Source organism: Neophocaena asiaeorientalis, unplaced genomic scaffold (assembly GCF_003031525.2).
Source record: "Neophocaena asiaeorientalis asiaeorientalis breed wild unplaced genomic scaffold, Neophocaena_asiaeorientalis_V1.1 scaffold226, whole genome shotgun sequence".
Classification (NCBI taxonomy): Eukaryota; Metazoa; Chordata; class Mammalia; order Artiodactyla; family Phocoenidae; genus Neophocaena; species Neophocaena asiaeorientalis.
The window spans coordinates 11,894,674-11,954,112 of record NW_020173037.1 but is presented as its reverse complement, the minus strand read 5'-3'; the positions used below and the strand labels follow the sequence as shown (position 1 = coordinate 11,954,112).

At 37.2% G+C, this 59,439-nt stretch overlaps 1 protein-coding gene across 1 annotated transcript; it reads left to right on the top strand.

Annotated features, from left to right (window-relative positions):
• The first annotated feature begins 11,484 nt into the window (after nucleotides 1-11,484).
• MYBL1 (MYB proto-oncogene like 1) lies at nucleotides 11,485-43,492 on the top strand. Its single transcript, XM_024742592.1, has 16 exons — nucleotides 11,485-11,572; nucleotides 20,016-20,121; nucleotides 20,439-20,510; nucleotides 21,956-22,048; nucleotides 23,442-23,662; nucleotides 25,690-25,861; nucleotides 28,284-28,358; nucleotides 28,967-29,071; nucleotides 32,213-32,443; nucleotides 33,824-34,192; nucleotides 36,355-36,497; nucleotides 36,924-37,038; nucleotides 40,287-40,403; nucleotides 40,492-40,596; nucleotides 41,035-41,214; nucleotides 42,498-43,492. Exons 1-16 carry the CDS (start codon nucleotides 11,553-11,555, stop codon nucleotides 42,621-42,623), a joined length of 2,250 nt encoding a protein of 749 aa, XP_024598360.1. The 5' UTR covers nucleotides 11,485-11,552; the 3' UTR covers nucleotides 42,624-43,492.
• Nucleotides 43,493-59,439: the final 15,947 nt, after the last annotated feature.

The following is a 59,439-nucleotide window of genomic DNA, read 5'->3' as shown; positions in this document are numbered from 1 at the left end:
TATTACACTTGAGTAATAAATAATTGGTAATAGTGTATTCCATCTATATAGAGTTCTATAGCACACTCCACTGTACAGTATTTGAAGTTTTCTTTTATATCAGTAATAAAACTGTAAGTTAATACATAGTTTCCTGGAATTATACCTAATTATTATAATGCATGAAAATATAGTTCATTTTCATAAAGGAATTCTTAGTATAATAAAGTTTATTTGAAAACTTCCTTCACTGGGATATCATATAGGGACAGTGGTTTCTCCCCTTAGTGCAGATTTCAATGCAAATGAAATGGACCCAATTAGAAAAGAGTAAGCAACATTTCTTTAGACATATTACATAATTGGGTCATGTGATGCTTACTGAATACTTAAAACAGATATGTTCTAACAAAGAGAAAACTTGTTCCATTCTTTTAAAAAAACTGTTAGAGATAATGAGGAAATGAAGGGAAATATAGAAAATGGCACTAAATTACATTTGTATAGCTTAGTAATCAACACAACTGATACATTAAAACTTTTAAGTTTTAATGTTCAATTTGATAGAGCAGACTGTTTAAGTTAGTGGTCAGAGCATAGCTTCAGATATCAGACAGATGAGTCCTGGCAGCTGCTTACTATGTGACCTCTGTGCTTCAGTTTCCTCTCTGGGAGGATGATAATGACATCTACTGGGGTTTTTGTGAGGATAAAACCAGTTAACACATATCAAATGGTTAGAACAGTGCCTGACATATAGTAAACACTAAAATGTTTGCTATTATTGTTATTTATACATCAAAATAACTCAGTAGAGCTCAGTTGCCATTTAAGTAGGACAAATCTTACATAGGGCGTACGTTATTTAAATAGTTTATGTTAAAACTCGCTTTATTTGTGGTATATAATTAATGAGCTAAAAACGGATTGGTTATGTGTCCAAGTGTTTATGCAAGAGATTTATGATCACATGCAACATTGAAAATCTGGAGAACTGACAGTCTCTGCTCTGTGACTAACTTATTCTGTGACCTAAGGCAAGTCACGAGCCTTTCAAGACCTCCATTTCTACTATAAACTTGTTTTACAGTTGTTACCCTTTGGTTCTGCTGACCACGTCATTGTGGTCTCACTTGCTGAAGGCATAGTGCTGATGGGAAAAACGACATTGGTATGAGCCCCAAGATGACTAAACATAATTAGCTTTGCTTTGTGATTTGGCTGCACTTGTCCCAAACTTGGACTTGAGGTCTTGTACATGCATGTCACTGGTCACATACTACATAGTTTGGAGCTCTCAAAAACTTCAGTGACTAAGACAAACATCCTACTTATGACAGTTCAGTATGGATTTTATTTTTATTGACTGGCTTTTTCAGACCACAGTAACTGCAATTCTGACTGCATAGTTGATTGTTTCTAATCATTAAAAATGTATATAGAAAAATTGAAGTAAGTCTTTAATTGATTTTCTAAACTGTATATGGTATACTCAGGTGAAAAACTTACGTGCTCTTCAAATTTGTACTCTTTCTTCTTTGGAACTAAACCTGCCTTTGATTCATTTATCATACCACATAATTCTTTATCTAAAAACTGATAGTGTGAGAATCTGGGGGGATTATTGCTGTTTGTCAGTTATATGTATATAAAGAAACATGTACATGTTGGTGGGAATGTAAATTGATACGGCCACTATGGAGAACAGTATGGAGGTTCCTTAAAAAACTAAAAATAGAACTACCATACGACCCAGAAATCCCACTACTGGGCATATACCCTAAGAAAACCATAATTCAAAAAGATACATGCACCCCAATGTTCATTGCAGCATTATTTACAATAGCCAGGACATGGAAGCAACCTAAGTGCCCATTGACAGATGAATGGATAAAGAAGATGTGGTACATATATACAATGGAATATTACTCAGCCATAAAAAGGAACGAAATTGGGTCATTTGTAGAGACATGGATGGACCTAGAGACTCATGCAGAGTGAAGTAAGAAAGAGAAAAACAAATACTGTATATTAACACATGTATGTGGAATCTAGAAAAATGGTACAGATGAGCTGGTTTGCAAGGCAGAAATAGAGACACAGATGCAGAGAACAAATGTATGGACACCCAGGGGGGAAAGCGGGGGGTGGGGTGGTGGTGGTGGTGGGATGAATTGGAAGATTGGGATTGACATGTATACACTAATATGTATAAAATGGATAACATTTTTAAAAAAGCAAAAAAAAAAAAAAAAGAAACGTGCAGTATGAGATATACCTCATACTTATTTGGCTTATGGGACCTTCATTCATTTAAAACGTTTTATTAAGCACTGATCAAATGCCAAGCTTCTGTTCTAGGAACTGGGGAAACTGTTCTAAGTGAGACAACTTCCACGTGGCTCTTAGAGTTTACATCGCAATAATGGAGACAAGCAGTGAACACGAGCATAATAACTATCATTTAGTGACTCTTTCCATATATCCAGGCAATAGGCAAAACACAACATGAAACAATTAGTTTAATCCTCAAAACAGCTCTTTGTGGTTGAGTACCATAATTTTATTCATCTTTCAGGAAACAGGCTCAGGTAGGTAAGGTAGTTTACCCAAGGTCGTGAAGTTAATGGCAGAGCTGGGATTTAAACCTAGATGTTTATGACTCCATACACTGTGCTCTTAACCTCAGTGCTACATTCGTAATTTAGCAAAGAAGTAAAATTTGGTGGTCACATACATCTTTTTTTTTAAATTGAAGCATAGCTGATTTACAATGTTGTGTTAGGTGTACAGCACAGTGATTCATATATATATATATATATGTATATATATATACATATATATATATATATATATATATATGAGAAAGACATTTCTTACCTGCCTTTGTTATGCTTATATTTTTAGTGAAGAAGAGAGACATTTAAATAAGCAAGTGCAAATCTAGGGGGAATACTGAGTGGTGTGGGATGACACTACAGGAGGAACTACCCTGACCTGCTAGTGGTTAGAGAAAGCGTCCCAAGAGGTGATGTGTTAGCTGAGACCTAAAGAATTAATAGGATGTTTAAAAATCAAATTGCAGGCTTCCTTGGTGGCGCAGTGGTTGAGAGTCCACCTGCCGATGCAGGGTACATGGGTTCGTGCCCTGGTCCGGGAAGATCCCACATGCCGCGGAGCGGCTGGGCCCGTGAGCCATGGATGCTGAGCTTTTGCATCCGGAGCCTGTGCTCTGCAACGGGAGAGGCCACAGCAGTGAGAGGCCAGCGTACCATTAAAAAAAAAAAAAAAAAAAAATCAAATTGCAAGATACAGCACTTCCAAAAATGTTTTATTTACTTAAGTCAGTCCATCAAGCAAAATTAAGTTGGATGCTTATGTTTGCCATACTTTAGACCCCATCCAGTTGAATGGATAAGGATGAAAAAGTTTGAGAAAGCTTGTGCAAATAGGGTTGATAAGGAAAGGGAAACAAATTGTAACAGAGATTGAGATTCTAAATTCAGTGTACGAAACCACTTCAGAAACATGAGATTATAGGTGTCTCTGCTACTGAATATGATCGGTATAAATTAGATGCATAACAAAAATGTAAACAAAATAGTAAAGCAAGAATCAAGTTAGAAGCTGGAAGCCCTCAATTTTTCTGACTTAACATTACCAGGATTATAGAAAGATGGTTCCATTTCTTCTTCTAGCTTCTCATGGCCCTGTCCCAGTATCTGTCACCTTCTTGGTTTCCATTAAGCAGTATTACTCTCCAAGTGGCTAGTAACCAATGTATATCTTAAGTTGTGCTTACAATATTGCTTTTCAAGTTAAGATTATCATTTTATCTTTCTTATAGCAAGTGATTTGGCTTTTTCTTTTGTATAGTAAACTTAACAATGTTATTAAATTTATTTTTGGTACAGTCATTAGAAAACTTAAACCAAAATCTGAAAAAGAAGTAATCTGTAAACGTTTTCCTTGAAATTGGACTTAATTGTTTTCCTTTTAAAAAGTTATTCTCAAGGCAATGCATGTACATGGTTAAAAAAAAATTTTTTAAACTACAGAAAAACACCCAGCTCCCCCATCTCAGTTGCTAAATCAACCATTTCTCTTTTGGTGGCTACCTCTATAACTTAAGTAAGATGTTTACAGGTCTCATCTCTTTTTTTTAAATTTTTTTAAAATAAATGTATTTTTAAAATTTTTGGCTGCGTTGGGTCTTCGTTGCTGCACGTGGGCTTTCTCTAGTTGCCGTGAGCGGGGGCTACTCTTCGTCGCAGGTCGCGGTGCGCAGGCTTCTCAATTGCAGTGGCTTTTCTTGTTGCGGAGCATGGGCTCTAGGCACGCGGGCTTCAGTAGTTGTGGCACGCAGGCTTAGTAGTTGTGGTGCACGGGATTAGTTGCTCCACGGCATGTGGGATCTTTCTGGACCAGGCCTCGAACCCGTGTCCTCTGCATTGGCAGGCGGATTCTTAACCACTGAGCCACTAGGGAAGCCCCTCATCTCTTGATTTATCAACTTTAGACAGTATTTGATTCCTCCATTATGAAGGCTGAGTCCCATTGCTCTTTTTAGGTTTTCTTTATAACTTTATATAATGTATTGAATAAAGTCTCTGTTTATTGAGCCATCAACTTTAGACATTACCTCTTAACTCTCCATTATATAAAATGAGGAAATTAACATTTCTATACTTTATCATGTGCCTTATCTTTCCATTCTACTTCCTTTTATTAGCTATACTATTACTTCTATGTTATCAAGGTTTATATATTCAAAATATGTTCTGTAGCCATAACTGCTTTAAAGTATAGTTTGACTAAGCTAATAAACAGCTGAGGTGATCTTAAATGTCAAAATGAGAAGGACTTTTTTTTTTTCTGAGACGCCGACTAGAAGTTGGAGCTTTCCCAAGGCAGATATTGTAATTTAAACAGATTTATGTTTTAAAAGATCCCACAGGTGGCCAAGTGGAGGATATACTGGATTGGGATGAGAGATCAGTTAAAGACTTGCTGTAACCAGATAAGAGATGAAAGATGGGAGCTTGAACTGATCCACTGGCAGTGGGGATGGAGCGAAGAGGATAATGGAGAGTAAAAGAGTCAATCCAGACTCTCAGGTTGTGATGTGAGAGGCTAGATGGTGGTGCTACTAAATTGGAATTGGATGCAGGAGTAATTACACATTGGTGGGTAGGAAGTGAATCCCATTTTTGGACGTGTTGAATTTTGGGTGTTTAGTGCTTCCAGATGGAGAGAGATGGAGTTCAGGAGAGGGGTGGGGATTGGAAGTAAAGATCTGTGAATCATAGGATATGACTGAAATCACAGGAGTAGATGAAGTGTAAAGTGAGAAGAGCGCTAAAGATGCAATTTGGGGGAATGCCAACTTTTAAGGAGCAGGCAGAACAGAGACTAGTGGAGGAGTCTGAGGGATGGAAATCATGGAGGTGATGTCACAGAAAACAAGGGATGGAAGTTTCAAACAAAAGGGAGTAATGATGTCAAATGCTGTAGAAAGTTCAGGCAAAATTGATTTCCTTCTTCAAGTGTCCATTGGTTTTATAGCCACAATTTCAATGGCATGATGGTGGTAAAGGTTAGATTGTGAAAGGACTGAAGACTAATTGGATAGTGAAGTCAAGACAACTTTTAAGAAGTTTGAGCCAAAAAAAAAAAGTTTGACTGAAAGGGAAGAACAGAATACTGCAGATACAGGGTTAAGGGAAGGATGGGTGGATTTTAGATAATTTTAGATAATATTTAGATCAATATTTTCAACCTTACTGGAGCCAATATCCCCTTTTTATAACAATATATTCTAGTCCCTATACTCTACTAAAATAAAATACATAGATAACTTATAATTTTTTTAAAGAAAATTTAATGCTCTACCTATAATATGAGGAGAAACAGAAGAGATTTATAATAAAACCCCTCTCAAGCACAACTAATCTAACTGATACATACGTAGACTCACCATGAACTCAATAGCTACAAATACAGATATCAGTGGGCTGTATTAGCAACTTAAAATCTTGAGTGTCTTAATACCTTCAGTGGTGTGATTTTCTAAAATAGGTAAACAACTCTTGCTTAAGTCTGAATAAAATAAAATACAATCTTCCCCCGGTTTATATAGTACTGTGTTTCTGGAAATATTCAGTGTATTTCAAAACAGTAAAAAATCCCCCAATACTTGTGTACTTCTGTTTATAAGTAAAAAGGAGTTGGTTCTAGGCTAAAATAATTATCACCAGGCTTTTCACTTACTGTCTGGTTGAACTTTGAATGGAACTCAACATAATTCTTCCTTGTGTAGGAGTCTCAGGCACTGCAAGAGTCTTATGTTCCTAGGCCTGGCACTCTAAATGGCAGTAAGGACCTTCAATAACCAGAAATTCCCCTAAAATTTCCCAAATTCACTGTTCCCTTTGGGACTGCCTGGATGTGCTAGACCAGAGGAGAAGAGGAGGCTGAAATAAAGCCAAGATAGATTATTGTCCCTGATACAGTGGGAGGTGATAAAATTGAGAGTAGAGGTAGAAAATTTAGGATTTAAGAGGACAAGCACACACATTCATATCTTGGCAGATGTCATGTTTCCCACAGATCAGTGATAGCTCTGCCTTAAGGATTTTGTGATATGCCGGTAAATTCTCTCTCTTTTTCAATGCCCTGAGTACCCTCTCCCTTAACTTGGAGTTCCTATCCTTTGTTTAAAGCCTTCAGCTAGTAGGCTCATTTGCTGTAAGTAAGGGCTAAATTTTGAACACTATGAAATATTTCTTTTTTGAAGAGAAAGCACTATTTTTATTATGATAGGCCAAAAGTGTTGAAAATTTCAGAGAAGATATATTAGTTTCCTATTCCTATTATTGTATTACTGCTGCTGTAACAAATTACCACAAATTTAGTGGCTGAAAACAACACCAAGGGGACTTCCCTGGTGGCGCAGTGGTTAAGAATCCACGTGCCATTGTGGGGAACACGGGTTCGATCCCTGGTCCGGGAAGATCCCACGTCGTGGAGCAACTAAGCCCGTGCGCCACAAGTACTGAGCCTGTGCTCTAGAGCCCGCGAACCGTAACTGCTGAAGCCCGCGCGCCTAGAGCCCGTGCTCCGCAACAAGAGAAGCCACCGCGATGAGAAGCCCGTGCACCACAAGGACGAGTAGCCCCCACTCGCCGCAACTAGAGAAAGCCCGCGCGCAGCAACGAAGACCCAATGCAGCCAAAAATAAATACAATTTAAAAAAATACAAAGTTATTATTCTAAGGTTCTGGATGTCAGAAGTGCAAACGGGATGTCCTTGAACTAAGGTCAAGGTGTCAGCAGGGCTGTGTTCCTTTCTGGAGGCTCTAGGGGAGAATCGGTTTCCTTGACTTTCTAGTTCCTAAAGGCTGCCTGCATTCCTTGGCCCATGACCCCTTCCTTCATTTTCAAAGCTAACATCATAGCATCTTCAATCTCCTCAGACTCTTCTGCTTCCATCTTCCACTCCTAAGGACCCTTGTGATTACATCGGGTCCACCTAGATATTCCAAACTCCCCTTGTCAAGATCCTTATTTAATCACATCTACAAAGTTCCTTTTGCCATTAAGGTAATATATTCACAGGTTCTGGGGATTAGGATGTGGACATATTTGGGGTGCCATTATTCTATCTACCAGAAAAGGGTAGAGCAAGGAATATTGGGTTGAAACTGGGACACTTTAAAACATTTTTTTTTCTCTTACAGTATTTTTTTTTTCTTGCAGTTCAACCACCCTTACTTTTGCCTTTAAAAGCCAACCTAAGAATTCTATAGCTGCTTACGTTAGTACGGTTTCTATTTATAATTCCCATCAAATTTAAAATAGCACCCTAAATGTACAGATTAGCAAAATATATTGGTGGTGGGGAGACAGATGTTGGACCATACATTTATGTATTCAAAGTAGCATTCTAAACCTGATTTTGGTTTTCGTATCAAATACGTAATATATGGTTTCATTATTCTGCCAAGGCGTATTTATTTAGCATTATCAATATTGGGACAAGTTTTACACACCATACTTGTGCTATTTCCTTGTGCCCAATTTTCCTCATTTATAAAGTGGAGGAAAGTAACGGTACCTATCTCATAGGGTTGTTACAATTATAGAAGTTGTGGCTATTACCAAAGACTAATGCATGCAAAGCACCTAGAAGGGCCTAGTAGTGTAACAGCCATTTAATGGCATTGTCTTAATATTACACTATATTTATTGGCTATATAATTGTTTTTTCCTGCTGATGAACCATTTAAACTAGCCTCAAAATGTGAATGCTTCCAAACTGGGGTTCTAATGGAATACACTACTATAAGCACTCAAGCACATCTTTTCTGCTTGTATTGAATTATATTTTAAATTTTTGTCAAAGGCTGTGCACACATTTACGGCTTTTGCTTGGTATTGCTTTCCAAAAGGATTATACCAGTTTCAATACTAACATCAAGGAATTATTCAAACTTTGTTGGCAGGATTTAGAAAAATTTTGCTACCTTAGTAGTCATAAAATCATGTTTCAAATCTGGTTTAATTTGTACTTGCTGCATCCCTGTAAGCATAAATATTTACTTAATGCATTTATTTATATTTTTCCATTCATTCTACAGTTATATTTATTGAGCATCTGGGTGTGTCACTATTCTAGGGACTGAGGATCTAACAATAAATAGAACAGACAAAAATCTACTTATGGGAATGGTTGATACAGCTCTATGAAAACTATAGTCTATTAGGTACTATATTAAACCAGCATAAGCTTTTCAAACTAAGTTAGCAAACCTCTGGAGTATTTGGCCTTTGCAGGAGGATAAGAGGCTGGTGCAGCCATGTGAAGGATGAGCATGGTGAACCTTCTGCTCATTTATTTAATAACAATGAGGCGATTTATTTAAAGATTTGGAGTAAGAAAATAATTTAAAAACTCATTTTTAAATATAAAAAATGAGTTTTCAAAGAAATTTCCAGCACTTGCCCCCAACCCCTGTCTCCCCTTGGTTTTCCCCCCTATACCTCTGTGGAAAGACTTGAGAAGCATTAACAGACTATTCAGAACTAACTCTTGGGGGCTGAGGAGTAAATGCATGACAAAGTTCCTTTGTTTTCAGCTTCTGGTGATTACAAATAAAGCCACTGTAAACATCTGTTTTCCAAAGTGGCTGTTTCAGCTGCATTCCTACCGGCAGTGTATGAAAAGTTATACTTGCTCAGCATCTTCATCTTCGCCAACACTTTTTACAGTCCCCCTCCCCCCATCCTAATAGCTGTGTAGTAGTACCTCATTGTGGTTTTACTTTGCATTTCTCTAATGATTAATGATGTGGAGCATCTTTTCATGCTACTTGTCTTTTTCGGTGAAGTGTCTGCTCTAATCTTTTGCCCTTTTTATTGCTTCTTTTTTTTCCTCATTATTGAGTTTTGAGATTTCTTTATATACTCTGAATTAAAATTCTTTATTAAATATATTTTGATTAAAAAAACACAAGTCACAGGTTATATTTGAGTATGTGTATTCAAATGACTGTGAACCACTTTAATTCCACACTTTGTTTTTTTTGGTAACTAAATGAATTTGCGATGTTATCTTTCTGAGGAATTATGTTTTTCTCTATCTCTAAAATGAGAGGGACTTAGTTTGCTGTCAAAATCTAAAACAACTCTCTTCAAGCTCTAAAAACGTATTCTGTATACCTTTTAGACTACAGCCTAAAATATAGTAGAAACTCTGCTTCCTGTTAGGATGTAAATAAGCGGAGTGATGTGTGACCCAAGAGTAAAGAAAACACTGTTTTCAAACGACATTACTTTCTAAATTAGTTTTTTTTTTTAAGTTAGCTAGCAACACAGCAAGGAATGATTTGAAAGAAAAGCTGTTTTACCTTCCCAGAACCCATACCTTGAGAAAAAGGAACTATAAAAAGGCAGGTGTTTTAAGTTTTAGAAGTAGTGCATGCAAGCTCCTCTTAATTCACATTTGCACCTGCATCTCTTATTTGCAAAAATTGATGCGTAAACTTTCAAAATAGCAAAATGTAAGTTTGTTACAATATTAACCTGTGGTTTCGTGCTCCATGCAGTAGAGCATGTTACCTTGCAAATTTGTGTCCTTTACCATTTCTAATCCTTACTGTAGTTAATCTATTCTAACGCTACTTGAACTGAGCAGTTTGTAGTTATTAGACTTGAAACCTCTAGAGTAGTTTTAACCGCCAGAAGCTCCTCCAGTGCAGTTGCCCCGTCCTCCTGTCTCTCCTGAGAAGGAAGGTCACCTTCTACTGTTGACGACCGTACTCATTCATCTGGGCGAAATTCCCAGTCCGCTCCGGTCTTCCTGCACTCTTCTCCCGGATCAGGGCTCCTTCACCGCGCACAGCAGCTACTTCCTGTAGAGCCGGGGAGATTAAGCACTTTGGAGACCAGCCGCCGACCCGGATTATTTCCCTTTTCAGTTCCAAGCACGTGTTCAGCTAAAAACTTTTTCTCCTGTCACACTCCTGCTCATTCTTGATATTCGGTTTCCTGCTACGGTCTTCGCTAGTTCAGCAGCTACAATGTTTGGCAAAAATAGCTCGCAGTTTTGCTTAAACAATAACGGCCGCGCAAATTTTATGGTTAGATTTGTCTCAAGTCCGAAGACCGTGCCTCCTAACTAGTGAGGAGGGATGCACCCGAGGACTGAAGAGCTGAGGCCGAGAGAAGGCTGCGGGGACATGCCCTGGCAGGACAGCTCAACCCTCAGGGACACCGTCCGCTCACCCCGGGAAGTTTGGGCTCCCGCCGCCGCTTCCGGACACGCCTCTCCGCGAGCCTGGAACTCGCTTTCCCAGCAGGCCCCGCGCTGCCCTCGGCGTCCCGCCCCCTCGGGTGCGGCGCTCTGCGCGCTCCGGGTCCTGTCACTGCTGGACCCGCGAGCCTGGCCTGCGGCCCCACCCCCTGGCTCCCAGCTCCTTCCCCGACTCCCGCGGGTTCCAGTCCCGACTTCCAGCTCCCCAGCCCCCGCCCGCAGTCGCGCGCGCTCTCCCCGCCCCGCCCTCGTCCCCCCGCGTGCGGCCGCCACAGCCAATAAGATTAGGGGCCGCGTGCGCAGATTCAAACGGCGGCTCTTGAGGGAGGCTGGGCGCGAGATTCGGCGGTGCGGACAAAACCCTGCAGGAGGCTGTGATCCCTGCCGGGCTGTTCGCTGCGGGGAGAGGGCGGGGGTCGGCGCCCGCGGCGGAGCCGCGCTGGGACAGCGGCGAGGAGGCTGAGAGGTGGCGGGAGGGGCCGGCGGAGGGCGGGAGTGCGCCTGCTGACATGTTGGGGGCATCCGTGACCGGGCCGGGCCGGGGCTAGGAGCGGCGCTACGGACCGGGGGCGGGTCGCGGTCCGCGCCTCAGTCCTTCTGTCCTGCGCTGCCGGGGACGTGCGTTTCGCACTCGGTCGCCGCGGAGAGGGACCTCGGAGAGGGAAGCGGAGGGAGGGTCGGGGAGAAGGAGCGTTAGCCTGAGGCTGGAGGAGGCTGAACTGCGTCCCCGCCCAGCCCGCGCCTATGCGGTACTTGAAGGATGGCGAAGAGGTCGCGCAGGTGGGTGACATCCCTTTCGCCCGGGCCCGTCGGCACAGTGTCGGCTCAGATTCCCTTTCCTTTCCCGCTGCTTCTGCACCAGGCCCTCCCCAGCCGGGGCAGAGGTTTTCTTCCCGCTGCTCCACAGCCGCTTCGGCCCGCTGGCCTCAGCGCAGCCGTGACGTGTGGAGTTGGGGACCAGTGTGTTTCAGACTCAGAAAGTGACTAACAGATGCCCAGGTTGCTCTTTTGAGTCGACTTTCCCCACAGCGCACATCCAGACCCCCAAACGCTCACAGCCACTTCTTGGTGGGAGTTGACAGGTAAGTCTGTGCGCTTTCAGGGAATACGCTCCGCAGATGAAAGTGGAAGTGTCCTGCCTGGACGACCTGAAAATGGTGTTCAGAGGGCCGCTTTTTCTCTGAATGACTGGGCCAGTTAAAAATAGGAACTTTGTGATAAACCTGGGTGGGGACCCCTCTGCCGTCTTTGCTCCCTTGAAAGGTGTGGAAGTCCTCTGAGGAATAGCTGAGGAGAAAGGACCTTTTTTGATGTTTACTGTAATTACCATACCCATGTTCTCAGCTTTATGTATGTATTTTTAATATCTTCTACTGGGAAGATGCCACACTGTTACCACCAGTAGCTTGATCTTAAAATAAAACAATGTGTTTGAGTCACTTAATATTTTGTGTGTCTGTTGGGCTCTGACTGTGCCTAAGTGTTGCAACAAGGTAGGACATGTTTTTTTGGAAAACTTGCTAGGATGAATTTACGCTTCTCATTTTTATTTATGTCATTATAGTAGCTACTCCTAAATTGTGTGTAGGAATTATTTAGATGACAGAAAACCTACAGTACCCTTTAGTTGTCAGTATTATTAAATAAACATGAAAAGATGTTTGACAGGATTTCCAAATGGCTTTATGTATCTAGATCCACAGCCTCAAAGTCTCAACTGGAGGTGTATTTCCCAAGTTGAAATTTAGTACTAGCTTCATTCACTGCAGATTACTGTTAAAAATTGGCAATAAGTACACATAGTGTTTGTTGCTCTTCATTTATTAAGTATCTGCTGCATGTAAGGTATCTTTTGCAGAAATCAGCATAGAATGTAGTTAAGTCTTTGTTAGATTATTACTTTGTAGCAACTACAGAATAGATCAAACTCTTGAGGTGGAACAAATGTACACACACACACACACACACACACACACACACACACATTCTCTAGAAGAGGCTTTTCAACCTAGGCACTTGATATTTTGGATCAGATAATTCTTTGTATTGGGAAGGCGGGGTGGGAGGGATACTGTCCTGTACTTTGTAGAATGTCTAGCGGCATCCCTGGCCTCTACCTGGTGGATGCCAGTAACACCCCACTTCCCCCAGGTGTGATGACCAAAAATGTCTCCAGACATTACCAAATGTCTGTTGGGGGCCAGAATCACCCAGGTGAGAATTATTACTATAGAACATCAAGGACCTGACTGACTTCTCAGTCTTCAGAAAAAATAGATATTAAAATCTCCTGTAACTATAATTACTGAGGTATTGATTTAGGCCTTTTCTTTTGAATTTTTAAATATACGTTCATTAAGTGAGGTGACAAGTGGATATTGTCAAGTCAATAACAGGAGTTAGTTTATATTCAATGTGTGGCATTATCTACTTTTCAGTATTGATGTTAATCTTATTTGAAACAGTTTCTTGGCTAATTCTGTCATTAGCAGTTAGTTATGGTTAGACATGGATGCTTGAATGTCAGAACCCTGCCTTCTCCAGTTAGTTTTTCTGTCCATAATTTGCATATGCTTCATAATAATAGGCTAAGAAAGAAGTGATTTAATGATTAATTTGCCTGTATAAGTTGTTTTATTGACAATACTGTGAGCTTTGAGATCTAAACATTAATTGCACTGTTGACTTTTATTCCTGTCAGCTGTATAAATTAATTGAAATGTATTACAGAATGATTGAAAGAGTCATAAGTCTGGAGTAGTTAAATGTGGTGGGGTGAAGGTACACTCCCTATGGGAGTATACAGGTAGAAGATGTGATGAGGAATTATCATCTGTGAATGGTGTATTTCTTAGGGTCTTCATACTTGAATGTGTTTTGTGCTCTAAATTATATTTCTTGTATAGGTAAATATGACTTATTTATCTTAGAAAATAATAGGATGTGAAATGTTTTGAAGGATAAATAATCTATTGGGCAAAGTCTAGTCTCATGCCTTTAACTAAATATCTTAATAATAAATATGAACCTAATTTATAGTTGAATGAAAAAGGACATAATTCAATCACTTTAAAATCTCCACTATACAACCATTTAAGTATTTGATTGAAAACTATACTCGCTGTATAAAAGTTTTGCATAAAACTACAGGCATAAATCCTGTAATAACCTCTGCTGTATGATCTGAAAAAAAAAGGGAGTAAAAAATGTTACCTCAGGTTTAAACAACTAAAGGATGTTAGCTCTTTTGATCTTTAAGATAGCTACAGTATCTCTGATCTGGATTTACATAAAGGAAAAGGTTTATTTGGTGTTGTGACTTTAAATAGTTTTTAGATCCCACTGGGGGTTTTAATGACATAATTTACAGGCAATACTAAAATTGGTATATCTGTTATTAACATGTATTTGATTTTTAACCATATTTATGTATTAAGTAATTAATTTTAGGTTTTAAAAGCCAGTTCTACTCTTAAAAATAAGCTTTAAAAAGTGTCATTTAGACGCTAGAAGGCCTGTTTAAGTAGGAACAGATTCAGGTATTTACAGTTGAGATGACTGGTGACTATACTAAACTGGAAAGACAAAAGCCAGCTCTTTAGGTATGTGGTATGTGTGTTGTAGGAAGCAATTTTATTGTGTTGTTTCTAGTGAGATGGGTGTTGTGGGTGAAGAATACTGAAATAGGAGAACTGATTTTTAAATCAACTTTGTAATTAGCAATATTGTTTGGGGAAAGCAAGTAAACTCTATAGCCCTGTTTTTTGTCTGTTAATATAAGGGGTTTGGATTTTGTGGTCTATAAGGTACCATCTAGCTTTAATATAGTTCCTATTTTGAACTGTTTTTGTAATCATCTTTCCTCATTTAAAAATATACACACACTGATGGAATAAAATAGAAATGTTCTCGCATTGTTTTTGTTTATGGATAGCTAGGTAGAAATCCCTTCAGTATTTATTTCATTATTGCTATTAATGGTCAAATAGAGTCGAATTTGTCTTACTATAATGATGCTAATTTGCAGATTTGGGAATAAAATATTCATGTATGCAGTACATCGTATTAACCACTGGGTGGCCTGATTTCACTTTATTGACTCAAACTGGTAAATTTTCATCCCTTGAATTCGACTGAACTTAAAAAAAATTCACAGTTATTCTGTCAAGTCAGTATAATAAAGATGTATTTTTTGATTATGATAAAAATATTCAGACTTGATGCAGTTTGATTTAAAATATTATCAAGTTGAAGTGATTTTACTGGAGCAAATTTTATAGAACTGCTGATATTTCTCTAATTCAGATCAGTTTCTATAAAAATAAATTTTAAAAAATTTCAAATTCTTCCTTTGGCACACCACGTTTTACTCTTTTTTTAGGTGGAATAATTGATGTCCTTTAAAATTGAACTTCTCTCGAATGTTTTATCTTAATATTCCCAAGTGTGACTGGTTTGTGTATTATTTCACAGGGAAAGTTATGACTATCACATCCTATTAGCTTACACCCCAGTGTAGAATTACTCTTAACCATTTTCCTGGCCTAATGAGTCATAGTATTTTTGTGTGTGTGCATATGCTCTTCATTTTGCAGTTTCATAATCACCCTAATCACTTTGTTCATTCATAATCTACAAAAGTTTTTGAATATGGTACTTAGGTTATGCATTAGACAGTTACAGAATAAATATCTTATTTGACTTAAAAAATAAAACTGGCAGAATGATTCTGGAAACCAAGTCTTGAATGGAGATTCAAAGACCAAATTCCTCTTCGGTTTTTGCTTTGTGACTGGAGAAATAATTTCACCTATTTTTACTGTCTTCTAGATTAGTCACCCTAGGCTAAAAGTGGTTTATCTATTTACAGATAGATAGTAGGAAGTTGATTTTATTTAACTATTAGATATTACCAGCATTGATAGCTACAATACAGAAATACTAAAGAATGAAGTAGAAAGCAGAAAAATAAAGCAAATAAAACAACAAATAAAGAAAATGAAATAATGATTTGTTTTGATGGTGTCTAACCATTTTTAAGCAATGGGACCTTTTCATTGTTAAATGGTGAAAGTAGAATATTGGTGAAGTTATTTGTGGGGTTTTATCTCTTCCCGTTTTTATTCGCAAATTGTAGGCATTCTCACTCTCAACCACTGCGCCACCAGGGAAGCCCCTCAGGCAGCTTTATGTTTTAGCTACTGATGAGTTTCTAGGATCTTCTTTTGTGACGCTTACTTGAAAGTTTTATCATCCTTTCAACAATTACTTAAATAATATAGCAATAACTTAATGCTAAAACTAAGAGGTAGATAGATTCTAGGGAAGTCCCAGTGGTAGAGAGATGGATTCTAAGAATTCTACTTTAATCCTCCCTCACACTCAACCACTCAAAAAACCCAGCTTCCTGAACATGATGGCCATACTGATGCAAGACAGAGAATGAAACCTCTTGTAGAAATAGAAATTTCTCACAAATCAAGTATGTGGTTAAAAAATAAGGCAGGTTTTTAAAGTTAAAATGAACACGTTTTCAGGAATATTACTCCTTGGAAACTAGTCTTTTGACCAAAATAACATTTTTGGATTCATATCTTTAACTTAACATATTTTGATAAGAATACTGATAAGGTGAATTTTGTACAGATTAGATGTGATGTAAATATTTTTGTGAATACTCAAAATTTATATGGGTGAGTCCCCAAATTAGAAATTGTTTTCAAATAACCTAATTTTTAAAATAACCTCAAACATGCTGTTATGGAAGGTGTTGGGGTCTGAGGGGAGGGAAGAAGAGATGGGAACCTGTAAAAAGCATTACTGAGGGCTGTTTGGGATGACAGGAAGTGATAATGTTGCAGGGGACAGTTCTAGGAAAGGTTAGGCAATATTAGTAGACACCACAAAGAACCCCTTCTGTACTGAATTTTTTTTTATGTTTGTTTCAGCAGGTTATGCTTAAAATTCTACCACTTGGAGGTACATTTGGATTTTGAAAGTTCTTTTTAATAAATGGGAATGCTTTTTATCTCCTCTTAGAGGTATTTGCATTTGTTAAAAAAAGTTTTCTTTCTCATGTCAACTTGAGATCAGCTGTATTAAGGGAGGTAAAAGTTTTGATTGGGTTGGGAAGGAGTGAGGTAATTTTGGAATACAGAATACTTGGAGGAGGTGAAAGAGTAAGCGAGAACATTCAGTAATTTTACAAATGTTTGAATGGCAGGTACTGTGCTTGATGAAGAGAGGTGAACATATTAGACATGGTCTTTGTACTCCTGAGTTTACAGTTTGGTTGGGAAGGTCGACAAGTGTGATAGCATTGAGAAGGATGGGTGAGTTCCATGAGTGCGTACAGTGGACAGCAAGCTTCAGTATGGTGTTTTATCTGGTTTACTAGCCTTCTTAGAAATTTATGAAGTCATTGGATCCTGAACCATCTCCAATTTAACAGTTTAATCGTGGCTAATCAAGTGATATTTCTGATAGCTGAAGACGGCTGCAAATAACAGGTATTTAATTAAACCTGTGCTTTTATTTTCAGCATAGATTAACAAAACAATCATATATGGAAATAGGACTGGCAGATTATTAAAATAGACATTGGCTTTAGGGGAGAAAGTATTGGAATACAGAAGTGCATTAAACTAAAGAAGCAGTTAGGTGCCATAGGTAGGTGGGTGGGGGATTTTGGTGTCTTGTTTGGTCGGATAAGAATAATTTTGGTCCTAATGGAATTGACAAATCAAGGGAAATTAGAAGTTCTGCAAAGGATCTGTAAACAGTATATATTAAATCTAGGCCTTCATTTTCCACAGTGTCTGGTACTTAGAAACGTTAAGTAAATATTAGCTCATGTTATTTTCAGATGCTCATAACTTTATTCAGTCCATTGACTACTCAAAATCCTCTAATTCAGTTTATCATAAAGACCTGCCCTCTTTTCTGGGGTTTTGTGCTCTCATGGCTTTAACTGTTCGGTATGTGCTGGTGATTGCCAAAACTGTATGTCTACCCTAAACCTGTTACCTGAGCAGAAGATCCATGTGCCCAGTTGTCTTCTAGATCGGCTCTGCCTAGTAGGAGAGCCACTAGTCACATGTGGCTGTTGAGCTCTTGATGTGTGGCTAGTCGGAATTGCTATGTACTTCTAATTTTATTTTATTAAAAATTTAATTTAATTTTTATTTTTCAGATTAGCTCTGTCTGTAGCTAGGAATTCACTTTGTTGCTCCTGGGCTCTTTCTATCAGCTTCATCTTCTTGTTTTTTTTTCCTCTTTCTCTTTTGCCTTTGGCACTCTCTTCCCTCCTGGACAATGCCACACCAGATTTTGAAGACTTAAGTAAGAAGAAAAGAATGTAAAAGATTTTGTGATTATGTTGATTACATGTTGAATTGACAATTAAAAAATATATTGGGTTAAATATTATTTATTATTAAAATTAATTTCACCTGTTTCTATTTTTTTAAATGTGGCCACTAAGAAATTACATATGTGGCTTGCATTACATTTCTATCGGACAGTGCTGTTCTGGATATATCCAGTATCCACCTGTATATTTCTCAAGTGCCTTGAAATCAGTCCAAATTGCTTACTCTCCTCATTCCCTTCTACCTTCCAAAGTTCTGTTTCTCCTTCTATTCCGTATCTCAGTGGATAGCTCTATTTATGCTCCCAAAGCCAGAAATTTTGGAGTCGTCCTTGAATCTTCCTCCCATGTCTCTCAGATTCATCAGTTGAAAAATCCTTTTGTTTCTACCTTTTTCATATCTCAGTTTTATGTGCTTCTTTCTGTAACTACTATCACGACCTTAGTTGGTTTATTCTTTTATGGTTTCTTGATTTTTGTCACATTTAGATTTCTTCTACTCAAGGATGTAAAAAATAGAGTTCAACCCTATTATAGTACTATTATGTTTTCATTTTTTTAAGTGTAAAATATTTGCTTCATCTGAAGTTTTTATTTTAAAGTAAGACTTTAGCTTTATTTTTTTGAGATAGCTACCCAGTGTCTTACCCTTCATTGAAAAGTCCATCTTTACCCCACTGATTGATATGTTACAATTTACCAAATTCCCATACGGGTTTTGTGTTTTTCCTGAATGTTCTATTCTGTTCCATTGATTTGAGTATCTGCACATGTGTCAGTACCATTCTGTTTTATTTATTGTTTCTCTACAGTATATTCTGATATTGGGTAGTGCTAATTCTCTCTCTCCTTTTTTAGAACTTTTTTGGCTATTACTGCCTGTTTATTTTTCCATATGAACTGTAGAATCAACTTGTCTAAGTTCCTCTGAAAATCTATTCATATTTTTATTCATTTAATCTAAATTTATGAATTAATTTACAGAGAATGGATATCTATAATATTGTTTTCCTTTCCAAGAATGTGCTCTGAATGTTTTTTCATTTGTTCTTCTGTGTCTCATAATAGTGTTTCATTGTTTACTATAACTTGATCTGTATACTCAAATTATTTCTACATATTTAAACTTTTTTTGTTGGTGTTGTAAATGGCTCATTTCTTCCATTGTGTCTTTTAACTGACTTTGTTTTGTATTTTACCATTATCGTTGCCAGGCCCTAATAATTTCTTACTTGGGGTATTGTGAAAGCTTACCAACTGATCTTCCTTCCTCCATCTCTCCACATTCCTGCCAGCGACTTTTGCTGAAACACAAGATACTGGTCTTTTACTCCCTTACTTAAATTCCTTTAACTCTTTAGGTTAAAGGTCAAATAAAGAATAAAGGTCAAACTCCTTAGCATGACATAAAGGTTATCACTTGGCCTCTGCTGACATATCTAGCTTCATTCCTGTGTGTCAGTAAGAACTACAGCTCCTCTCCATTGTATGACTCTTAATTTTTTTTATACTTTGAATAATCTCGTTGGACATATGTCTGCTAGTCTGAGTGGCTTCTTTTCGTCGTAACTGTGTATTCAGATTCAGTGATTGAATTCACATCTTTAAATAAAATTCTTTTTTTTTTTGCGGTACGCAGGTACTGCTGTGGCCTCTCCTGTTGCGGAGCACAGGCTCCGGACGCGCAGGCTCAGCGGCCATGGCTCACGGGCCCAGCCGCTCCGCGGCATGTGGGATCTTCCCGGACCGGGGCACAAACCCGTGTTCCCTGCATGGGCAGGTGGACTTTCAACCACTGCGTCACCAGGGAGGCCCTAAGTAAAATTCTTGATTTCACAATTGTGTTCTTTTCAGTGAGGATGAGGATGATGACCTTCAGTATGCTGATCATGATTATGAAGTCCCGCAACAAAAAGTGTTGAAGAAACTCTGGAATAGAGTAAAATGGACAAGAGATGAGGTAATTATGTGATAAGGCTTACTAATTCCATGCTCGTATTTAATGATTAATAATATATATTAAAGATATTTAGAAACAAAACATGAGAAAAGTTATCCATCAACTAACTTGCACATTATTTTTCTTCAACCATACATGAATAGCGGGTTGATATTGAGACTGACAGAATCAGTTTAGTAAATGGGAGAACTTGTGTTATAATGGCTTCAGTCCTTCTAAAAATGGCCACCAGATATGACATGGAAGAATTGGAGAGTATCTATATTCAGGAATAGGGTGAGGGAGAACTTTCTAATTTTTCATACCTGTTTTAATAGGATGATAAGTTAAAGAAGTTGGTTGAACAACATGGAACTGATGATTGGACTCTAATTGCTAGTCATCTTCAAGTAAGTGAAACATTATCCTTTATTGCTGACATGAATGATTTAGGCCATGGGGTTACATTTGCTATTTTTCAGAAATGTGTCTACATTATTTTAGATTTAGATTTCCTTCCTAAAAACATCTCTTTTGTTCCGATCTTCCTACAGTTGGAAGCTTTTAAAGTCTGATTTTCTAGTAATTAGTTTATCCAGGGATCTAAAAAGATTAATAATCTAAAACAAAAATGATACGAAGTTTGGGTAGGGCTTTATAAATATTTGCTGATAAATGTTAAAACATTTTGAGAGAAGTTAAATATATTGAAGTATTTTGGTAGCTAATTAATAAAACCAGAAAAAGCTACGTTGCTGTGAGAATTAGAAGTAACGTATAGGATGTTTGGCACAGTTCCTGACGTTTAGCATGTGTTCAGTAAATGGAAGCTAAATTAGAAAAGCTATTTACATTAGCTTTATCAGTTTAATTTCAATGGTATAACAGCAAATGAAGTGAACGGAGAAATGCTACAAGGCTATACAGGAACGGCCTAATTATTTTGAAAAATTGATAACCTTAAAATGGATCAGCATTGATGTACAGAAGCTGTAAAGGAAGAAGCTCAGTTTGAATAAAAATAAGTCCACTAGGCACCAGGACAGAGCTATTGGTAAATAAAGTATTTGTATTTATATGCTTCTAAATCATCTGTAATCCTGTATATGAGCTAATATCTTTGGAAACTGAATCACTAATGAAAAGTTAAGTGTTATTATTATTATCCTTGTAATACATAGGAGTTACTAGGTTGTGACTTGACTAAAATAAGGCTACACTTATGAATCATTTTTGGAGTTTGGGCTGTTTCTACATAAGGTTTTATCCTGGTAAATTCATTTCCCTTTTGAACTTCAACACTTAAATAATTTAACTGGTATATAATGCACATCTTCTATCTAGGTATATTTAGTATTTACTTGATAACTTGGAGGTTGTCATTTATAAACATCCTTTAAATACCATGAGTGGTCTAATAATGCCTTTCAGGATTTTTTAATTTTCTAGAGTTATGTACTGCTATACTATATGAATCCAGACTGCTATGCTGTTTGAGTTCGTATGTCTGCTTTGTATAGTTGTCTGTTTACTCCCTTTTATTCATCAGTACGTTTCTTTATGGCAGTATCTGTGTTGTAGCTTTGCTTTTTGCTGTTATAAGGCAGAGTATAGAGATACATAATTTAACTTCAAATATATATTGTCTTTATTTATAGTCTAAGCAATGCTGACAACTTTAATTAAAAGTGAATTGGGGCACAGGCATGTAAAATAAATACTACATTTTTCAAGAATGCTATTGAATGCATTATTCTTGAAAAACTTTCTTCTTAAGGTTGTGAGATATAAGTTTGGGCTGACTTGCTTTCTGGAAGACAATTGTTCAATAACAAAATCATCTGAATTCTTTCAGAATCGTTCTGATTTTCAGTGTCAGCATCGGTGGCAGAAAGTTTTAAATCCAGAATTGATAAAGGGTCCCTGGACTAAAGAGGAAGATCAGAGGGTAACATGTTCATATTCTTTATTTTCACTGTGTAGGTGGACTTGCTTTTTTTCTTCCTAATACATTGGTTTTTTGTCACATAAATACATGTTTAAATCACTTTGATTTGTTCTCTGAGTTACTGCTGGCATAAGAATTGAAATTTGAGTATCTTGAAATGTAGTTTTTTCAGAACTGAGTCAAACCAAATATATATAGCCTTTGCTGTCTGAAAGTTTGGTTTGCAGAAGGAAAAATACTATCAGCTTAGTCACCTTCTTTAGAGCTTAGGTTAGCAACATTTAGGATATAATTTCTTGGTGAAAATTGAGTTAGCATTTTAAAAACAGAATTTAATTTTATTCCTATTTTATCTGAAAATGTGAGGTGTAAGGAAGTCATTCTTAACTTTCCCTCTTGACCTATAATGAACCCCCAAATAAGATAGATATCAGAGCATCATGTTCCCAAAGAGTTGGATGATTCAAAAACCAAGGTAATTCTTTGTGTTATGAAAGTGTGAGAAGAATGGGAGAGTTGCTGTCCTCTACTGAGAATTGCTCTTTAGTTCATGCTCTTTATGGCATAAATGTTGTTAATGTAGTTGGGAAATTAGAGTATTCTTACTGCCACTCAAAGTAAAGAAAAAACCAACGAAAAACAAAACAAAACAAACAAAAAAAACCCAAACTTCACTAGGTTCAGCACTGATCTGATTTATTTGATGGCCAATGATAAGTTTTAAAATGTATGATTTGTATCCTTTCAGTTTGAGAAAGGAAGAAATGAAAAGACAGTAACTGTAGATCCTTCCTGCTTCCATAATGATTAGGCTTTCAGCTGAAGCTTTAAAAAAAAAAAAAAAAAAGTAAGAGTAGAAAATGCTTAAGTCTCAACGTTTTTACTGTTATTTCATATTAATGTATGAAACAATTTAACTTACAAGTCACTTTAATTAGCAACTTGTATTTTAGATAAGTTTGGAATCAATTTTTGATTGCAAAAAAAGATGGCAAATGCTGAAGGAATAGTTACTAGTAAAATTGTTTTTTTTTAAGTTGTAGTTGTGGTTTGGATTTAATGCATTAAAAATGGCATTCTTGAGTTATGTTTTAAAATTCTGTGAAGGTAGTGCTTTTTTAAAATTGAGATATAATTATGTATTAGTTTCAGATGTACAAAATAATGTATATATTGCAAAATGATCACAAGTCAAGTTAATATCTATCCCCATATGTAGTAAAAAATTTTTTTTTTCTTGTGATGAGAACTTTTAAGATCTACTCTCTCAGCAGCTTTCAAATATGCAATACAATATTACTAGCTGTAGCCACTATACTCTACATTTTACCCCCATGACTTATTTATTTTAAAAATGGTAATGCTTTTTTAAGCTTTGCTTTCTGTTTCTTAGGTTATTGAATTAGTTCAGAAATATGGGCCAAAAAGATGGTCTTTAATTGCAAAACATTTAAAAGGAAGAATAGGCAAGCAGTGTAGAGAAAGATGGCATAATCATCTGAATCCTGAGGTAAAGAAATCTTCCTGGACAGAAGAGGAGGACAGGATTATCTATGAAGCACATAAGCGGTTGGGAAATCGTTGGGCGGAAATTGCCAAACTACTTCCTGGAAGGTACTTATATAAATGTATATACATTTTTCATTTTTACTTAAACTTGATCTTTATTATGTTACTATTAAATATGTTTATAAGTACCCCATGACTTTTATTTATAATTAAAATTTAGACTGCAGAATACAAGCAACCCTTTGCGTTATTTGTAATATCAGTACATTTTGTGGTAAGGGATATAATTAGTTTTTTAATGAAATATTTTATAGCGGTAATTTGTGCAACAAAATGATGGACCTTTAGATTATGTGAACGTTTAATGCACTCCCAAAATTGTGTTTACACATCAGTGCCATTTAAGCAACCTTCTTTGTACAAACTAATTTGGAGTGGAATCTGAGTTGAAGAGATTTCTTTCGTATTGGATTCTGTGTATAAGACCAGAGAATAACAGATACACTGGCTAAAAAAACTGTTACGAAAGTACATTAGAGAAAATTCAATTCTTAATTAATTATGGTATCATTCAGATCATGAGTAGTGTGTATATATCCACGTGGCTAAAATATAGCACTTCCCTCAGGGGCACTGATGTGCTAAGTACACTATACATGGCACTGGTTCAAATGTTTCCTAGCTGTCTGTAGTACAGTAGACCAACAATCTTGGGAAAATCCATACCTCACTCGGAAGATACGCACTTGTTTTTTATTGCTGTAATCTCTGTATAGTCTTTAATAGTTTATAAAATACTTTTTACATATATTCTTTTTTTTCTTTTTTTTTTAGAGAAAGAAAACACTTTTACTGTTGAATAAACATTAAATCAGAATGTGATGCCCATCATAGGCAATCTGATAAGAGATTGCAAAAAACCGGAGAGAAATCCCACCTTTCACCCACGTAGCCTAGCAGATACCACCCATTACATACAGGTTCTCAAGATAAACAATAACTAGTCCTTAAGTCAGAAGACTTGACAGCACCATTTTATTTCACATAGTTCATCCTGTCGTACACTTACCTAGCAATTGGAGTAGCCATCTGTGTTAGTTACTTGGCTTTATATAAAGGAAAAACAAACTTCTCATATCTTTTTTAGAAAGTAGTTTTACAACTTGGAGCCAGGTCAGCTAAAGTTGCGCTCCTACCCTCCTGCTGAAACTTGGAGATAGCGTGTTGTATTCTATATATTCTTAATTAATCTTCATATACTTGTGAAATATGTAGAGCAAACATTGCTGTCTTTGTTTTATAGATAAGGAAATTGAAGCATAGTGTTAAGTTTTTTATCCAAGTTACTGAACCTGGTCTAGGAACTTCTGATGTTTTCAGTCTTTGATACATCTTTTTACTGTCCATAGAACCTAGCTTAGTGCTTAGCATAAAGTAGATTCTCAGTAAATGTTTATGTATTTTTAAAAATTTATACTACAAGTAGCTGTAGGTTGAAGACTTCCATTTTTACAAGGGGAACTTAGGTAAAAGGGGAGCCAATGAACTCTTTGTTTCGTAGGTATTTTGTTGTAAGAAGTGAAAAAGAATACTGGGATTCTGTATTTTGTGGTTTGCATTTTATGACCATGTTTGATCTTGGCTTTGGGGCTTTTGCCCTCACTATGCCCTTTGCCTGGAATGCTTTTTTTTTTTTTTCTGTTCTTGTATAGCTGGTTCATTCTTGTCATTCAGATCTTAGCTTCACTGTAACCTCACAGAGGACTTCCTGGACCACCTAATCAAAAAAGTACTATAGTTACTCACTTTTCTTATCCTACTTTAAATGATCTGCATTGCACTATTTTTCTTATTATTTTTTTGTTTTTCTCTTCTTTCCTCCTTCCCTGCCCCCATGCTTCCAGTGAGAATGTAAAGCCCCATGAGAGCTGGGACTTTCTTTATCTTATTCACTGCTGTATCTCCAGTGTTTAGAGCTTTATCTGACATAGAGACATACAGTTTATTTTTTGAATTAAAAAAAGTGTCTAATTTCACCAGTTGTAAAAATTTGTTTTAAGTACTTCGTATACTTTATACAGTGTTAACATTTATGGAATCCTCTTTTTCTTTTTAAATATATACTTTCTTAGGACTGATAACTCTATCAAAAATCATTGGAATTCTACCATGCGGAGAAAAGTGGAGCAGGAAGGCTACTTACAAGATGGAATAAAATCAGAACGATCTTCATCTAAACTTCACAAACCTTGTGCGACTATGGACCATTTGCAAACCCAGAATCAGTTTTACATACCTGTTCAGGCACATATTTTTAATACCTTTATTATTTAAAAAATATCTTTAGTTGCTATATTTCTTTAGTTTCTTTAGGGAAGGTGTTTAGTTTCTTAATAAGACAAAAACAACATATATTAAGAGGAATAGACATTTAAATTTCCAAACTGAAGAAATAGGCCATGACTAGCTTTTAAACCATTAGCGGAAGTTTATCTCTACTTGTTTTGATTGATAAATATTTTGAGAGCAAACTCATTAAAATATTTCCTTTTATATATAATTTTTACATTATCTAGTTAAGAAACTTAGTATGTACATTTCCTAATACTGTCATTCTTTGAATCTTCATGATTCAAAGCTAATGATCATTTGTGCTTTAATAGTGATTGTAGTTTACTTTTTAAAAAAATTTTGTGTAATTGTAGTATTGCTTACCTCTAAGAGGTAAGTGTATATAAAATGGTTTAGAGGAGAAGATAGTCAAAAATCATTCAAACTATCATTTTGGAGTGTGCGGTAAATAATTGGTTCTTTGATGGCATTCAACTTTGCTTTTCCCTCATCACTCAGCTGACTGAGTGACTTCAGCCTTTGTTTAGACAGGTTCATTGGAGATGACCCACGTTCATCATAGGGCAAGCTCTGTTTTCCTTACAATGCATTTTCCTACCTGCAAGAAATTAGGAGTTTTCATAAGATTTGTTATACGTTTTCCTGTCTATTTGTCTGTCGTGCCATTTTTCATGTTGAGCAGTTCTTGGTTCTTGTCACATAAAATGTGACAAGATAAAGTATCTACCAAAAGATAAAAATTGGCTAATTGTTAACAATCTGTGCTTAGTATGCCACAGATTTGATTTTATTCCACTAAGTGGACATTATTTTTTTAGCCATAATTTCAAAAGAATCACTTAGAAAAGGTAGTGAGATCTTAATTTACAAATAGGGAAACACGTAAAGACAGTACAGTTATCTGCTGATACTCAGTACCTTAAGGTTTTTATGGTCTGTTTCTTTACATTTTTCTTTAGAGTCCTAGATTTCAGCAGCATAAGCTGAAACATTCTGCTTCTATCTTAGAAAGGTTATCATATAAATGTATTTTTTTAACTCATAGGAAGATAATTTTTTTTATTATTTGGGGCCAATGGAGTGTTTAACACTCAATCAAAATATATTGGAAAGTAAGGATATTTCTTGTACTTTAAGAATTATTTACCTTACTTTTAATAATTCTTGACAGGTTTGTGTATTCATAGTTCAATTCATTTAAACTGCTAAAAAGATAATTCTAATTTTGACTTGAAAGAAGAAAATGGATTGGTTTGAAATCCTGTCACAGATTAAAATGAAAAGTTTGAGAAAGATAAGTTTCTAATTCATTGGAAGCTGAGCAATAACTGATACTAATGAAGTGTTGTGAAAATTAAGTTCCATGTTAGAAGTTATATATAATGTTTCTGCATTATGTAGTGATTTAGGTAGTCCATTATGGAAAATAGACAATTTCATATTTATATGTATTAGATTTTAAGGTTTTAAAAAACACTTCTCATATTTCTCCCTACCACTGCTCACTAAGTTTGCATGCAACTTCAGAAATGTTATTACAGATGCTTTAGAAAAGAAACAGAATAATTCTTAGTCTATTTTCAGAGTATTAAAAAGTACATGAGTGATTCTGATTGTTTTTCTGAGACAAGTAATAGAAGCAGCCTCTGTTTTCATATCTTTCTGTGCAGAGATTGGCATGGGGTGGTGGTAGAAGTAGGAGTTAAGAATATTGAAGACTTGCTTTAGGCTCTCACTTGGAGAATGCTTCCTATGGACCAGCCCCTTCCTTTGAAGGATAGGAACACAATTACTTTGTCTTCTGCAGGAGGCAGAGCAATACTTTAATAGCAGATTTTAAAAAATACTTGGTGGGGCTTCCCTGGTGGCACAGTGGTTGAGAGTCCGCCTGCCAATGCAGGGGACGCGGGTTCATGCCCCAGTCCGGGAAGATCCCACATGCCGCGGAGCGGCTGGGCCCGTGAGCCATGGCCGCTGGGCCTGCGCGTCCGGAGCCTGTGCTCCACAACGGGAGAGGCCACAACAGTGAGAGGCCCACATACCGCAAAAAAAAAAGAAAAAAGAAAAAAGAAAAAAAAAATACTTGGTGGATATTGTAGATAATAGATAGACTGACTGGGTGATAAATCTAGCCCAGATAATTCTTATATTTCATTCAGGAGAAAATAGGTGTTTGCTGAGTTATGACTTTTAATCAGTAGGTCCTAAGATTAAAGATGTAGTTATTAAGGAACTATTAATATGTGTAAATATTCAAAGTTAACAGAGATACTTAGTTTTTCATGTTGATTTTCAGTTTTTGTGTTTTGTCTCAGATTTTTAAAAATTTCCAGAGCATTATATGTATGATGTTAATGTTCTAATTACTTTTTAGATCCCGGGCTATCAGTATGTGTCACCTGGAGGCAATTGTGTAGAACATGTTCAGCCTTCTTCTGCCTTTATTCAGGTAACTTTTTATTTATAAAAAGCAAAAAACCAAAACAAACCCAAAGGAAGCACTTTCAAACATTTTCAGATCTAATAGTGCCTGTTTCCTCATCTTTAAAATTAGGGCAAAAATAGTACTATCCGGTCTATTTACTTTGAGTATTATAACATTAAAGGAGAAAGTTTGTGTGTTTGAGAAATATAAACTGTACAAATGAAAAGTAGTTCACAACAAGAGTAAGGTGGTTCTTTCATTCTTCCAACTTAGAGCATTCAGATTATGAATGGACATATTTTTGCTAAATTGGATAGAATATATTAAGATTCAATAAATTAAAACAGACTCCACACATAAGTTTTTCAGTTGATACAGATGATATAATGTAAGGTTTTTCATGCATTTAAATTTCCCACATTCTTTCTGTTAAATTGAAAATATTTACCAGCACCTCTTTAGATACCAGAAGGATTGTGATACTGAGTATTTGGGATTTAGTAGTATTAAGCTTTATTAGAGAAAATAGATTTTATGTTGCATAGAAGAAAATAAAAATTAGAACATTAATAATAATAATAAAGCAATTTTGTAAGTAGCCTGTTTTTTTTCTTTTATTTAACTTATTTTAGCAACCCTTTGTTGATGAAGACCCTGATAAGGAAAAAAAAATAAAGGAACTTGAGTTGCTTCTTATGTCAGCTGAGAATGAAGTTAGAAGAAAGCGAGTTCCATCAGTAAGAAATAAGCTTAAGTGTTTAGATTTTATTGTTAGAATCTTTTATATGCTTTATATGCTCTTATAGTTTTAATCAGGACTGACTTTCATATGCCAGCAAGTGGAAAAAGCATATTCAGTGTGACTTCAGATTTTAATATGGACTAAAAATAGTTTTTCTAATTTGCAACTTTGAAGTTGCCTGTTTTTGATATGCATCTCTTTGAACATATTTTACAGTGTTCTGTATTAAGATGCTTCTTGAGTCATAAATATCAAACAGACTTAAGGTATAACCTTCAATATGTATATCTGTGAAAATGTCGTGTGGTTCAGATTAGGCTTTGGTTTTACTTTGGACATTCCATGTGATAATGGCCTTAATAGAAAAAAAAAAGCTTAAAAAACAAGGAATTTAATAGATGTGTACAGATTTATGTGCTTCAGAATTATTTTTATTCTCTCTTTGAAAATGTTTTCCTGTTTACTATATTTAGAACACAAATTCAGTAAATTGGAAAAAGTTATAATGTTAAAAATATGGGAAAAGGAAACATTTAGATTTTATGCTCTCTAAAGAAATTTTTCTATGGATGTTGGGTTTTGGTTATCAGGTATGAAAAGTATTGTCTGAGATTTGGTTGATAAGAACAACTAGGAGTATTAAATCAGGATAAATGGTAATGATTCTAGCTAAGTTAAACAGGCTATGCTAGATGGATTAAAAGGAAAAAAAAAGTTTGTATGTAAATGACAATTTAAAAAGTTTAATACCCTGGGCCTTCTTACGTTTAGGAAAGTGTTTTTCTTGGTTTGGGGCTGAATGAGGGGACAATATATTTAGAGTGACTAATACAAAATTACTAAATAGAATAACCTGAGGACTTGAAATAGTATTATGAGGCAACTGGCGATGTCTTTGTACCATTTCAGAGAGTATTAATAAAAATGACATTTGTTAATTGTAGTAGATGAGATATACACCATGAGAAAAGTAATTTTTGCTTTGAAACTGCAAAAACCGTGGGCAAATAGGGAGACCTGAAGTGTACTTATTTTAAAGTTAATTTCAGTTTTATTAAGAAGCTGCAAATAAATAATCGTTCACATTTGTAGGTTATGTTTAAGCACATTTAAAATTTTTTGATAATAGTCTATCATTTTTACTATAACAGGAAAATATAATTAGCTAAAAGAATTGCCATTTGCATTAAAAAAGAAAGTTATTAATTTTTTTCATAGTTTCTGTCTAAAATCCACCCTCATAAAGATCTGGTTGAATAGGGAGATTGGAGGTTCTAGAGGGAAATTGCTGCACCCAGTATAATAGACTCCATATGCATATAAAGTATTCATTCTAGACAATTATGTGATGATAATGATTGCCACTTTACTGAGTATTCATTACGTTCCACTGTTGTAGATGTGTTATATGTATTCCTGGTGATCCTTATATTAACCCTGCAAATTAGGTGGTTGGTTGCAAGGGATTCAGAATCGGGCCAGTGGGCCTAGTAAACCTCCCTCTTTGAACCTTTTTCCTGCCCACAAACTTAGCTGAAATGTGTATGTTTGGAAGTTATCTCCAGAAAGTGATTGTAAACTCGGAAGGTGGCTGTGCTAGTGAAATAAGATTGCTTTAATTTCTTTTATTTATAGGAATCTTTAAAACAGGTGGAACCTGTTTTGCAACAATGTTGAAAATTTGTTTTTTCACCTTACTTAACTCGAAACTTAACATTTTGCTATTGTGAATATCTAGCATATTCTAGTAATTTTTTATTTAATAGTCATAGGTACTGTTTATGGAGTGCCTCCTATGGACTGAGCAGTGTGCTCTCTAAAATATGGTAACTGTTAGACACATTTAATTCGAAATTTAAAAATTCAGCTCCTCAGTTGCACTGGCCACATTGTTGTTGCTCGTGTGGGTGGCGCCCGTATTGAGCAGTTTCAGGTGCAGAACATTTTCATCACCTCACAGATTTTGTTGGACAGTGCTATACACTTTACATCCTGTTTCTTTCTGTTTTTTTCCTAGTTTTTTGGAAATATAATTAACATATAGCACCATGTAAGTTTAAAGTGTACAGCATAATGATTTTACTTACATATTGTGAAATGATGACCACAGTAAGTTTAATGAGCATCCATTGTCTCATATAGGTACCAAAAAAGAAAGAAAAATGGAAAAAATGTTTTTTTCCTTGTAATGAGATCTCTTGGGATCTACTATTGTTAACAGTTCTCAAATTACATAATGTTTCTTGACCATGGCTCTTCAAGGTCTCTCTTCTTGTTTTTCATTATGAGACACTAGGAAACTAGGCTCAAAAGATAAGTAAATTGGCCAGTGTACATCTCTAGAGAGATAAAGAAAAATGACACAGTCCCTGAATTCAAAGGACAGTGGGGACACAGATAAGAAACAGCATCCAGTGTGATATAATAAGTAACACAGTTTTATGGGAGTTCATAGAAGATTGAGATTTAGGTAGTCAGAAGGGTTCCTGGAAGAAATCCTATTTGAGCTCAGTCTTGAAAGACAGGCAGTGATTATGTATTAGCAAAAAGATGAACTAGGACATTATTATAAACAGAAACAGGTAGAAGTGTATAATCAGATGGGGTACTTTCCAATATTTGAACTGTATCTTAAATGAGGAATAGGAATTTTCCCTGGTCAGTAGGTTGAGCATTCCAGATGAAGGGAGCAGCAGTGTGTGCAAAGGCTGCTCCCTTTATCCAGGGTGAAAGCCCAAAACTTATCAGCGAATTGCAAGTACTGTACTATAGTTGGGTATTCACTATTCCCTGGGAGCAGGGGCTTGAGTTGGGAGATGAAGTTAGAAAGGTAGAGAAAAGACAGATTCTAGGAGTTTGGACCTTATGTTGTAGTATATATGGTACATTACTAGTTTTATCTCACCATGACTTTATAGATTTAAGAAAAATTTAGTTAGAAAAAAATATAGTCAAGATGAGGTTTAATTTAAAAAGTTTTTATATCAGTTTTGAGGAAAGATGGTATATTTGCTACTATATTTTTAGCTGAAATGTTGTGAAGTATGTTGGTCTAGAAAAAATTTTTACTTAAAATCCAAATTTTTGCTTAGATTGGGAATGACAAATAATGTTCAAATTTCTTTTGTACTTTTAGCAACCTGGAAGCTTTTCTAGCTGGTCTGGTAGTTTCCTCATGGATGATAGCATGTCTAATACTCTAAGCCTCGAGGAGCACACTAGTGAGTTTTACGGTCTGGATGAAAATCAGGCTGTGTCTGCTCAGCAGAACTCACCCACAAAGTTCCTGGCCGTGGAGGCAAACGCTGTGCTGTCCTCTCTACAGACCATCCCAGAATTTGCAGAGACTCTAGAACTTATTGAATCTGTAAGTTTGAAATGGTGAGATTATCAAAAGCTCAGTTTTAGTTATGTGGTTTCATTTTCAGAAACTCAGTTTAATGGACACTGACCAGTTTTATGTTACACATTACCTTGTCATGCTTAATTTTGTTCTGATATTTTGCAGTGGTTTCTGGCAAAAAAAAAAAATATATATATATATTTATGTATTTATTATACAAGTTGTATATTAGAGATAGCTGGAAAGTAGAGAACACTGTAGGAAGAAAATTAAAACCCCCATAAACCCAGAGTTAATAATTTGAGGTATTTCCTTGCAGGCTGTGTTATAGACATATAAAACACACATATATGTATACATTTTTAAACCCAAATATACACTAATGTATTATGTTTGTGAATTTTTTTCCCACATTATATCGTGAGCATGTCCCTGTTTTCTTAACTCATTTTTTTGTAAACATCCTTTCTTTTTTTTTTTTTTTTTTAAATTTTTTTTATTTATTTTTGGCTGTGTTGGGTCTTCGTTTCTGTGCGAGGGCTTTCTCTAGTTGTGGCGAGTGGGGGCCCCTCTTCATCGCGGTGCGCGGGCCTCTCACTGTCATGGCCTCTCTTTGTTGCAGAGCACAAGCTCCAGACGCGCAGGCTCAGTAGTTGTGACTCACAGGCCTAGTTGCCCCGCGGCATGTGGGATCCTCCCAGACCAGGGCTCGAACCTGTGTCCCCTGCAATGGCAGGCAGATTCTCAACTGCTGCACCACCAGGGAAGCCCTCTTAACTCATTTTTAAACTTGAGTTTTAATGGCTTCATGGTATTCTGTCATATGAATGTAGCAAAATTTATTTATCCAACATACTATTATTTATTTATTTACACCATTTAGGTGGTGTCCAGTTTTTCAGTATTACAAATTAAAGAACATACATAAAGCTTTATGCAAAATCATGATTATGTCCTTAGGTTAAATTGAATGTTTGGATCACGGTGTATGACCACTTTGAAGATATTCCATACATATAACCAAATGATTATGTAGATGTGGAATATAGTGTAAAGTTTTCTGATGTGGAATAGAATGTGAAGTTTTATGACGAACTGTACTCTCTTATAAAAATAACTTAAAATAATTTGTTATTTTCATTTAAAGTACTTTGACAGTAAGCTTCAGCTACTTAGAATTAGATGAAATATTACTTTGGAATATTCCAACTGGAGTTGTCGTAAAAGCATAATCTGTTCCTCTCGAATGGGCTTGCTTAAAAAAAAGATGAACCAAGGAAAGCCTATTTCTACTGATAAAAATGAGTAGTTAATTAACTCTGGAAATCATCATCCTATGTTCAAGACTAGATTTAACCAGGTTATAACAGTAATAACTTTAGTTAAGAATTTAATTTATTGCAGGATCCTGTAGCATGGAGTGATGTTACTAGCTTTGATCTTTCTGATGCTGCTGCTTCTCCTGTCAAGTCCACACCAGTTAAACTAATGCGAATTCAGCACAACGAAGGAGCCATGGAATGTCAATTTAACGTCAGTCTTGTACTTGAAGGGAAAAAAAACAGTTGTAACAGTGCAGACAGTGAGGCTGTTCCTTTAACATCCCCAAGTGTGGCTAAGTTTAGCACTCCACCAACCATCCTCAGAAAGAAGAGAAGAATGCGAGTGGGTCAGTCCCCAGGCAGCAACCCTGGTGATGGCTCATTCAATGATGGTGGTAATACGGCACTAAAACACACACCGGTGAAAACACTACCATTTTCTCCTTCACAGGTAGTAGTGTCATTTTTATTTATGTTTCCAAATGTTGACGAGTTGGATTAAATTAGATCTTTAACATCCATACTAACAGTTCCTTGCTTTGATAACACATAAAAATGCATAATGTATTTAAATGTATACAGGAGAGTGCTGAGCTATGGTAAATCAGAAAAGTATCTCACAAAGTGTAGTAGTTGCATTTTATCTTACAATTTTTAGAGCGGAAAGGGATGTTTTAGATATGTAGTTCTACATCTTTATAGAACTCATCAGGAAATAGGCCCAGAAAGATAAAATGATTAGCCCAAAGTTATCTAATGGCAGAGCTGAGACTGGGAGCCAGTTTCCTGACTGACTGTTCAAGAGATATCAGGTATATATTCATAGACAACTGCTCCCTATAAGAATTTCATGTGTCAGTAGGTTGTTTAGGGATGTCAGGAACTATCTGCTTTCTCCTGTAGTTATATCCCTGGGGAGCAGATATTTATATCAAGGCAAACTGTACCTTTTATTTTATAATACTATCTTTCTTAATGAACACCATGTTCCAGGCTGTGTGCTAAACATTTTTCTTATAGTATCTTAGTTAATGCTCTTTAAGAAAACCTTAGAGGTAGGTAAATGAAATTCAGAAGTTAGGCAGTTTGTCCAAGGTCAGTTATTAAGAAAGAGATGAAGCTGGTGTTTGCTTAAAGTGTCTTGACAGAGGTTAAAAAGTCCAATAGGAGAAGAAGGAAGTTTAATGGCCAAATAAACTTGGAGGATGTTGGGATATTATTGGAGGTATGTTTTTGATGCTGGGAAGATGAGGATCTGGTAGTAAGTATACAGCCACTGTTTTCTCTGAAAATGGCACCCCCTCTGCTTCAGGGGATGCTATTTACATAGGCTACAATGCAGGTAGTGTGTCCACCCCCCACCCCAAGAGTTACAGAGTATCCCGAGGAAGGTGAACCAGGCTTGAGCAGACTAGCAATTTTCTATTTTTGGAGTTTTGTGTACCTGCAATTTTCATTGAGCAGTAAATTGTAAGGTGGAAAATGGCTGAGAAGGTGAGGCATGATTATAAAGATTGTATATCCCATGGCAAAGAACTTGGATTTTATCCTATGATTTATGGGCATCAGAAGTGATAGAGCTATTATAGAATTCATTCCAGTTATAAGCAACCTTAAAACGATTTCCATTTTTTTCTTAATTTATTTATTATTTATTTTTTTTTTTTGGCTGCGTCAGGTCTTAGTTGCAGCATGCGGGATCTTCACTGAGACATGCGGGATCTTCTTTCCTTGCAGCGTGCGGGCTTCTCTCTAGTTGTGATGTGCAGGCTCCAGAGCGCTTGGGCTCTGTAGTTTGCGGCATGCAGGCTCTCTAGTTGAGGCGCATGAGCTCAGTAGTTTTGGTGCCCGCGGCATGTGGGAACCTAGTTCCCCGACCAGGGATCGAACCCGTGTCCCCTGCATTGGAAGGCAGATTCTTTACCACTGGACCACCAGGAAAGTCCCTGGCAATTTCCACTTTTTCTTACCATTGCTTCTACTCTGTTGGCTACAGAAATAAAGTAGTATTTCACAATTGTATGGTAAGTTAAGATCCAATGAGTAAATTTGTCATTTGGAAAACAGGCTCTATGATACCGATTTTGGCTGCTCAGAGGTTCTGAGCTGTGTTCTAAATAGGCAAATTTGCCAGACAGCTGTACTTCTTCTTAGCAAAGCACTGTTATTATATTCTGAGTTCTAAATATTCTTATAGAAAGGAACACTTAAGATCATTTATTAATAAAATCATAAAACATTTTTTTCAGTTACACTGTTGTACAAAGCTTACATTTAACACAGCAGCTATTTATGGTTTCTATAGATTCCTATTTGATAAGATGCACTGTTTGGAAATTTTTTTATTGTGTTTTGTTACTTTTGAATATTTGTTAAGCGGCTATGTTTTGAATACCTGTTACATCTTAAACACTGTTCTGCGGAGGCAGTGATGAACAAAACAAAAATGCCTGCCCTCTTGGAGCTTAATTTTTATGGAGTGGAATGTAAATGTATTATTGATAATCCTTTCCTAAAAGGAATGGAGAAATAATTTGAAAATCTTATCAGTTTGATATTTGTGTAGGATTTTGACATTTTAGAAATTGTCTTTGAACTCTCTTCCTTTTTTAGTTTTTCAACACGTGTCCTGGAAATGAACAAATTAATATAGAAAATCCTTCATTCACATCAACCCCTATTTGTGGGCAGAAAGTTCTCATTACAACTCCTCTTCATAAGGAAACAACCCCCAAAGATCAAAAGGAAAATGTAGGGTAAGTACACATTAAATAATTGTGTTAGAGAAAATGGGAAGCACAATTTCAAGAGCAGATTAGCTTTTTGTCCATTTATACATATATCATGATCCCTGTCCATATGGAATTTAGAATTAAAAAAAATCATAACCTTATGTTTTATCCCTAGGAGACTGAAAACCAGCTAAATGTAGTATAAAACTTTGATCTTGAGCAAACAACATTTTTAGTACTTATTCCTGCATTAGTCTTTTTTCTATTTTAAGATGATTGATTGGAATAAGAATAGTTTAGGCAGGCACGCTTTAAAAGTCTTGGAATGTTTAAATAAAGCATGTGTATATACAGGAAAATTTAGTGTGTGCTTTTATTGTGGCTTTGCCTTCCTTAACTCATATGAAATCAAATTTTGACTGTAATACAAATATCTAAATGATTGGATAGGTTTAGAACACCTACTATTAGAAGATCTATATTGGGTACCACACCAAGAACTCCCACTCCTTTTAAGAATGCGCTTGCTGCTCAGGAGAAAAAATATGGACCTCTTAAAACTGTGGTATGTATACTCCTTTTATTTTTAAGAATTTTCCTAATTTTAATAAGACACAAATTTTGATTTTTATCCTTGATTTTTAACATTTTAAAAAAGATGTTCAATGAACTGGATTAAAAAAATGTTATCTCGATTTATAAGTTTGAATTTGTGTTAACCTTTTTCCTTGTAAGTAAACCTTTGCTTGGCTTCTTTTGAATTCAGACTTTCTTTATATCGTCTAGAGAAGGCAAGTCAAGTTTCAGTAGAACATTGCTTAATACTAAAACCCACCTTTTAGTAGTTTCAGTAGCAGTTACCTACAGTAGAATAAAATAATTTTAATATTTTGATATACATAAGTACTTTCCTAATAATATTTATGAAACTGATTGATCATGATACCTCTTTAAGGCTCAGTTTCCTCTTCTATTCAGTGGATATCATAAAACACCCTAGCAGGTTATTTGTGAAGATAGATAATAGAAATAAAGAGGCTGGTACTAAGTTTCAAGTAGTATATGCTTAGTTGCTGCTATTATTATTTTAATAATAGTGGTAACAATAGTAGTACATGAGCGGAGGTGGGAATTGTTACCTGTGTTAGCACACAGATAATTTTGAAGTACCTTAGGTGAACCATGGGCACTCTGATTCTAGGCAGATAAAGATATCTGACAAATTACATACATTAGAAATAAAATATGATTTTTAAAATATTGGTCACTTCTAGGGTACTTTAGTTATCTTCTATTTTTAGTCACATTTTGAGTAAATCAATTAATAAATTCTAGTTTACTTGATTTAATCAATTTTCTACCAAAGAGCGTGTCTCACACTCAAATCTCCTAGTCTTTTCCTTTTTTTTGAAATACTGTTTTAGAGGGTACATAGTAGGATTGATCAAGTCTTTTTGTCACTTAGTTCCATATGCTACTATGAACAATTATATTCTCTTTAGAGTTCTCTAAACTTTTTAGTTTTTATGAATATATACGTAATAAAAGTGGGATCACACTGTGTACTCTTTTGTAACCTTTTAAAATTTAATAAATTGTATATATTTATCCCATAATTTTTAATGTTTTTGTATTAGTCCATTGTATGGAATTACCTAATTGATTTAATCTGTTTCAGCATTTTGTTATTCGTTTAAAAAATTTATCATTAATTTGATAAATATTGATTGAGTGGCTAATATGTGCCAGGCGCTGAGCTAGGCTTTTGGGGATGTAATGTTAAACATGTCAGGTATGCTTCCTGCCTTCAGAAGGGTGTGTAGCCTAATTGGGAATTCGACAAATAAGCAATAATTTGAAGACAGTTGAAAAATTCTGACAGTGCCTCAGGGTCATTTGGTCAACATATACGTTGAGTAAAAATTATCATTTTAATAATAGTACATAAGAAATTAGGTTTCAGATACCTAAGTCCCTGTCAGTTTGTTCATGTTTCGGAAGAATTTATCCATTGCCAAAACAGGTCATTTTCATCAGCAATTTAAGATAAAAAGAAAGTATTGATTTTGTAATTAAAATTTGTAAAGTATCTGTAGGCTCATTTGTAGCGAGCTGACTTTTCATTCCTTCCGCTCCTCCTCCTCCACTTATTTACTGAGCACCCACTATGTGCTAACCACTGAGCTTTCTTGTGTATCTTACAGTGGGTCAAAGGCACTTCTTAGAGGTTGGCTTTCTAGGACACTTGTATTCTTTCTTTTTTTATTTTTAAACTGAAGTATAGTTGATTTAGTGTTATGTTAATTTCTGCTATACAGCTAAGTGATTCAGTTACACACACACATACACACACACACACACATATATATACTTTCTTTTTCATATTTTTTTCCATTATGGTTTATCACAGGATATTGAATACAGTTCCCTATGCTATACTGTAGGACCTTGTTATTTATCCATTCTATATATGATAGTTTGCATCTCCTAGCCCCAAACTCCTAATCTTTCCCTCCCCCACCCCTCTTCCCCCTTGGCAACCACAAATCTGTTTTCTATGTCTGTGAGTCTGCTTCTGATTCATAGATAAGTTCATTTGTGTCTATTGTAGATTCCACATGTAAGTGATATCATGTGGTATTTGTCTTTGCCTGACTTACTTTACTTAGTATGATAATCTCTAAGTCCATCCATGTTGCTGCAAATGGTATTATTTCCTTCCTTTTTATGGCTTGAGTATTATTCCCTTGTACATATGCACCACATCTTAGGACACTTGTATTATTACAGGGGAAAAATAGATTCCAGGTTTCTTTTTAAGAACACCTTATCTATATTCTTTGTGAAATGTAATCCTTAAAACAAGACCTCTTGGAGCAACACACAGAAATACTGACATAATTCCTGCGTGTCTCAGGCTGTAGATGAGAGCACTTTAAAAAAATTCTGTTTCCATTTTTAAAGTTTTTGTAAGTGCTGTGAAATCTCATTTATATATGAATGCTACTCTCCCTAACTTTGTTCACTGGGAACATAAGCTGCTGGTCATTACATGCTGCCAGTTTGTTCTTTTGTTTAGTGGCGCTTTGATTACCTTTTTTTTTTTTTAAACAGGTAGATGAATAATCTTTTGAGACTATTTCATCATTCAGCCCATATTCACGTTTTTTTTGTATCCTGCCTTCCCACACTCCAGTACACACATAGACACACACAGACACACATGCACACACTTCTTGAACACTGTGTCTCAGCTCTAAGCTTAAGGCTGGGTGTGCAGAGATGTATACACAGATGAAAAAGATGTGATCACTGCTCTCAAATAGCTCACATATTTAGTAGTAAGAGAAACATGTAAACTAGTAATTAGACACTATGCAATAAGTACAATAAAAATAGAAGGAGAGCTACTGTAGTCCCAATTCGTTCTATGTTTCCTATTTTTATATAAAAATACTTGGGGAAATAATCGCTTTTCTGTTTAATTTTGAGGATCCTGATTGAAGCAAGAGCTGTAATAGGTTCCCCAAAAGGAAGACTTTTGTTTAGTGCCCTAGCGTGAAGAAAGTGGCACACTTCATTCAGTGCTTGCAATGTGCAGTATTATTTTTGCCAATAATATTTTGCAATATTATTTTTGCCATAGCTATTTGAGAGCAGTGATCACATCTTTTTCATCTGTGTATGTATCTATAGGGACTGGGAGAAAATTATGCCAATAATGAAAAAGTATAAAAGATGGGTTTCTATATATGGGGAGAAAAAGGAATTGCTATAAAAGGCTTTTTAAAAACCCTTTTAAAAATAATTTAGTCACAGCCACTTGCCTTCTTGGAAGAAGATATTCGGGAAGTTTTAAAAGAAGAAACTGGAACAGACATATTCCTCAAAGAGGAAGATGAACCAGCTTACAAAAGCTGCAAACAAGAGGTGATCTTTTAGTATTGTTGTTAATAAAAGTCTTACCATGTTCAAGTGACTTGACCATAATGTTCCTGTTGTAAATTATCCATTCTAGCATACTGCTTCTGTAAAGAAGGTCAGAAAGTCACTAGTCTTAGATAATTGGGAAAAAGAAGAACCAGCCACTCAACTAGTAACTGAAGATCTTTCAGGCATGCAGGTTTGTAAAGAATTTTTCTTATATTAAGATGGTTGCTTTATGTCCTAGTGGTTCTTGTGTTTTACTCATTGTGTGGCTAATTCATTAGAGCTTCTTAGACGGTTTCCTTTAGTAGTATTCTGCCTAATTCAGAGAGAAACAATTAACTGTAGAGAATATCTTATTTACTTCCTTGCTTTTTATATTTGTTTGGTCTTGAGGGGAGTTAGCTCCCTTATGTATGATGTCAAAAAATGGTAGTTCTCAAAGCTTTAAATTTCAATATCTTTGGTTCATTTCTTAAATATTTAATTTTACTGCATTACTAGAAATTTCATCGGAACCAGCTTTCTTGGAGGGAAATGAACAGGGCTTCCACTACCACTTACTCAGTAGTCCCTCTATTTGTCTCCATTTTTGAATTAGTTATTTTATTTTCCTCTTTCTTTTTTCTCTTAGTCAGAAAATATATTTACAACATCTTTATTAATGATACCATTATTGGAAATACATGACAATAGGTGCAACTTGACTCCTGAAAAACAAGATATAAATTCAACCAACAAAACATATACACTTAATAAAAAGAAACCAAACCCTAACACTTCCAAAGTTGTCACATTGGAAAAGAATCTTCAGGTATGACTTTATAAATTTCTTTCACTGATTTTTATTGTTGTTCATTCAATTATTACTTTGGACCTACTGATCAGAAATTATACTTTTTCTTTTAAATTCAAAATTGACTATAATAGTAGCTAGACATTCACCATTGTTTTGTCACTCAAACTAGATTTGGGTTTTTGAGAGACTCGCTCATCAGGGCACATATAAACTAAACAATTGGAATGGTAGCCAATGTTGTTTCCTGTTATTACAAGCTAACATAGTAAAGACAATTGGAATCACTCTTCTGGTGATTTCTTAAGCACTGTTTCATTTTTAAACTAAAAATATCTAAATCTACTTCTGGCACCTCTTCTGTAATAAATAATTGTAGCCCTAATTGCTACTTTTAAAGGGTAAGTGGTTGGAAGCAGTTTCAAACTTCATTTTATTGGTATCGATATAATGGTTTCCAGTGAACTTTCTGGCTCAAAGTTGTAAAACAGAATCCTTTTTTCTGATGCTATGCAGCCATTACGTAACTGCAAATGAAGGCTGGAGAAATTTTTACTTTGTTATCTTAAGAATTCAACCAAGAGAATTTGAGAGGTCATTGAGGAGGAAGTTTTCTTCTTTACACTGCAGTGACTGCAGAGCTATCCTTCCTGACCTTCAAGCATTCCTTGAAAACATCTTTGGCAATCAGATGTGGCCACCTCCTCTCTTTCTTGAGCCACTGCTCTTCACAGAGCCATGTAACACATTCTCTGAATCCCCATTTACCAGTGTTTAACACAGAACTTTTCAGGAAATTTTATTACATAGCAGGTCATACCTATAGAGTAGTAACCTTTATAATAAGGGAAGAAAACAAATGAAACAAACGTAAACTTGACTTTGTGCTATGATATATTTCCTAATTTGCAAGACGTAAAGCATTCTTGGTTCATTTTTTGACATTGCATTCTCTCTAAATCTTTTGCAAAACTTTGAAGCAGTAAAGACTGACATTTCTTTCCATGTTTAGACTGATTTGATTTGACGGCAGTTGTGGGAACAGAAATTTTAAACTGCCTCCACAGTCCTATAGATAGCTAAAAAATTGACTTAAAAAACTTGATCATAAATATTTTAGTATGTACTTTTGAAACATCATTATTTAAAAAGAATCACAATGCTGTTATCAAAAACATTTTTTACAATAATTACTTATTAAATATCCAATCAATTAATTGATTTTTTAAAAGTCTAATTGTGAAGTAGAATGGATAGTTATCTTAGTAATTTTCACATCACTATTAATATTGCCTTCCTAGTCTTGTGAATGGGAAACAGTGGTTTATGGGAAGACGGAAGACCAACTTATCATGACGGAACAAGCAAGAAGATATTTGAGCACTTATACAGCTACAGGCAGTACCTCAAGAGCTCTCATACTGTGATTGTTATTAAAACGGATGAAATGCCCCACTTCCTTATTAGATTCTCTACCAAATTAGGCTGCAATGAAATTTTTTTGTTGATTAACTGTTTTTAAAGTTTTAATACAGCCCTAAAACGGTTTGCATCCTTTTTCATATTGGGCAAGCAGAAAGCTAGGCACTTAAGTAAGGGGTAGGCAATTTCACAGTTTATTTTTTAAGACGTAAGATTTTAAAAAATTGTTTTTAAAGAACAGGATGGGGAAATCATATTAGAATATTCCTGGGTATTCTAAAAGTAAATTCTCACATATTTTCTTCAGAAGATATATGTTGCTACTCTCCTGATGCTGCGGTTTTGTTATAGATAGGTTTTATGAGTATGTATGATTTCTGAAACTAGTCTCTGTATAGAAAGCACTCATGGTTTTATGAAGTACTTTTGCCTATCTGCTGATTTACTTAGGCTACCATTTACAAAGAAACACAGTGGAAAGGAATTTAAAAGAAAGAAAGTCGCACTACTAATTTTTGGTATTTTTCAAAAAACAGTAAAATTAACTACAGTGTTAAATGTATTTATTTGAGCATAGTACTAAAAACAAAAGGCATTGCAAAAAGGTTTTTTCCTTATTAGTAAAGAGTCAGTATTTTCTTCATAAATCTCAGAAGAGCTGAGAGTTTTGTTGAATGTATTGTACAGTATGTAGGAGCAGGAAAACTTTGTAAATTGGAAAGAAGTCTGTTTTTATAATTTATTTTCATTTTTAAAGCTTAAATGTAGATATTTATACCTATACAGGGTGTCTAGAAGCCAATGTTGTTTCCTGTTATTACAAGCTAACATAGTAAAGAACAGTTTTGAGTTTTAAGTATGAAACAATAGTAAGTTATAGCTGCAAAGAATACAATATCTATACTGTATGTCACATCTACCTAAATATTGCACTATGTCCTTTAAATCATGTTGGTTATATAAAGTAGTTCTAAAAATGTACTAAATAATAATTTAATATTTTCTTTTTAAATTATATGGGGGGGTCATATAATTTAATCTGGTGATTTGTATATGTGTTTGAAATTTTTGCATTTTGTTTAAAAAATAATATGGTACTTGGTCCCTAAAAACAGTCTGCACTTAGACGTTTATTATATTTACTCAATGTTTCAGAAGTAGAGAACATTATCTTTTATTTATAAAAATATATGTCCTTTTATAAATGTTTTGTGTTTCTCTACAGGTTACAACAGTTGCTTCAGTTGCCTGTTTTAGGTGTTTGCACTTATTTTATTTCTTCTTGAAAGAATGTCTTTATTTGCTTTTGTGTAGAGATTTTATGTAATTTTTTTTGAGACATATAATGGTGTGCTGTCAACTTCAACACTGACAGGTAAATAGAATTGTACACTGTAGTTTTAATTATTTGTAATTGACACACTCTCTCCCTCTCCACTCCTGAAGTATGCTGCTATAGAAGATAGCAGAATCGGCTTGCTGCTATGAGAGAAGGAAAGAGCAACCACCACTTGCACTGTGTGAAAAGATAAAAAGCAAATGATGGCAAGTTCTCAAGTTAACTTAATGGAATCAACCATTACCAGGCAAATTCTTGCAAATATTAAAATGCTATGCCTTAAAACAAAAACAGCTTAAGATTCTCTGATGTTTTTATGTTGATAGAAATGGAAATACTATTTTAATGCCTAGCTTTTGAACAGTAGACCTAAAAGGGTTTTAAGCTATTTAAATCTACTTGCTCATTTTTGCATATTATATGTAGTGAGAAGTGAAGAAAATGTGTGGTACTAAGATTATGCCTTGTTGATACAAATAGATGAACCAATTTGAATCTTCTTAGCATGTTTGTTAAGTATGTTGATTGCTTCCTAATTAGTGAACTTCTCACAGAAACTTCACTTTGTAAAACCAGTGATTGTAGCAAAATCATACTGGATCATTTCAATTTCAGTTATCTTGAATAACATATAATGGTTCCTTTTTTTTTATGTAGCCCTTAGCTGGTTTGGATGAACATAGTCTCCAATTACCAAAGTGTAATATCTTGGAAGAGCTATATTTTTTTAAAGCATAATTTTTCTTGAGCATTAAATTATCCCACATGTAATATATTGAAAATCAGCTTGGGCTTTTTGGACAGAGTACATATTTGGGTTGGTATTGGTTGAATCCTCTAGTTAACTGCTTTGTTGCTTTTTGCAAGAAGATTTCTTAATCTTAAACATGTCAGGCATCTTAAATCACCTTTTATACTGTTATGTTCCTTTGAATTTCTTTCAGTATGTTATAAAAATGCCAGACATACATGTAGCAGCCATACTTGCATGGAAACTGACTACACATATATAATACCACATTTTGTTATAAGCTTTTCGCATTAATACAGCAATTACCCTGACTAAATTCAGTTTTTTGATGTATGGGAAACCTTTCCATTGTAAGAGAATCTTGCATACAATGTTGACTGTTAACATCCAAAATAAAACATCTGTGTACAAGCTGACATGGCATTGCTCATTTCACTTTGGTTTTGTATTTTATGGTATTGATCGAACCTTTAAGGACTTAACCCAACATTCTGTTCTTAGACCATTTTTCTCCTTTAGAGCTCCCTTTGCAGGTGATTTTATCTGTTAACACAGCTTGACGTCTTTACTCAAGAAATGGAAATACTTGAGCTTCATTTAGAGCCATATTTTCAACTGCCTTTTTTTTTTTTTTTTTTTTTTGCGGTACGTGGGCCTCTCACTGTTGTGGCCTCTTCCATTGCGGACCACAGGCTCCGGACATGCAGCCTCTACGGCCATGGCTTACGGGTCCAGCCGCTCCGTGGCATGTGGGATCTTCCCGGACCAGGGCACGAACCCGTGTCCCCTGCATCGGCAGGCGGACTTTCAACCACTGCGCCACCAGGGAAGCCCTCAACTGCCTTTAGATATGACTCTCCATGACTCTTCTGTTGGTACCTTAAATGTAGTATGTTCTCTTTTTCCCAACTTGGACCTCCCCCTTCTTTGTTCTGTCTCTTAGTGGTGTTATTTTCCCTTTGATCACCCACTGTGAAATCTCGTGCTTCTCCCTCACCCTGCACATTGAAATCTGTTGTAAAATCTCAGCCCACATAAAGGCACAGCTGTAATTCCATTCCTTCATCTTTTATTTAGATGATTGCACTAATCACTCTGATCTCCATTCTACAGAAATATGAAGAAATTGTTCTGTGACATCAGAGTGTCACCTGGGCAAAGCCAACTGGTCACCCAGTCAGGTTTGTGCAGTATTATATCACCTCGGTGAATTTGTCACCATCTAGATTTTACTTTTAGCCTTAGAAATCTGATGGATTAACACACCAAAAATGAGTTTACCTCTCACTAGAATGCCTATATCAAGTGTGTGAGACTGACACATGAAACCAGAATGCTAATTTATTAATTTACAGTGTGAAATATAACTGCTGAGAGGAAATACAACTGCTTATATGTGAGTGTAAAGAAACTTATAAAAAACACACAGATTTGATCACATCTCTCCTATTCAAAGATCTTCCATAACTGTCTGTTGCTTAAATAATAAGACTTCTTCACTTCCTAATCTGGACCTGGCGACTTGGATCTTTCCGGAACATATATGTGCATGCTTCTATCTCTGTGCCTCTCCTCATGGCTGCTTTTCTTTGTCTCCCTACCTGTTAGAATCCTACTCAGGCTTCAAGGCACAGGTCTGTGAATCATTTCCTGATTATCCTGGTGCCTCCATAAAACTTTCCCACTAGACTTCATGTTTTGAAGAGTAGGGATTGCTATTTATAGCTCCTGTGTCTAGCGTGGTGCTTAGAAAATCTCAGTAAGTGTTAAATTGAAAGAATGTTATAAAAGGAGTCATGATGCTTAGGGAATATTAACTATACTTATTTTACACAATAGTTGTGAATAGGTTTGGTCTCTCAGTTATCTGCATAAAACCAGTGTTGCTTTATAGTCAGTAAGCTATTATTTTGTTAAAATCTTTTAGTTCATTTTATAACCATGTGATTTCCTGCCTGATTTATCCAGTTATAGAGTGGTAGGCTTGCCAGCCAATCAGACTTTTAATTGTAATATAAAACAGATGGGAGGTTTTGAAGAGGTACTTCCCACTCTGTGACTCTGTGAGAAGTGAAAAGTTATTTTTAATTAAGTAGTGGAGGGTAAAAGGAACCAAGGGCAATTCCATCAGAACATTACACTTTCCCCTTCTCTGGCCGTTTTTGTTTGTTTGTCTTGATAAATGGATAATGTCAAGAAGATTTTTTTAAAAATTGGTGGAAAACCAAGATAAAGTACACCAGGAAAAAAATTATTCATGGCTGACATGTTGGGAAGAGAGTGTTTTCAAAAACTTTTTAGCATCTTGGCATCAGTACATTAAAAGCTGTTGAGTTTGAGCAAACTCCATATTAAAAGCAGTGTACTATCCTGCCCTTATTTTTGAAGGTCTCAGATCCGGTATACTTATTCAAGTTCCAAGTACAGAATGTGCTAGATTTGAGTGGATTTTTCTTGCCAGCACAGGGAAAGAAGGAGGGAGATTGAGCTATGCCAACCATAGCTCAAAAGACTGGATCAGTTTCTGACATAATTTCCTAAGCCCCAGTACAGTTAGCACTTATTTATTTGTTCAACTAGCAACCAATACTTAACTGTGTGTTTACAGTACCTGGCAATAGGTACTGGGGATGCTGTGGTAAACAGGATAGCTTCCCTTGAGGAAGCTGATATTCTAGAAGAGATGCGTAAATATGTAACAGAAATGGCATCTCTCCTCCTTTGGCCAAAAGTGAGATCAAGTAGCCAAGTTCTGCCCAGATAGTGTGGATTTCCTCCCTTACACTATGGAGAATTGTACCCAGGGGTCTTCCACCTCCCAGGAAGTCCACAGACTGGAAGTTTGAGTACAGGTAACAGCTGCAACCATGTGCCAGTCACATATATGATCTCATTTAATCCTCCCAACAACTCCATTAGATAAACATTTTATAATCCACTTCTATGGATATGGAAACAGGCTTAGGTTAAGAGGCTTGTCCAAACTCAGTAAAATGCTGAGCCTGGATTCATTCAGTCATCTGAGATTTGGATTGATTCTTTAAAAATTAAGCATAGGGCACGAAAGAATACATATATGATTCTATTTCTCTAAAAGTATAAAAACAGGCAAAACTAATGTATACTATTAGAAGTCAGGTACCCTGGTTGGGAGGATTGTTGAAGGGAACCTTGAGGGGGGTGTCTGGAGTGCTGCAGTGCTCTATTTCTTGCTTTGAGTGCTGATTTGGGGGGGGGGGGGGCACCCCACAGCTTGGGGGACCTTAGTTCCCCAACGAGGGGTTGAACCCGGGCCCCAGCAGTGAAAGTACAGAGTCCTAACCACTGGACTGCCAGGGAATTCCCTGGGTGCTGATTTTATGGATGGTTTTATGTTTATACAAATTCAAGCTTTACTATTAAATGTGCACTTTTCTGTGTTTATGTACATTACACTTCAATGACACGTTTTTAAAAATTAAGCCTAGGTTGGATAGTAGAGGAAAATACAAACGAATTATGCCTTGCACTATTCCGTTCATATGCTTACATGTAAGAGTCTACAATGCTAGCACTGTTACGGATGTCTCACCATTATTCTCTAGTATATGTTGGGCCCATTTCTTCTGGTAAGTTTATGTTAAAGTGCTGCATGGAATAAGTGACTATTTCCTTGGGCTGTATATACCAAATATACCAAAAGTTGACCTGTAAGAGCTTCCTACACTCCACCGAATGAACTTTTGTCAGAGTCCTCCATAACAGTCCAGTTACATCTCTGAACCTTGCTGCCATCTTAAAGTTCAAGCTTTCACTCCTGCCCCACTGAAATTTCCATATTCTCCAATTATACGTCTCTCTAATGTGGTCCACTAGTTACTTTGTACTTTGTCAGCTACATTGCTTTATAGCACAATGTCTTATTACCTTGTTTATTTAGTGTTGATGTTCTCTCTCTCTCTCGCGGTTCTTTTTTTTTTTTTTCTGGTGGCGAGACTTGTGGGATCGTAGCTCCCCAACCAGGGATTGAACCCAGGCCCTCAGCAGTGAAAGCACTGAGTCCTAACCACTGAACCGCCAGGGAATTACCTAGTATTGATGTCCCCTTAACCAACATTCACTTAACTTACTCATCTGATTGATGGTTAGTAAGCTAACAGGCCTTCTCCAGGTTATTGAACACTTTTGCTCAATTAACAATGAGTGCAAATAATGTCAGATAAGAGGGCATCTACATTTTTAGAAGTTCAATAATTTATTTAACCCAATATATCCAAAATATTATCATTTTAACACGTGATTAATATACATTATTAATGAGGTATTTTACATTCTTTTTTTTCCCATGCCAAATCTTTGAAATCCAATGTGCATTTTATACACATCTCAACTAAGACCAGCCACGTTTCAAGGGCTCATTAGCCACATGTGGTCAGTGGCTACTGCACTGGGCAGTGCAGTTCTAAATCACTAGGAATTTACAGAGAAAATGTTTTGTAATTCAGAAGAAACACTGCCTATTTCAGGCCACAGCAGAACAACTTCAGAAGTTATAGTCATTGTAATTCTTCTTCCCACTCTCCCTTCCCTCTTCCCCTCCTTTCGGCCTAAGTCTTTTGGAGTTCATTAATTTAATCCCAGTTCTTCTCCTTACTGACCGAGGGGCCGGGGACATCTACATTCTTTAACCTCCGTATGACTGACTGTCTCTCTCAGTGGATTGTAAGCTCCAAGGGAATGTGTCCAGAATTTAGCACACCGCCTGGAGCTGTGCAAAACGCAAAGGATGCAATAGCAAAAGCAAGCAGCCCAGGAGCGTGCTTCCATCTGGGAGGGGAGACAGACAGAACTCTAAGTGCTGGGAAGGAGAGAAATACATCCTATGAGAGGCTGTGACAAAGGAAACTGATCCGTTTTCCTCAGGAGAAAGTTATGTTTGAAGTGAGATCTGCCCGATGGATAGGCAGGAGGTAGTTAGGTAAAGAAGATTGGGGATCAGCAGGTTAAGGTCCCACGGAGGGAGCTAGTGTTCCACATGCAAAAATCCTTAAGGCCGGAGGGGCTGAAGTGTTGAGATGAGTGGAGAAGGAGGACAGGGCAGAGAAGGCTCCTGAGGAAGAGGGCACAGAGCGGGGAGGACAGGCATGCCCTGGGAAGCAGACCCTGGTGGGGATTAGCAGGCGAGAGAGAAGTGAACTAGGGAGCCCTCTTGTAATCAACGCCTGAGGAAGGGAAGGAAGCAGGACTGGGCAGAGGGAGGAGAAGGCCTTGGCCAGCTCCATGGGGACTTCTGAGGCTCGGATGGCCCCTCAAGTTGTTCCAAGTCAGGTGAGGAGCCCAAGTCTTTCTAGCCCTGGGTCTACCGTTGGAAGTGGGCTCCCCAGGATGGGCGCCTGCCTTGGGCGAGCACTTAGCTCAGCAGAGGCAATCCTTTGACTTCAGTTTCTTTGTGGAGTAAGAGGCAGGGTCTTCTGCTGAGAAAAAAAGGAGGAATGGTTGGTGTTAGAGGCACCGTCAGAGATCTGAGGAGAATAAAGGGTTTCTGAAACAATTCTTGAGAAGAATGGAGAAGGGATTTGATCAGGGAAACACAGCAGAACTGCCAAGCAGCATGGAGGACTTGTTTTAGGTTGGCAGGTGTGGTTTTTTGTTTGTTGATGTTGTTGTTTTGTTGTTTTGTTTTGGCTGTGTTGCATGGCGTGTCGGGTCTTAGTTCCCCAACCAGGGGTCGAACCCAGGCCCCAGCAGTGAAAGCGCCAAGTCCTAACCCCTGGACCGTGAGGGAAGTCCCAGGTTGGCAGGTGTGAGTTCAGGCCCTCTGCTAGGTCCGTAATGATGCTTTTGTGTTCATCCAGCCCCACTTGTCCCCTTGGATGGGTGCATAACCACAGGCAGGGCCCTGCACCGAGACACAGTGCTGTGTGTCTGCTCTGCCCTTGGTGCCCACCACAGGGGCCCGTTGATCACATGCAGCAGCAGAGGAAGCAGACAGCGTATCCATCTGCCAAATGTATGGGACAAAAAGACTGAGGGGCAAGGGACTGTGGAACGTTATCAAGAGAGGTAATTCACGGAATAGGCAGGGTAACCTCCACTGGAACTCACTTTGCCTCTTCTGACTTCCCACTGCTGGTTGTCATTACTTCTGGCATTTTTTTGTGGTATGCGGGCCTCCCACTGTTGTGGCCTCTCCCGTTGTGGAGCACAGGCTCTGGGCGTGCAGGCTCAGCGGCCATGGCTCACGGGCCCAGCTGCTCCGTGGCACGCGGGATCCTCCCGGACCGGGAAACGAACCCGTGCCCCCTGAATCGGCAGGCGGACTCTCAACCACTGCGCCACCAGGGAAGCCCACTTCTGTTTTTTTGTTGTAGTTTTTTATGTATGCCTTAGCTCCTCTTGCGGACTTGTAGCTCTCTGAAGAGTTCCAGCTCCCACTGGGCCGTCAACATATATTCTCTAAATGTTCCAGGATGTTGTGTTCCGGTTTTATTTTGACTCCCCTATGCTGACTCCATTTATAACTTAACCAAGTATTTGTTAGGGGAGGAGGAGAGGAGCCTGGATCCTCAACCCATGTTCTTTTTTTTTCTTTCTTTCTGGTTCATTTACTTTTTTTTTTTTAACATCTTTATTAGGGTATAATTTCTTTACAATGGTGTGTTAGTTTCTGCTTTATAACAAAGTGGATCAGCTATACATATACATATATCTCCATATCTCCTCCCACTTGCGTCTCCCTCCCATGCTCCTTATCCCACCCCTCCTGGTGGTCACAAAGGGCGGAGCTGATCTCCCTGTGCAGTGTGGCTGCTTCCCACTAGCTATCTCTTTTACATTTGGTAGTGTATATATGTCCAAGCCACTCTGTCACTTCGTCCCAGCTTACCCTTCCCCCTTTCCATGCCCTCGAGTCCATTCTCTACATCTGTGTCTTTATGCCTGTCCTGCCCCTAGATTCTTCAGAATCTTTTTTGGTTTTTTTTTTTTTTGGATTCCATATATATGTATTACCACACAGTATTTGTTTTCTGACTTACTTCACTCTGTACAACAAACTCTTAGTCTATCCACCTCACTACAAATAACTTAATTTCGTTTCTTTTTATGGCTGAGTAATATTCCATAGTATATATGTGTCACATCTTCTTTATCCATTCATCTGTCGATGGACACCTAGGTTGCTTCCATGTCCTGGCTATTGTAAATAGAGCTGCAATGAACGTTGTGGTACATGACTCTTTTTGAATTATGGTTTTCTCAGGGTATATGCCCAGTAGAGGGATTGCTGGGTCGCATGGTAGTTCTATTTTTAGTTTTTTAGGAACCTCCATATTGTCTTCTTTTTGTTGCAATGGTAAATGGGAGTGTTTTCTTAATTTCTCTTTCAGATTTTTCATCATTAGTGTATAGGAATGCAAGAGATTTCTGTGCATTAATTTTGTATCCTGCTACTTTACCAAATTCATTGATTAGCTCTAGTAGTTTTCTGGTAGCATCTTTAGGATTCTCCATGTATAGTATGTCAACTGCAAACAGTGACAGCTTTACTTCTTTTCCGATATTGATTCCTTTTATTTCTTTTTCTTCTCCTACTGCTGTGGTTAAAACTTCCAAAACTGTGTTGAATAATAGTGGTGAGAGTGGGCAACCTTGTCTTATTCCTGATCTTAGAGGAACTGGTTTCAGTTTTTCACCATTGAGAATGATGTTTGCTGTGGGTTTGTCATATATGGCCTTTATTATGTTGAGGTAAGTTCCTTCTATGCCTACTTTCTGGAGGGTTTTTTCTCATAAATGCATGTTGAATTTTGTCAAAAGCTTTTTCTGCATCTATTGAGATGATCATATGGTTTTCCTCCTTCAGTTTGTTAATATGGTTTATCACGTTGATTGATTTGCGTACATTGAAGAATCCTTGCATTCCTGGGATAAATCCCACTTGATCATGGTGTATAATTCTTTTAATGTGCTGCTGGTTTCTATTTGCTAGTATTTTGTTGAGGATTTTTGCATCTATGTTCATCAGTGATATTGGCCTGTAGTTTTCTTTCTTTGTGACATCTTTGTCTGGTTTTGGTATCAGGGTGATAGCAGCCTTGTAGAATGAGTTTGGGAGTGTTCCTACCTCTGCTATATTTTGGAAGAGTTTGAGAAGGATATGTGTTAGCTCTTCTCTAAATGTTTGATGGAATTCGCCTGTGAAGCCTTCTGGTCCTGGGCTTTTGTCTGCTGGAATATTTTTAATCACAGTCTCAATTTCAGTGCTTGTGAATGGTCTGTTTATATTTTCTATTTCTTCCTGGTTCAATCTCGGAAGGTTGTGCTTTTCTAAGAGTTTGTCCATTTCTTCCAGGTTGTCCATTTCATTGGCGTATAGTTACTTGTAGTAATCTCTCATGATCCTTTGTATTTCTGCAGTGTCAGTTGTTACCACCTTTTCATTTCTAATTCTATTGATTTGAGTCTTCTCCCTTTTTTTCTTGATGAGCCTGGCTAATGGTTTATCAATTTTTTTTATCTTCCCAAAGAACCAGGTTTTAGTTTTATTGATCTTTGCTATTGTTTCTGTCATTTCATTTTCATTTGTTTCTGGTCTGATCTTCATGATTTCTTTCCTTCTACTAACTTTGGGTTTTTTTTTTGTTCTTCTTTCTCTAATTGCTTTAGGTGTAAGGTTAGGTTGTTTATTTGAGATTTTTCTTGTTTCTTGAGGTAGGATTGTATTGCTATAAACTTGCCTCTTAGAACTGCTTTTGTTGCATCCCATAGGTTTTGGGTCATCGTGTTTTCATTGTCATTTGTTTCTAGGTATTGTTTGATTTCCTCTTTGATCTCTTCAGTCATCTCTTGGTAATTAAGTAGTGCATTGTTTAGACTCCATTTGTTTGTATTTTTTACAGATTTTTTCCTGTAATTGATATCTAGTCTCATAGCATTGTGGTCGGAAAAGATACTTGATACAATTTCAATTTTCTTAAATTTACCAGGACTTGATTTGTGACCCAAGATACGATCTATCCTGAAGAATGTTCCATGAGCACTTGAGAAGAAAATGTATTCTGTTGTTTTTGGACGGAATGTCCTATAAATATCAATTAAGTCCATCTTGTTTAATGTATCATTTAAAGCTTGTGTTTCCTTATTTATTTTCATTTTGGATGATCTGTCCATTGGTGAAAGTGGGGTGTTAAAGTCCCCTACTCTGAATGTGTTACTGTTGATTTCCCCTTTTATGGCTGTTAGCATTTGCCTTATGTATTGTGGTGCTCCTATGTTGGGTGCATAAATATTTACAATTGTTACATCTTCTTCTTGGATTGATCCCTTGATCATTGTGTAGTGTCCTTCTTTGTCTCTCTTTATTTTAAAATCTGTTTTGTCTGATATGAGAATTGCTACTCTAGCGTTCTTTTGATTTCCATTTGTGTTTAATGTTGTCCCAGAGGTCTCTGAGACTGTCCTCAATTCTTTTCATTCTGTTTTCTTTATTCTGCTCTGTGGTAGTTATTTTCACTATTTTATCTTCCAGGTCACTTATATGTTCTTCTGCCTCAGTTATTCTGCTGTGGATTCCTTCTAGAGAATTTTTAATTTCATTTATTGTGTTGTTCATCATTACTTGTTTGCTCTTTAGTTCTTCTAGGTGCTTGTTAAACGTTTCTTCTATTTTCTCCATTCTATTTCCAAGATTTTGGATCATCTTTATTATCATTACTCTGAATTCTTTTTCAGGTAGACTGCCTATTTCATCTTCATTTGTTTGGTCTGGTGTTCTTTTTTCTTTCTTTTTTTTTTTTTGCGGTACGCAGGCCTCTCACTGTTGTGGCCTCTCCCGTTGCGGAGCACAGGCTCCGGACGCACAGGCTCAGTGGCCATGGCTCACAGGCCCAGCCACTCCGCGGCATGTGGGATCCTCCCGGACCGGGGCACGAACCCATGTCCCCTGCATCAGCAGGCAGACTCTCAACCACTGCGCCACCAGGGAAGCCCTAGTCTGGTGGGTTTTTACCTTGCTCCTTCATCTGCTGTGTGTTTCTCTGTCTTCTCATTTTCCTTAACTTACTGTTTGGGGTCTCCTTTTTGAAGGCTGCAGGTTCATAGTTCCCGTTGTTTTTGGTGTCTGTCCCCAGTGGCTAAGGTTGGTTCAGTGAGTTGTGTAGGCTTCCTGGTGGAGGGGGCTGGTGCCTGTGTACTGGTGGATGAGGCTGGATCTTGTCTTTCTGGTGCACAGTACCCTGTCTGGTGGTGTGTTTTGGGGTGTCTGTGACCTTATTATGATTTTAGGCAGCCTCTCTGCTAATGGGTGGGTTTATGTTCCTGTCTTGGTAGTTGTTTGGCATGGGGTGTCCAACACTGTAGCTTGCTGGTTGTTGAGTGGAGCTGGGTCTTAGAGTTGAGTTGGAGATCTCTGGGAGAGCTTTTGCCATTTGATATTACTTGGAGCCGGGAAGTCTCTGGTGGACCAATGTCCTGATCTCAGCTCTCCCACCTCAGGGGCACAGGCCTGACACCCAGCCGGAGCACCAAGACACTGTCAGCCACAGGACTCAGAAGAAAAGGGAGAAAAAAAGAAAGAAAGCAAATTAAATAAAGTTATTAAAAAAAATTAAAAATTATTAAGAATAAAAATTTTTTTAAGTAATAAAAAAAAAGGAGAGACAGAACCCTAGGACAGATGGTAAAAGCAAAGCTATACAGACAAAATCACACAAAGAAGCATACACATACCCACTCACAAAAAGAGAAAAAGGAAAAAAATATCTCTATCTCTCTATATATATAAAAGAGAGTTGGAGCTCCTTTAAGCAGCGTTCTTAATCCTCTCTCCTCGCGCACCAGGAAAAAAAGAGGGAAGAAAAAGTCTCTTGCCTCTTTGGCAAGTCCAGACTTTCCCCCGGACTCCCTCCCGGCCAGCCGTGGCGCACTAACCCCCTGCAGGCTGTGTTCACGCCGCCAACCCCAGTCCTCTCCCTGCGCTCCGACCGAAGCCCTAGCCTCAGCTCCCAGCCCCCGCCCACCCCGGCGGGGGAGCAGACAAGCCTCTCGGGCTGGTGAGTGCCGGTCGGCACCGATCCTCTGTGCGGGAATCTCCCCGCTTTGCCGTCCGCACCCCTGTTACTGTGCTCTCCTCCACGGTCCTGAAGCTCCCCCCTCTGCCACCTGCAGTCTCCGCCCGGAAGGGGCTTCTGCTGTGTGGAAACCTTTCCTCCTTCACAGCTCCCTGCCACTGGTGCTGGTCCCGTACCTGTTCTTTGTCTCTGTTTTTTCTTTTTTCTCTTGCCCTACCTAGGTACGTGGGGAGTTTCTTGTCTTTTGGGAAGTCTGAGGTCTTCTGCCAGCATTCAGTAGGTGTTCTGTAGGAGTTGTTCCACGAGTAGATGTATTTCTTATGTATTTGTGGGGAGGAGGGTGATCTCCACGTTTTACTCCTCCACCATCTTGAGGGTCTCCCCTAAAGAATTTTTCTTTCCCTGTAGATTGTGCCAGCGAGGTGACAGTCTGGACAGATGATGACTGTAGATCAGCCCCCTCAACCCAGTGCTTTGACACTATGTAAGCTGGGTCACTTGGAACAGTCTGAGGTGGTCTGCCTCTTTCTTCAGTCTCTCCTTTCCCTCTGTGTACAGGGGCCGTTTTGGGAACCAACATTTATGATTACAAACTAAGTAGAATTATACATATGTTTGGATGAGAAATCTGGGTTTCTAGAAAGGAAGTCTTCGTTTCAATCTCATGCCATTGTTACTGACCCTTTGGAGTCAGGCCGAACAAGGGTCCTCCTGACAAATGTTTTGCTCACCAATATAATGAGACCAAGTTTGGTTCAGAAGCAAAGGAAAGCGTTATTCTAGGATCCAGAAATGGAGAGTTTCAAGCTCCAGCTGTATAGAGTATACCGTTCTCCCTGACAGGCCAGCAGCGGGGCTGCTTTAGAGGATTACATCCCATGTTCTTATTCATTCATTCTCTCAACAAATGTTGACCATAACCGTAAACTGGTAGGGACAGATCAGACCTGGTTCCAGTCTTACCTGATTTAGTGTTTAGTGGGGAGAAAGACACACTAAACAAACAATGACCCTAATGAGCGTATAACCACAAACCATGATGAACGTTCTGAAGGAAAGGAATGCCATGTTTTATGCATGTCTACAATGCCAACTAGATGGGTGGTCAGGCAGAGAAGGTTTCCCCAGGGAAATGATGCTTGAGCAGAATCTCTCCCGAGAGAGGGAGATAAAGTATAAGAATATGAACAGAATGAAGCCAGACTTATTTATTAGCTGGCGTTTGCTCTCCAGGCTCTATGTTGAACACACTTCCAGTCTGCACACCCCCTCAGCAGGGCAGGCTCTCTCGGCTTCTACTGCGTCCACTGAAACATCGCATTCTAAGATCAGAGGCCACAGCTGCAGGATGTGTAGGGTGCATGCCTGAACATGACCTCAGCATCTTTCAAAGTTTCAGGAGGGCACCTAGTTGGGGAGTGTTGGAAGAAGGAATGCCAGCTCTCAGGAAAGCTCTTTGACCTCTGGTTCTCAATTACCACCTCTAGCTACTTCTGGCCGAAACTTCCTCTCCAAACATGTGCAGTCTATTACTATAACTAATTGAATCTAGAAGAATCAAGCTCAACATGTACTATTGGGGCCTTATCAGTTATTGTAATTGTCAGAATACTGTGTTTACTATTATCATTAAGTCCCATAGGACTCTAGAATTTATTGAAATAGTATTTTTTTAAAAAACTTGAAATGGCTTGAGAGGCATATAAAAGCAGTTTTGGGGTGAATTCTTTCTTTAAAAACAATGTAATAATAAGTAAAGGGTCTCATTGGATTATGTTAACGGATTTTCCTTAGACAATTTTAACTTCTAGGTTGGTTGGCTTTTATTGGTTGGTTTTTATCACCCACCTGGCTCTTGCCCATAATCTTGTCATTCCTGCTCAAGGAATATTGAAACCGGGTCCCGTAGAGTGAACAGAAGCTGGTGGCTAACAGGAATTCTTGAGACTGTCTTGCAGAGCAACAGATAGGGAGACAGCTTGTTAAAACCCTTTTGCTCTTAAACTGCCTTCGCTGATTAAGCTGGCTTTTGTTTTCTTCCTTCCTTCCTTCCTTCCTTCCTTTTTTTTCTCTCTTTAATTGCATGCCTTCCCAGCTTCACATAGCCCCATTGTTTTACAGGAAATTGGAGGGAGCTCTTGTCCAGTGCCAGCCGGCTAAGGCTGGTTGGGACCACTGACCCTAAAACTGGGCTTGTGCAGGTGTCCAGTGGATGGTCTTTTGACATCAGAGGACTGGAGAACTCTACCCTAAGATCATGTTAAGTGCCTCCATTTTTTAAAAAAAATTTTATTTATCAATCAATACACAGTATATTCATTGCTTATAACATTATATATTGCTATTTATTATATAGTTTTATTTATTTATTTATTTTGGCTGCACCAGTCTTAGTTGTGGCATGTAGGATCTTTCAACTGCGGCATGCTGACTTATTTGTGGCATGCAGACTCCTAGTTGTGGCATGCAGAATCTTAGTTGTGGCATGCAGACTCTTAGTTACGGCATGCATGTGGGATCTAGTTCCCCAACCAGGGATCAAACCCGGGTCCCCTGCATTGGGAGTGCGGAGTCTAACCCACTGGATCACCAGGGAAGTCCCAAGTGCCTCCATTTTTGAATATGAGAAGCATGTAACCCAGATATGCCTGTGCAGAACACATTATCTTACCTTTTCCCCTGCCGCCAGTCACCTTTTTCCACGCCTAAGACCTCCCTGCTTATCCCTTAAATATCCCATATACCCATCGACTTCAGGGAGGTGGATTATGAGACTTGTTCTTCCATCCCTGTACTTGGCTGCCTTGTGAGTAAATTCTTTCTTGGTTGTGAACCTTGGCATCTCAGCACTTGGCTTGCTGTGAGTTGGCCAACGGACCTGCTTTGGTAACAATATCAACTCATCTTATTCAAGTCACTGTGCTCAACTATTTTGGCTCATAGAAGTTTGAAATAGAAAGATCTTAGGTCTCTCTCTGTAAAATGGGAATTAATACACTATACTCTGCTGTATTAATTTCCAATTGCTGCTGTAACAAATGACCACAAATCCAGTGGCTTAAAACAATGCAAATTTATTATCTTACAGTTTGGAAGTCAGAAATTTGAAGTCAGTTTCAACGGGCTAAACTCAAGGTGTCAGAAAGCCTGCATTCCTTCTGGAGGCTCAAGGGGAAAATCTGTTTCCTTGCATTTTCTAGCTCCAAGAGGCTGCCTGCGTTCCTTGGCACTTAGCCCCTTCGTCCATCTTCAAAGTTAGGAATGGTTGGTGGAACCTTCCTCATGCTACATCCCTCTGACATTTCTCTTTCTAGTCAAACCTCCCTCTGTCTCCTTTGTGATTACACTGGGTCCACCTGGGTAATCTAGGCTACTCTTCCCCATGTCAAGACCCTTAACTTAATTACACCTGCCAAGTCCTTTTTTACCATGTAAGGTAACATGTTTACAGGTTCTAGGGATGTGCACATCGACATCTTGGGGGGGTCATTATTCAGCCTCTCATATTAGGCTACTCTAACAGTGTGAATTGTTGCATTTGTGGTAGATATGTAGTCCATGGGCAAATTTTTAATAATGGAGTAAATATAACACAAATGACATAATGCTCAGGAATTGTAGTCAATGAAAAGAAGCTATCCAGATAGCCCCTTGTAAGATGAATTTTATCTTTAAAGAATTTA

Bases quoted from the DNA above. Each gene is read 5' to 3' on its own strand.
- MYBL1 (XM_024742592.1), top strand. From the start codon at position 11,553: ATGGCGAAGAGGTCGCGCAG. The intron at 37,039-40,286 runs GTATGTATACTC...AAAATAATTTAG, and splicing joins ATGGACCTCTTAAAACTGTG to TCACAGCCACTTGCCTTCTT. The intron at 40,597-41,034 runs GTTTGTAAAGAA...TTTTTCTCTTAG, and splicing joins AAGATCTTTCAGGCATGCAG to TCAGAAAATATATTTACAAC.